Below are 68,032 nucleotides of genomic sequence, written 5' to 3'. Positions count from 1 at the left end.
AGCAGCAGGTTTCGTGCGCTAACCTCTGATATATTAAACTTTCGTATGTTAACCGCGGTTAAAACGAAATTTCGTGTGTTACCTCGGGATTAAGGAACTTTATTATGCCACCTCGGATATAACGACCTTAAGTGAGTTAACATCGGATATACTGAACCTAAGTATACCTCGTAGGATAGAAACAAGTTTCGTCAGCTAACCTCGAATATAACAATGTTTTATATGTTAACGCCAGATATAATGAAATTGCTTGTGTTACCTCGGGAATAGAACCTTAATATGCCACCTCGGATACGACGAACTTTCACCGCTGGACCTTGCTTGCAACGAACTTAGTATGTTGATCTCTGATGCAACGAACTTAAGTGCGCCCCCTGGGATATAAAGAACTTTAGTGTGTCAACCTCAGATATTGCGAATATTTGGCTGATAACAAATTCAAGCGATCCACCGAGGATAGCATAAGAGCTCTCGCTCGCACTTGCTGAAACAAAACCGCAAAAAAATGCAAACTTCGAGTTTGTACTTCGGGCTACGTCAGATGTTTCAATTATTGCTATCGGTTTCTTCTGAGGCATGTTAGACATCAGTTGATTCTCTGAAAACCTCCATGGAAACGAACATGTTAACATGAAGCAAAAACAAAATAATTCACAAATCAATCACATCAAGTACCAGCAGTGCTGTCAGCAGCCTTAGAAGGAGTCGTCCTTGGTAGGAAGTTGTGAGGCGGCGTCGTTTAGTCGGTTCTTTGCCACAGTGCATCAAACAAACATTTAAAACAGAAATCAAACGTGGGGTCCAGAAGGGGCCGCTCCTCCTCCCTCCCCTAAAAAAAAGCGGCACTATAGCTCCAGTGATGGCATGCGATACAAGCAAGCGGAAGAGAGAAAAATGACAGAGCTTAGAAGTCAAACTGCGAAAGAGGGCGAAACTAACTTGAATTTAGAGGGCAGGGATCAAACTTGTGTTAATGACATCGTGGTCGAAATGGGCTTGGGCAGGGAATGTGTTGCGACAGCAAAGGTAAAAGACTGGATATGAATGGAAGGGAAGCGTACCAGGGCGCGTCGCATGTTATGTGGACGGAAAAAATTAAGAAATTGGCGGGCATACGGTGCCCGCAGCTGGCAAAGGACACGTTAGCTGGAGGAACATGGAGAGGTCTTTGTCCTGCGTGCGCGCAATCAGGTTGTTGATGATGATGATGACGAGAATGTCATTACACGGACCCGGAAACGCCCCATAGGCACAAAATTGACAAAAAGTATTGCGAGATAAAAAAAGTTGAGCACGGCGTTCCAAGCGAGTCCGCAATTTTCCGTTCCCCTGCATCAATTACGACAAAATAACGCAACAGAAAGAGGACGAAACAAAGCTCAAGTCGCGAAAGTCTGAAAATAAAAGCTTGCAGGCCTGCTTAAGCATATTCTTAAAATGAGATAGCATTTAGGCTGCTTAGTGTGCTGTCGACGATTAGTGTCGAATATTCTTCTTGCAATTTCCCCACCAAAATGCCGATTGGAACCGGTTACAATGTCCTTAAATGGCATATATTGGTTACCGCCTCCTAGAATTTTCTATTGCCTTCCATTAGATTACGATATAGGAGTATACTAATCGGACCCACTATCCCACATTAATCTATTTTCTGGGGTGTGGGTCTCCTTTCAAAAAGTTTCATCAGAGTCCTCACGTTTTTTCTTGGAGAATTAAAATTGAAAATTGGTTTTTGAGGAAAGGAAATGACGCAGCCGCTCTCTCACACATATCGGCGGACACACGAACCTCGCCGTAAAGCAAGGGGTAAAGGGGGAGTGAAAGAAGAAAAAGGAAAGAGGTGCCGTAGTGGAGGTCTCCAGAACAATTTAGGCCACCAGGGAATCTTTAACGTGCACAGACAACGCAGAGCACATGAGCATCTTTGTTGCGTTCCGCCTCGATATATATCTGCGAGGGCCAATTTTCAAACCTGGGTTTCTTCATATTTACAAATTTGGCGGTGCCATATAAATGACGCACTAGTAGTCATAAGGTACTAATGACGTCACGACCCTATCAGTCGCAGTGAGATTCATAAATTCTTCAGAAGCGCCAATACTACTTTAAAAGCACCACTGATTTTATAAAGACTAGCACCACATCAAAAGCACCACTAATTTTAGAAGGGCCAGAAGAACTTCAAAAGCACCACTGAATTTAGAAGGCCCAGTACTACTTGAAAAGCACCAGTGAGTTTAGAAGGGCCAGTACTATACAAACACCAATGATTATAGAAGAGCCAGTACTACTTCAAAAGCAGAACTCAGTTTAGAAGCGCCCATACTACTTCAAAAGCACCATTAAGTTTAGAAGGGCCAGTGCAACTTCAAAAGCAGCACTGAATTTAGAAAGGCTGGTACCACTTCAAAAGCACCAATAAGTTTAAAGGGCAGGTACTACTTCAGAAGCGCCAGTACTAGTTTAAAAGCACCACTGAGTTTAGAAGGGCCAGTACTACTTCAAAAACACCACTGAGTTTAGGAGGGCCCGTACTACTTCAAAAGCACCAGAGTTTACAAGCGCCAGAACTGTAAAAGCACCACTTAGTATAGAAGAGCCAGTACTACTTCAAAAGCACTACTAAGTTTAGAAGCGCCCATTCTACTTCAAAAGTACCTCTAAGTTCATAAGTTCCAGTATTACTTCAAAAGCAGCACTGAATTTAGAAAGCGCCAGTATACTATAAAAGTACCACTGAATTTAGAAGGGGTTGTATTACTTCAAATGCACCACTAAGTTTAGAAGAGTCATTACTACTTCAAAAGCACCACTAAGCTTGGAAATTTCAGTACTACATCAAAAGCACCACTGAGTTTTTAAGGGACAGTACTACTTCAAAAGCACCACTGTACTTAGAAGGGCCAGTACTGGTTCGAAAAACGATTGTTACTTTTTCATTCAGCGCATTCTATACTCGTAAAAATATCCATTCCTCGCCTTCTATTTCTTCATTCTCTCAATAAAGTCCTGCCCGCATTTCATGTATAAAAGTTTTTCTCAGCAGTGCAAGCGGCTAGAAAACGCTGGATACCCTTCCCATGTTCTGATCTTCTTCAGTGATTGTTGGGAAGGATGAAAAGGAGGGAGACACGGGCTTGTCTACTGGAGGACTAGCCTCCACGCCCACTGCCGGCGTGTCGTAGAAAGAGGAGGGGAGGGGAAAAAAGATTGAAAGGAAAGGGTAGGCGCGCAGCCGCAATGATAATGTCGAATGACATACGCAGTCCCCTGTGGCTTATAGGCGGCCAGAGAGGCCGGAGGCCTCCAGGAAGTTGAGGAGGTGCCGGAGGGCTTTGGAAGGATTATGACTGCCGGGGAAGAGAAGGTGGTCCGCTGATGTGCAGGGGAGGCCCAGGGAGCGGTAGCCAGCCTCCATGATAGTCCTTGCGGAGACAAGGGCAGGGCATACACACAGGAGGTGTTGGGCAGTCTCTTCCGGGTAAGTGCATAAGGAGCAACCCGGGGAGGCAGAGAGGCCGATGCGGAAAAGGCGGGAGCCGGTGTTGGCGCAGCCTACCCTGAGTCTCAGTAGGAGGCTGCGCTCTTTGCAGTCCATGCCTCGAGTTGGGAGTTGATGGGGGGATGGCCGTTTGCCACCCTGGGATCAGGGTGATCTAGGAGGAGGAGGCGGTCCACTGTGTTCCTTGCCAGATCCAAGGGGCACAGGTTCCTGGAGAGCGGAGTACCCGGAGAGTGGGCAGATTTGGCAAGGGAGTCCGCTTCTTCATTGCCCTGGACACCGATATGGGCCGGGACCCAGGTGAGACGGATGCGGGTTCCCCTGGAGCACAGTGCGTCGAGCCGCCAAGCAAGCCTGCGGGCGATGGGAGGACCCTTGAATGGCCTCAGGAGGAGCTGGAGGGCTGCCCTGGAGTCGGTGTAGATGGCTGCCTCCTTGATCCCAGGGCGTTGGTTTAGGATGTCAGCGGCCAAGTGTATGGCGGCAAGTTCTGCGGTTGTGGACGATGCCACAAAAGGAAGCCTGGCCTGTCTGCTCAAGTCGAGCGATCGGGCTGTGCATGCTGCAGCCGCAGATGAGCATGGTCTGGGAGGACGGAGCCATCCGTGAAAATAGTGACGGTGCCAGGGGGTTCAGCATGAAGAACCGCAGCGACCTCCTGACGTAAGCCCACAGCGGGAGTGTCCCGCCTCGTCCGGGAGCCAGGTAGAGAGAGGTTGACCTCGTAGAGGTGTCCAAGGTCCGGGCGAGGAGGGAGGGGGAAGGACTCAGGCTGTCCCCCCACGAGGTCTTCGAAGAACTGGGCCATCTGACCCATTTTGGAGTTGGGCCTCGTAAGAAGGCGGTTCACAAGGGGGCGGCCATCGGGCGCGTTGTGGAGGCGCTCGATGTGGCGGAGAGAGGTGCGCCTGGATAGCAGCTCCAGAGGCCATGTACCTGCTTCTGCCAGGGTGGCGGCCACGGGAGAGGAGCGGGGAAGTCCAAGGCATAGTCGTATTGCCGCCCGCTGTTTCCGCTCGATGCCAGGTATTGGCTCACAGTGAGCCGGATGAGCGGTAGTGCGTAGGTGAACTGCAGGACGGCCATGCCTTGGTATAGCTGGAGTCCCAGAATGGGGGTGATGCCATTGCCCTTGGCTAGGAGGCTACGTATAGCCCCCTGGATCCTGGAGGACTGGGCCAGGAAGTGGCTTACTGCCGGGTTCCAGGTGAGCCAAACGTCGATGAGCAGGCCCAGGTATTTCAATTGGCGGCTCCAGGCTAGGTCACGGCCACCAACGTGGAGGAAGGTCCGGCCAGGGCGGGCGCCAACCCTTGTGTTGAGAAGCATCGCCTGTGTTTTGGAGGGAGAGGTGCTGAGGCCTGCACGTTCCAAGAAGACGGCGACAGCATCGATGGCCCGCTGCACGTTACTGATGGTTTGGACCCTGGATCTGCGGGACCCACGGCACCAGATGGCGATATCATCCGCGTAGATGGCCATGTGGATGGGTAGACGGAGATCCTTGGGCAGGAAGTTGGGCAGGAGGGCCAAGACGGCGTTGAAGAGTAGGGGGCTGAGGACGCTTCCCTGAGGTACGTCACGGCAGATATGCCGGGGGGAGCTGGTGGCATTGCCCAGACGAACGCACCCTCGGCGGTCAGCAAGGAAGCCCCGGACATACTGGAGGAGGTTGTTGGAGATTCTCATGATGTTGAGAGCCTCCAGTATGGCCTCGTGGCGGATGTCGTCGAAGGCGCCTCGTATGTCCAGTAGAGCCAGGCATACTATATGGCGACTGTGCTTCGCGTCCTCCAGGGTTGACACCAGGTCCGCGATGGAGTCAGCGGTACAGCGATGGTGACGGAAACCCGATTGCTGTTCCGGGAAGTGGCAGGTGACGTTGCCCACCCAAGACAAGCGCTCCAGGGCCATGGCCTCCATGACCTTTCCGGGAACAGAGGTGAGGGAGACAGGCCGGTAGGAGCTGATGGCAGATAGGGGCTTGCCTGACTTCAGGACGGGAACGACCACGGCAGTTCTCCGCGCATCGGGGAGGATACCTTTCCGCCACACCTCGTTGAAGGAGGACAGCAGACTGGTCCGGTGGTCCTCGCCGAGGTTACGTAGCATCTGGTAGGTGATGCCGTCTATGCCGGGTGCAGTGCGACGCCTGGAGCGGTTCAGCACTGCCGAGAGTTCCCGGAGGGTGAAGGGCGCAGTGCAGGTGGAGATTATGCCAGCTTCCTGAGGTGTAGCGGAAGCCGTTCTAAATATATTCTAGCAGAAAAACCGCAAGAAAATCAAGAGGCTATGCGTACGAAACAAAAAGTTGCCGCCAGCCCTGACTTTCGTCGGCGTTCCCAAAATCTAAAAAAACTAGGTCTGCGTTCGGGAGCTAGACTGATTTTTCATCCCCTAAAAAGTGTAGTCATTTTCACACAAAAAATTTGACAAAATCCAATAAGGCGGTTGTCTATAGGAAGAACCACAAGAATAAATTTGATTCCATTGAAAATGTCGTATACCAGATACCTCTTTCCTGTGGCAAGCAGTATGTAGGTTAAACAGGCAGAGGCCTGAACGATAGGCTTTGGGAAGATTAGCGTGACGAAAGGGATATGTGTGGGAAAGGTTTGTCAGCCAATTCCCTGGTGTGTCATTGCATACCGCTCCTTAAAATCTGTGTGGTCATAAAAATGCACAAACACCGCTTAACACGAGAAATAATTGAGGCGGAATGGCTTTGGCCAGTTGCTTCACAGCCGCTGGGGACTGAGGGCCGAGGGTTAATTGGTTTGTTCATGGAAGGCTGTGGCCAAGTACTGCACCAGGATGGCCAAATCCTGTTCTGGTGAGGGACTGCGTTGTCGGTTCTGGTCACCGAGATCAGGTCGCACCCCAGGCCTGCTTATGCATTTCCATCGGCACGCGGAGTTTTTTTTCCCAACCCGATTAAGAATTGCGCGGCGCCGGGATTCGAGCCCCGGTCCCCATGCATGCGAGGCGGATGCTGTGCCTCTACGCCATCGCTGCAACTCTACGCCGTTTTACCAAGTGGCACTGCAAATGTGGCACTGGGTATAGAAGAGCCAGTACAACTTCAGAAGCACCAGTGTGCTTAGAAGGGCCAGTGCTCCATTAAATGTATCACTGAGTTTAGAACGGCCAGTACTACTTCAAAAGCACTACTGAGTTTAGGAGGGCCAGTATTACTTCAAAAGCACCACTGAGTTCTGAAGGGCCCCTCAAAAACTGCACTGAGTTTAGAAGGGCCAGTTCTACTTCGAAAGCACCAGAGTTTACAAAGGCCAGTACTACTTCAAAGGCACCACTAAGTTTAGAAGATACAGTATCATTTCAAAAGCACCACTTCATTTAGAAAGGCCAGCAAAATTTCAAAAGCACCACAGAGTTAGAAGGACCCATACTGCTTTAAAAGCGCCACAGTGTTTAGAAGGGCCCGTACTGCTTTAAAAGGACCGCTGAGTTCAAAAGGGCCAGTACTGCTTCAAAACCACCACTGAGTTTAGAACGGCCAGTACTACTACAAAAGCACCACTGAGATTATAAGGGCCAGTACTGCTGCAAAAGCATCATTGAGTATAGATGGGCCAATACTACATTAAAGCACCACTGAGTTTAAAAGGGCCAGTACTACCTCAAAAGACTCTAAGTTTAGAAGGGCCAGTACTACTTCAAAAGACCTCTAAGTTTAGAAGGGCTTGTAGTATTTTAAAACCGGCACTGAGTTTAGAAGGGCTAGTACTACTTCAAAAGCGCCACTATGCTTAGAAACTCCTATACTACTTCAAAAGCGGCACTGAGTTTAGAAGGTCCAGTACTACTTCGAAAGTGCCACTGAGTTTAGAAGAGTCATTACTACTTCAAAAGCACCACTAAGCTTGGAAATTTCAGTACTACATCAAAAGCACCACTGAGTTTTTAAGGGACAGTACTACTTCAAAAGCACCACTGTACTTAGAAGGGCCAGTACTAGTTCGAAAGTAGAAAACGGAGCACAAAAAAGAGAGGGACACAGAAATACAACGCACACAGATTTAAGTTAAAACAAAGATTTATTTCGCAAAGAAAGGGTGGTTTTGAATATTTTTTATACCGACTTATCTTACAAGCACTATCGAACCTTGCGCTTACAAAATGTATCAGACAGATATTATAACTCCTTTGGCAACAGAGCGACTGAAGAGCTACTCACACAGTCATCTTGCAAAAGAGGAATCAATTCCGCTTCAATTATTTATCCTGTGAAGCGGTTGTCGTGCACTCGTGCACTTTTAAGACCACACATTTTTTTGAGGAGCGATATGTGTTGGACATTTTATTTACCGGTACAGGCCTATTGCCTTTCAAAATGCATCTGGCATCTCAGTAAATGGTTTTCAAGAACTGTTATAATTTTATCTTAAGTCCCTGTTCATAGTGCGGGATGAAAAAGCCACACCTTCAGAAAGAAGGCATTTGTATAGGTTGTTGCATAGCACCCATCCTTAGCGATTTGTTTTTAGCCGAGGTGGACAGGTCTTTTGCGGATATACTAAAACATACTAATGTCATCAAGATGTTTAGGTATGTTGACTTTCTTATTGTGCGTAGCAGAAATGACCTTTCCTTCAAGGCTGATGTTCTTAATGTCCTCACTTCGTTCCGTAACCAATTCCGACCTGTAGAACTAACGTTTGAACTACCTGAAAAAGGGGTAATCAAATTCCTAGACATCAACATCATACTGCATCCTGATCGCACATGCTGGATGTTCAACCCTCGATTCGAAAAACGATTGTTACTGTTTCATTCAGCGCACTCTATACTCGTAAAAATATCCATTCGTCGCCTTCTATTTCTTCATTCTCTCATGAAGTCCTGCCCGCATTTCATGTATAAAAGTTTTTCTCAGCAGTGCTAGCGGCTAGAAAACGCTGGATACCCTTCCCATGTTCTGATCGGTGTAGCGGAAGCCGTTCTAAATATATTCTAGCAGAAAAAACCGCAAGAAAATCAAGAGGCTATGCGTACGAAACAAAAAGTTGCCGCCAGCCCTGACTTTCGTCGGCGTTCCCAAAATCTAAAAAACTAGCTCTGCGTTCGGGAGCTAGACTGATTTTTCATCCCCTAAAAAGTGTAGTCATTTTCACACAAAAAATTTGACAAAATCCAAAAAGGCGGTTGTGTATAGGAATAACCGCAAGGATAAATTTGATTCCATTGAAAATGTCGTATACCAGATACCTCTTTCCTGTGGCAAGCAGTATGTAGGTTATACAGGCAGAGGCCTGAACGATAGATAGGCTTTGGGAAGATTAGCGTGACGAAAGTGATATGTGTGGGAAAGGTTTGTCAGCCAATTCCCTTGTGTGTCATTGCACACCGCTCCTTAAAAACTGTGTGGTCATAAAAATGCACAAACACCGCTTAACACGAGAAATAATTGAGGCGGAATGGATTTCCTAGTTGGAAGATTCTTAGCACGCTCCGCTGCGTCACACGTATGACCGCCGCTTTGGCCAGTTGCTTCACAGCCGCTGGGAACTGAGGGCCGAGGGTTAATTGGTTTGTTCATGGAAAGCTGTGGCCAAGTACTGCACCAGGATGGCCAAATCCTGTTCTGGTGAGGGACTGCGTTGTCGGTTCTGGTCACCGAGATCAGGTCGCACCCCAGGCCTGCCTATGCATTTGCATCGGCACGCGGAGTTTTTTTTTCAAACCCGATTAAGAATTGCGCGGCGCCGGGATTCGAGCCCCGATCCTCATGCATGCGAGGCGGATGCTGTGCCTCTACGCCATCGCTGCAACTCTACGCAGTTTTACCAAGTGGCACTGCAAATGTGGCACTGGGTATAGAAGAGCCAGTACAACTTCAGAAGCACCACTGTGCTTAGAAGGGCCAGTGCTCCTTCAAAAGTATCACTGAGTTTAGAACGGCCAGTACTACTTCAAAAGCACCACTGAGTTAAGGAGGGCCAGTATTACTTCAAAAGCACCACTGAGTTCTGAAGGGCCCCTCAAAAACTGCACTGAGTTTAGAAGGGCCAGTTCTACTTCGAAAGCACCAGAGTTTACAAAGGCCAGTACTACTTCAAAGGCACCACTAAGTTTAGAAGATACAGTATCATTTCAAAAGCACCACTTCATTTAGAAAGGCCAGCAAAATTTCAAAAGCACCACTGAGTTAGAAGGGCCCATACTGCTTTAAAAGCGCCACAGTGTTTAGAAGGGCCCGTACTGCTTTAAAAGCACAGCTGAGTTCAAAAGGGCCAGTACTGCTTCAAAACCACCACTCAGTTTAGAACGGCCAGTACTACTACAAAAGCACCACTGAGATTATAAGGGCCAGTACTGCTGCAAAAGCATCATTGAGTATAGATGGGCCAATACTACAATAAAGCACCACTGAGTTTAAAAGGGCCAGTACTACTTCATAAGACCTCTAAGTTTAGAAGAGCCAGTACTACTTCAAAAGACCTCTAAGTTTAGAAGGGCTTGTATTATTTTAAAAGCAGCACTGAGTTTAGAAGGGCTAGTACTACTTCAAAAGCGCCACTATGCTTAGAAACTCCTATACTACTTCAAAAGCGCCACTGAGTTTAGAAGGTCCAGTACTACTTCGAAAGTGCCACTGAGTTTAGAAGGGTCAGTACTACATCGAATGCACCACTGAGTTTAGAACGGGCAGTGCGATTTCAAAAGTACCACTGTGTGCGAAAGTTGACTGATGTTTTCGACAAAGGGTGCGCTTTTCCATTTCTGCCAGCATGTGTTCAAAATACTCTTTTAATAACTCGTGTACCTATGCTGTTCGCATATGAATATAACCGGTACACTTCTAGCTGGCACTTAACAGAAGACAAGAATATCCTTGCATACCTGGAAAATTCACAATGGAAGCTACAAGTGGAAGGCTACGTCGCCCTCCACACTACTGCCTCTAGGGAATTCGACTCTACTGCCAACAAATCACGAGACTAATTTCTATTCACATAAGGCTTACGGTTTATTTAATTCTCAAATCTGCAAATAATATTTACATTCTACACATATAAACTTTCTGTTACAACAAAAGATAAATACGAGACAGTTGCAACGACCTTAATGAGCACATTTCTCAAAGCAGGATGTCTGGTGGAATAAACAAGCAAAAGTTCACCACATACGCACAGATTCAACCACGATATTAGTTCGTAGCAAGAAGCCTGTGGATGAGCACAACGGCACCGTTTTCTTGCTCGCCAGAGCCATTACTCTCCCTCTTGTTCACACCTATTTGTTGACGTCATTGCGTGCTGGACCCTCACCCTTATGCAAGATCATAGGACGACCCCATCGCTGCCATAAATGTCGAATCACAAAGGACGCGCTTGCATCGCACTAGCCCAAAATCCATAGAGTGTGACGGTAAAACTTGGTTTCCTTCTGGCATTTAAAGAGGGTGTTTTCTGCATACCCGGGCACTGTATTCATGAATACGCGCACTCGGAAATATGCGAAACCGGATTGCAAAAGCAACACTTAGTCTCCGCTCAGACTAGAAAACTGCGAACATGACGTCAGAACCCGGGATAATTTTCGATGTCCGGCAACTTGATAATTCCTTGAGAGGTCGTATTCTCCGGGAGATCATACTTCAGTTGTCCTTCAAAGAGCATAAAAAAAATGAACGTGCCGGCAAACTTGGCAAAAAAAAAACTAAAACATATGAAGCGCGTCCAGAATTCTACACTTCACCAGCACCGTTGGAAGGTAGCATCATCGATGGGAGAATAATTGTAGGTAACCTGGTGCAGTCTGTCTTCACAGCTGATATGGACACCATTCTACACATTGATGACAAACCCGGGTCAGCGTTAGAGCACGCCTTAAAAGGCGGTTCACAAAGGTTCGAAGTACTATTTTTCTAGCCATCTCACATCATAGACTCTGTTCTCTTCTTACGCATCTGAAATAGTAGCGAAAGCTGGCGACAGAAAAAAATCTGCCATTGTACTGCAAGCGTTTCCGGCACCAAAACAAATATCTGCACAACTTCAACGTAAACGCCAGAGACGTGACAACAACATCAACATTGATGAAAAGAAAACAGTAGGAAACTCTGCGTAGGCATAAAATCAATTAACAACGACAAAATAACCTGAGCCCAATATACGAAACACGTCCAGAATCTGCACGTGCTTTCGAGTGATTAGTTCAGTACGCAAGGGCTACGGCACTCATTTACACTCAAATCGAGGATAAGAAAGGTGCTCAAACAAAAGCGATCTTCAGGATTGTTTCAAAATGCACTGTTGACAAAACTGCTGAAAAAAAAATTAGGCGCATGAGGTGTGGGTCGCTTCCACGCTACTGCAAAAATGTCTCGTATGCGTCCCACGCTGCATCAACGGCCACACCCTCACAGGAAGACGCACTTCTGCTTTGGGTTCATGGGTGACCCCGCGGGGCAGCTGAAGGCCTTGGCGAATGGCTCGAAGTTTCGCATGGCTTCGGTGCACTCAGGCGACACGCGGAGGTGGTCGTTCCTCTCCCAGCAGGTCAGGTGGCAGGCCGTGAGGAAGAAGACCTGCTCAGCGCTGTACTCCTCCAGGCCTCGAAGCCTCAGGTCCCGATCTTCGCTGCGGGAGTGGAGATATGCCGCGTGTGCTATCTTCAGCGCCGGAAGGAGCGGGAAGAGCGCCGTCCCGTTGCTACCGGAAGTGACGTTGGCCGAGCACCCGCCCAGCTCCCACAATGCTCGCCCGGGTGAGCCGATGTTGTGGGTGCTCCCTTCGCCAGGGTCGAAGGCGGACGACGCCGGATTCCACGGCGTCTGGGTCATGTCGTCGCTGAGCAGAACCGTGAGCGCGTTGATGGTGCGCGCGAGCTGCGAGACCCATTGACGCGGGAGTATGATTAAATACCCTGTTAGCGGAGACTGTTACGAACACCATCGCAGCTTCAAGCTTAGAGAGCCTTGGCATTGAGATATAAATATATATCGCTTGGAAATAACCGGTTGCAGCTTCCTACTATTGGCCGTTCACTCCTCCCAAACAACCATCAGAAAAAAAGGTATTGTCCCTTTCGTTTGCTCGTAATTAACGATCCTTTCAGAAGGGAAACACTGACATTACTAACACAAAACACACTAAAAAACAGAAACTTCGTCGGACGGTCCTCAAAAATCAAGAACAGGGCATGATTATACCCATGCGCGCGCCATGTGAAGAAGATATTTGGAGTCAAATTCGCCGGCCTCGAGACTCTTCAGCAATTTGACCACATACAACGTAGGTGCAACACAGCAAAATAATAGATGCAGTAAATTGCAGAGAGAATATGAGTTTTGCCCTGAAGTGCGCCCTGAGACCCGTGAAAAGTGCTGGGAACGCGATCGAACCGAAGAGCGCACGTGGATGAAAAGAGTGTGCATGCGAGCGCATGAGACGCCCAACCTGGCAGTCTGCAGTGAAACGACACAACGTGCCTGCCACTCCCGACCTCTCGGCCGCCATGCGCCACCATTACCAACCAACTTTCGCTGACTAATGCGCTAAGACAGAAAACTCAGATCTGCTAATATTGTTAGCAATGCACAGTTGAGCGTTTGAAATGAGAATAAGCTGGTCCAATTGCTTCAAGCCGCGATTATCCGCCTGACAGGCGGCACATGGCGTTAGTATATGGGAAAACAATGTGTAGATAATCTATGTTTAATATACGTTAGTCAACGTTTTGGTGTCACTGAACAAGACAATTACTTAAACGTATTAACCTAAGAACAATGAATACAGCTATGTCACACAATTCACTTCCAGTGCATGCTTCACGGCCCTAGCAGAGCTTTTCCTTGCACAGTAGGTCACGTCTGTGCGCCTTCGCATGCCGTTGCCAGAGCGAGCTGAAGAAATGGTATGGAAAGCACTGGCTCGTCCTCTCAACCCTGACTTGACGCTTACCTCAGCAGCGGATAGCAGCGTTCGACTCCCGCTGTAGGCTTCTTAACACTGGTTTAGTCAAATGGCTACAAGCCGTACAAGCCATAGTTCGACCTGGTGCTCGGCTTCCCATGCCTGCATGGTTTGGGAGAGGAGACTGCGTTTTCAAACCCCGTCACTGGGTGTTGAACAGGCACTCCAAAAAAGTGCCAAAATTGGTTTTACCGCATAAGGAGGATCTGTGTTCCTCCCGGTTAGCTTTTCAATCGAATATGGGTGACGTTAGCAGAGGCCCTACTCCAAGCCTTTCACCCCAGAAGAGCCGATCACCAGACCGAAGGAATCTATCTCATTAAAAGATCGAGGTGTACCCGCCGGCACTGGAGATCTTACCTAGCTCCTCCTGAATGAGAGAATGATGATCTAGCATAAGGCCACCGAAGAGGTGGCCTTGTGGTAGAGCACCGCCAGTGCAAGCGGCCTTCCCCGCACCAACCTGTGCGCCTCATTCCATCAGCTTACAGTTTCAACACTTTACTCGCATTAACTAATCAAGACCAGCTGTTTTCTCGGCTCAGATATTGAAACCTCGATAGCATCCACGTTACCTGCATGGCGTACATGAACCCGAGGCCCCCGTAGGCCATGGCGTCCGTTCCTTCAATAGCGTAGTACGGCGGGGCGAGCGCTGCCACGGCGACGGAAATCACATTCGTCGCGGGGTTGTACGCCGCCAGGTGGGCCGACTGCAAGCGAAACAACCGCAGGCTCGCCTGGTACACTTCACTGCCGAGCGCCTTCTGCAGCTGCTCGCGGCTCATGCGCCAATGACCGAAGAAGCTCTGCTCCATTTCGTAGTCGCGCCCGTACAGCATTTCTAGGCTCCTGCTTGTCGTGTACTCTTCCGGAGGCCATATCACCGTGCTGGCGTTCTGGAGCCGGGTGGCGACAGCATGGACCACTTTTCGGTCCAGAATTGACCAGGAGGCGACCTCTGTTAGCGCCGTCTGGTGCAAAGTGCTCAAGAGGGCCGAAATATGGAGCCTCTCATCTTGGGGCATCACGCTGTCGTCGGCGCCTGAAAATAGAACTATGTACACGTTGGCAGCGTTTATACCGCAAGCCATCGGGTAGAAAAACTCGGAGAGTGGGTGTTTCATGAACAGGCCTCGCACCGAGCTACTAGTGATAGGGGCGAGGAGCTGGATGAACCACCACGCCGTATGGAAGGTCACCTCCCGGGCCGAGTAAGAAGAGAAGAGGACACGCATGGCATCCAGCAGGTTGCCGTTGGTGGCGATGAGTGTGTCCTCTTCATTGAGCGGTGGTTTCGCGTGGAAGGCGGATTGCAGGGCGGCGACCCAGTCACGAGCTCGGAGTTTTGGCACCAGAAGTGGTAACTCACGAATCAGCAGAAAACGAGGCCTCTGATGCGTGGCGTTGAAAAAGAGTGACAGGTTTCCAATCATAGAGCGGTGTATGTCCTGGCTAGCCTTTGTGAATTCAACAAATGCCGGTAAGGCGGCTCTTTCTCCAAAGATTCCGGATAAGACCCAGTCGACGACTGTGTTATAGAAGTCATTGTGCTTATTAACCTCGCGATTAATTATTTCCGTAATGTATGGTATACCCGATGGGCTCATGGATGCCGACCGCCGGTGACCGGTGCCGTGCCATGGCTCTATGACGTCCACATAGAACCACAACGGCGTGGCCCACAGGACGGACAGGTTCACCAGAGCCCGCAAGGGCATTGAATAATCGTCGGAGTCTCCAAGCCGAGCATCGGTGCGGTCTAGAAGCCAGGGGAACAGCTCTTTGGTCATGAATTCGATGAGACTTTTCGAGTCATCGGTGTCCGCCGTGGAACCTCCCAGGCGAAGGCAGGCGTCCATCATCAGCCTCACTCTTTTTGTTAGCGGCCGACGGGGGTCCTCGCGAAGCTGTGCTCGTCCCAACAGCCAGTACGCCAAGCGAAAAAGTGGCGCGGACACACTCGGTCGGGTGTCGTCGTGCAGCCATCCGGAGCACACAAACTGGCCGAAATCTTCGCAGGCTTCCAGGCTCTTGTCTCTTTTCAGGCCCAGCGCCTGCGCGTGATCCAAGCAAGCCCGTGAGGTGCAAACCGCGGGTACAACGCGACGACCGGGCAGAGTGTTTGCAAGGTAGAAGACGACCGCGCCAACGATGGTGATGACGAAGAGCAGAAACACGATAGCTGCCGTCTTCCTGAAGGTGTCATGTTTCCGTCCGGTTGATCCGCGCGGCGATGGTGAAAACGGAGACCCGATGCGTACCTGCGGAGGAATAATATTCGGTAAATGATCTCCGTCCAGCCAATGATGAAGACATCTCAAGATCCCAAGACCTAAAAGCAGACGAGATGAATCTACGATGCTGTTAACTTGGAAAGATTTGGTTTGCTTTATGGGGGTTTTACGTCCCAAAGCGACTCAGGTTATGAAGGACGCCGTAGTGAATCGCTCCGGAAATTTCAACCACCTGAGGTTCTTTAACGTGCAATTAACTTAGAAAGAACTAATCTAAGTGCAGTGAGTATTCACTGGAAGTTGCCTTCACACCCGCCAACGTGTGTTCATTTCCTTTTGGTACGAGTGATTATCGTGTAGATTACAGCAGCAGCAATTGACTGGTCAGTGTACCTATCGCACCGAATTCTAGCCACTGCTTTTTCTCTTGTTATTGTTTCGCTTAGCGCTCTTCGATACGGCTTTGGAGTAAGTACTCGAATCCAGGAATATGCATTTTACTTTTTACACAGAATACCTTGCAGATTTACGTTTACGGCACAAATAAAAATGCGCAGCCAGAATGCATCAAACTCAACAAACAGTAACTTGGGGAAATGAGCGCAGCGGTTGTCAATTAGTGACAATCTTTGTTTATAATCTACGGTGTTTACTTGGTTTTTTTACAGCTGTACTCTCATCTTGCCGGTCAGCAGGAAACTGTCGTTCACTGGAAATTGCGGCTTAAGCAGTCACACTGTAAGGAATTCACCAGTGCGCTGCGCGTCATAAATGCCGTAAGCTTTCTACGAAAAACACGGTTAACACTGTAAAACATCGGTAAAAGCAAAATTCGTGGCGCTCTATCACTTTTACACCAAAAATAGTTAATCGTACCACTTCAGAGCACACGATATTCCCAATTCCCTTCCGTACATGTACGACAGCTCGAAATTGACAGGCAACGGCAGGGAAGGAACAGACTAAAAAGTTTTGACGAGAGGAAGAGGAAGTGTTTGCATTATAGGCGGTAACTCTTTCATTAAAGTAGGAAAATTGGAATGATGTTGCCGTGTGTCAGATCGGCACATGGAGTCTAAAGGTTATTCCGGGAACGTTTATAATGACCAAACTAAGCACGGCTGCTAACTTTTCAAAATGCGATTTTAGCATGTCTCCGTATAACCAGTGCCACAGAAACTGGCCATACGGTGGCACACAATCTGAAAACGGAGGATGCGGTCATAATGCGGCAAATGCCCGAGAATAAAGCCTTAAGAAGAAGGCTCGAGTCTTATCGGCAAAAAAAAAAAAAATTCGCAAGAGAAGAAGGCGATCAGAATTACTACTCTACTGGTTCACAACACACACTCGATGGAATGCTCATCTTCATTCATTCTGTTTACGGCTGGCACCGCCAGTCTTTTTTCAGCCCGGCAAGGGTGCAGGAATAATAGCGTTTGCACAAAATGATGTAATCGTCACAAGCAACGTCACGATGACGAAACCTGGCCTCGTATTTCAATCAGCCACATCAGATGTGTGAATCGGTCAAGTATTCACATGCAACATATCAACATTTGAAGAGCCGATCGATGCAATGACCTACTTAGTAAAACAATCCTCCTATTATCCACGCAGGATCCCAGTGACCCCATTATTCAACAAGACCCCGCTTGCGTATGATTACGGGCCATATGAGTATATAACGCGCGACCGTTTGAAAAAATGACGTATAATCGCAAGTCATTACGTGAAAAGCGTTTGTCTGGATCCTCTGAGCATTGGACCGCGCACCCCTTGCTAACCAGACTTTCTGGAAGCTCTGCGTTCTAGCGCACTGCACCCCGACCAGGCTGAGATTCTCACAGCAATATGACACTGCACAGGGAGCATTTCCCTGATGGAAGCCGCCGCGTACCATTTCCTGGAGTCCCTTGAGAGTTTCCACCTCTTCCCCAGACCTCCGCTTGGGCAGCGTCTTGGGCGCTCCTAGTGAAAAGAGAAGATGGAGGAAGTTGAAAACGCCGTCAACAGGTGTCGTCGTCCAATGGACTCGCGTTGTGTAACACTAAAAGCATCTGTTCTTATGAATGGGCAAATTGGCATTTTTTCTTTGGTGCAGAAACGGCAGTATACACTCCGCGGTGCTCTTGAGATCACAGCTTCAAAAGCGCGTATAAAAAATGGCTGGGCTTCAACGTGTCTTGAACCTAGATATACGAGCGAAAGCTCTTAAGCATGGTCTCCACTGTCTCAAATAAAATGTCAACGTCAAAGTGAGGGTCAAGATGAACGGTCAAGGTCAGGTACCCACTCCATGAAATAAAATGTCAAGGTCAATGTCGAAGGTCAAGGTCATGTACCCAGTAGTCATAGTCATACGAACACGCGGTCATACTGCCATCGTTTGGGACCCATCACCACGCACTTAAGTTCGGTTCGACCTTGTGAGACATTGAAGGTCACTGCCTCATCCACATCGAAATCGAAAGTTGTTCCCTGAGGAGAGCTCTCGCTCTAAAGAAAAACCTGGACGACGGTTAACCTACCCTTTCGAGTGCCATACAATTGCATTACAGATACCTCCCGCGCACTACTTCTCTGTCGTCGAGGTGCTGCCTACATGCGGAACTGGTCGTTCTACTTAACGCTACTTTTCGTCCCTCAATTCGGCAGCCCAGTGGGCAGGTAGCCACCGGCCACTGTACTCAGGTTGTGCTGCCGTGACACAGTCACGTGACCTCTCTCGACCAACCATTAGTTTATTGTCACCAGGAACGGTGGGCGGGTTCGTCACAATTACCTGGTGAAGACGCCATCTGCCACGGTGGGCAGGTTCAGGTGGCCTCTCTCGGCCAACAGTAGTGACTAACAAGAGCTCGTTGAGATGACCTCGCTAGGAAGCGTGGCCTCTCAATTTATCGGCCAATTTTGTTTTCGTGTGACGACAACCATGTGACGCTGAAACGAAAGGATGGGAAGGGTGTCCTTCGAGTACACCTTTATGTGGTGTCATATTTTGCGCTGCTATGAGTTGGTACAAAACCATTATACAGCTTTATGGGGTGAAATAGTTTTCGCTGCAAAGCAATTCCGGAAGGTAGGGCCTAACAAGAGAGACAGGAGTTTGTACGGAGGAATTCTACAGCTTTATGGGGTGCCATATCTTTCTCTGCAAAGCGTGCGGAAGGTAGGGCCTAACAAAGAACAGGAGTTGGTACAGAGGCATTATACAGCTTCATGGGGCGTCAAATTTTTCGATGGAAGCACTTCCCAAGGTAGGGCCTAACAAAGAGAAGAGTTGGTACAGAACCATTATACAGCTTTATGGGGTGTCATATTTTTCGCCTCAAAGCAAGTCCAGAAGCTAGTTCCTAACAAAGGACAGGAGTTGGTACAGAGGTGTTATACAGCTTTATGGGGTGTCATGTTTTTCGCTGCAAACCAAGTCCGGAAGGTAGGGCCTAACAAAGGAGAGGAGTTGGTACAGAACCACTATACAGCTTCATGGAGCATCATAATTTTCGCTGCAAAGCAAGTCTGGAAGGTAGGGTCTAACAAAGGACATGAGTTGGTACAGAACCACTATACAGCTTTATGGGGCGTCATACATTTCGCTCCAAAGCAAGTCCGGGAGGTAGCGCCCGACAAAGGACAGGAGTTGGTACAGAACCACTATACAGCTTTATGGGGCGTCATACATTTCGCTCCAAAGCCAGTCCGGAAGGTACGGCCCAACAAAGGACAGGAGTTGATACAGAACCACTATACAGCTTTATGGGGCGTCATACTTTTCGCTGCAAAGCAAGTTCGGAAGGTAGGACCTAACAAAGGAGAGGCGTTGGTACAGAACCACTATACAGCTTTATGGGGCGTCGTACTTTTCGCTGCAAAGCATGTCCGGAAGGTGGGACCTAACAAAGGACAGGAGTTGGTATGGAACCACTATACAGCTTTATGGGGCGTCGTACTTTTTGTTGCATGCAAATCCGGAAGGCAGGGCGTAACAAAGGACAGGAGTTGAAACAGAACAATTATGCAGCTTTATGGGGCGTCGTACTTTTCGCTGCAAGGCAAATCCGGAAGGCAGGGCGTAACAAAGAACAGGAGTTGAAACAGAACAATTGTGCAGCTGCCAGGGTGCATGAAAGAATGCTCGCCGCATCGAGTGAGCGGCCCTGGCGGTAACGAGGAGCGTTGGTTTTAAAGTGTACGGTGCCGGCCGTATTTAGATGCAAGGTGATGGTGACAAAGGCCTTTCGTTCAGATTAGCCTCAATAGACTGAATAAAGTTTGCCAACATTTGAGAAGCCAAAGTATTGGCGTGTGCAGATAGCGGCGAGGGGAAGCATTTTTTATTACTGTGCCTTGCTCAATACGCGAGTGAAGTTGTTTAACAGTACTTTTTCATTTAATTTATTTTAGTCTAATTTTCTTCTTATTGCGACCGTGCTAGACAAAAAATGATCAAGGTTCAGTAATATGCATTCCTTAACACGAATACCATGTAAGAGAAAAAGAAAAGAATTAGCAGAACTTTCAGTTCGGCGAGTTGGCACGTATGCATCTTTTGGAAAACATCGCGAAAAACGTCGGACAAGAACAAGAAGGACACGGGACGAGCGCTGACTCTCCACTAAGGTTTTATTAGCAACACCTGATGATGTAAAGGAAAAGCCATACACAGAGTACATCACATCACACTTAAAGCGACAAAACATGAGGCAGGGAAGCACGCGACGCTCAACGGCCACCAAGAAAAGCTATATCTTTGTCATTGAAAGTGACGGATGGTTTGCTGACACACTTTGGCTCTTGGCTGTTAAAGAATGCTTCCATGACTTCTCGCGTGGTCTGATCGCAGTACGTGTAAAGAACCTTTGTTCTACGCCACAAGGCTGTGCATTTTTTCTTCTTCTTTCTCATTACTTCACATTTTTTACTGTGGCTCACCAAATATGAAAGCTCCTGGTTATTATCTAGATTATTTCCGTACTCTTGCATCCTTTTTTCAAGCACCGTCTTTTCTGTACAATGTACCGGGCTCCGCAGTAGAGTGGAATCTGGTACACAACGCCTTTGCGACAAGCGACGATCTTGTCTCCGTGCGCGGTGCCACAACCTTTACTTTTTTCCTCTCCCATCAGATCCCATATCAGTTCCCATCAAACTAAAGCAGTTATGTCCGGCGGTCCAAGGGGAGGGAATCATCGGAAAAAAGGAAAGGTTGTTGCACCGCGCAGAGAGACAAGATCGTCGCTTGTCGAAAAGGGGTTGTGTACCAGATTCCACTCTCCTGCGGAGCCCGGTACATTGGGCATACAGGACGGTGCTTAAATGAAAGGTTGCAATGGCACAGAAAAAATCTAGACAATAATGAGGAACATTCATACTTGGTGAGCCACTATAAAAAGTGTGAAGTAATGAAAAAGAAGAAAAAAATGCACAGCCATGTGGCGTACCACAAAGGTGGTTTACACACACTGTGATGAGACCACGCGAGAAGTAATGGAAGCATTCCATATCAGTCAAAAGCCAAAGTGTGTCAGCAAACCGTCGGTCACTCTTAATGACAAAGAGGTAGCTTTTCTTGGTGGCCTTTGAGCGTCGCGTGCTTCTCTGCTTCATGTTTTGTCGCTTTTAGTGTTTAGATGTGATGTACTCTCTGTATGTTTTTTTTTCCTTTATAAGCACCAGGTGTTGCTAATAAAACCTTAGTTTAGAGTCAGCGCCCGTCCTGTGTCCTTATTGTTCTGGTTCGACTTTTTGCGCGCTGTTTTACAAAAATGAAAACAATTACCCTAAATAAATTTCAATGCACCAAAGCAAAATAATTGACACAGCGCAACGCATATCCTATTCTCTGGCGTCAGTGCCGCAAACGCAAGTTCATAGCTAAGCCGTGAGCTTCTGAATAGCGAATTCAGTGGTAGCGTGCTGCGGTGCGGGCGATATTTGTCTCAGAAACGACTGATGCCTGACAACGCGCAATGATGCAGCGATGAAAGGCGTAAAGGGGCGCTGAGCTTTCGAAGGACAGAACAGCTTGCATATTGCTTCAAGTCGGCTTAGGAATACCTGCTGTAAGCACGATGGCTGTTTCTATTCGATTAACGATGTTCAGATACGGACCTTGTTGCGTGAGTGCGCCATCAATACTTTTACTAGATAAAGAAGTAAAATTCTTGGATAGAGATCTCATATGACAAGTCGCAATATGTTTTCGGCACGAGAGGCATTCAGTGTATCAATTTGTCATTTCCGATTTATTTTGCTTATTGTGAAAGTATATACATTTCTGGAGGTCACAACAAAATCCAGTTGAAGTATCCGCCTGTTTGTGCGTCCCTTTTCATGTTCAGTTGCTTGTGCGCAATTATTTCTAAAGAAGCCCCTGCAGTCGACAAGCAACATCTCCGAACGGTTATTCGCTTCGACCCACGTGACGATTTCGATACCATTTCGAGCTGGCTCCGATTAGAACAGGTTAAACAGTGCGCTTTCAGAAACTGGGTAAAACCTACCGAGAACAACTCACTTGCGTTACTACCACACCTGGGAAAGTACTATACGGAAATTGTTAAATTGACCTCCGTTTCAATCCGCCGCGGTGGCTCAGTAGTTAGAGCATTCGCCTACTCAGCCAGAGGTCCTGGGTTCGAACCAAGCCGAGAGGCGAAACGCAAAGGCGATCGTGTACTGTGCGATGTCCGGAGTCCTCCACTACGGCACCTCTTTCTCCTTTTTTCACTCCGAACTTCCTCCCTGCTTTAACGGCGAAGTTGGGGTGCCGCCTAGAAGTGAGAAATTTGTTGCGCCATTTCCTATCCTCAGAAACTTTTTGTGATAGTAATAGTTAAATTGTTACCTATTCAATATTAGCTTACCAGCCCTCTAACCAGCACGTCTTAGCTGCATTCTTAAACATTACACTACTGACAATACTATGGTTAAAAAGCGGCCTTGTTAAAAAGCCCACGGTGACCATAGATTTGAACAGGAAAATTGATAACAATGAGGAACGGTGTCATGATCTCTCCAGTACTATTCATCGCGTGTTTATGCGAGGTATGCAGATAACTGGATAGGTAAAAAGTTGGCGGTAAAAGTTAATCGAGAATATCTTAGTAATACCTGGTTTCCTGATGACATTGCTTAATAATAATAATAATTGGTTTTGGGGTGAAAGGAAATGGCGCAGTATCTGTCTCATATATCGTTGGACACCTGAACCGCGCCGTAAGGGAAGGGTAAAGGAGGGAGTGAAAGAAGAAAGGAAGAGAGACGTGCCGTATTGGAGTGCTCCGGAATAATTTCGACCACCACGGTATCTTTAACGTGCACTGACATCGCACAGTACATGGGCGCCTTAGCGTTTTTCCTCCATAAAAGACATTGCTTGCCTGAATAACTAAATCGAGTAACCGCTAAACATGATCTAGGAATTAGGCAAGCAAATGAGAGCTGTGGGTCTGAAAATTAATATGAAGAGAGACAAAGTAATGAAAGAGGCTGGGAAGGGAATAAGAGTTTAGGATAAGAAGCGAAGGATTGGTAACCTGTGACCGTATACATCTACCTAGAGCATGTATACTGACTGATGGTCCGGGCCACGGGACTGGAATGACTACGACAATGAATACAGTGTGGAGTGAATTTGGCAGGTGTTTTCAGGTGATGATTGGCAGTTTGCCGCAAGAACAAAGCGGACAACAGCTCTACCTTATCGGTACTAACGTATGGGGCCGAAACGTGAAGGCTAACGAAATGGATTGAACATATGTTGCGGAGAACTCAGTGAGCTATTAAAAAGAAAATAAGTGTTATGTTAAGAGACAGTAAAAGAGAAGAGCGGATCAGCGAACAAACGGAAGTTAATGGCATCCTACACGAATTCGTGATGAAGAAATGGGCGCAGGCATGGCATGTAATGTGAAGGCCAGATGATCCATGGTCGTTAAGGGCAGCAGCGTGGATACCAAAAGAAGCGAAGGGTATCAGAGGCATCGAGTAACGTGTGCGGGTGAGATTAACATAAGTTGTGCTGCTGAAGTGACCGCAGCAGGCAGAAGACAGGTTTAACTGGAGGAATATGTGAGAGGCATTTTGTCCTGCAGTGGACATAGCAAGGCTGATGATGATGATGATGAACATATCCACCAGCACAGCACTCACTGTGAACGCCTTGACCGGTTGGCGACCGTGCGTTGAGCTTCGAGGGATCCTGGAAAGCAGCGGCGTTCTCGTCCGGCACCTGCGGCACGCCGACCACGGCCTCTGGCTCCGACAGTGCCACAGGGGAGGCGGCCATGTTGGAAACGGTCTGAGGCAGGACGTCGGTGTCGTTCTCCTCGTTCGGCAACGGGGAAGGTACGTCACTGGTGGGTGGCCTGTAGAGGGTGAAAGAAAGAGCAGGGGTCGTCCGACCCAACACTGTACCGGTCTGGTATGCGGAAATTCGGCGCCTTGTGCAATTGTAAGGCTGATAAGCCGCCATCTGCTCTCCTTCCTTCAGCATATTTCTGGAGGGTTAACAGTCGAGGAAGTGACGAGATTAATGCGAATCAAGACCTGTTAGAAAAAAGCCGGCGGTGCATGTGCGTGCGTGTACATGTACAAGTCGTTCGTCTATATTACACGCCCCTAGCCGACGTTATGATGTCATTCAATTCCAGTGGTGACATTCGTACCAAAATTGTGACGCAACCGTTTGTCGTACAGTGTTCCGCTTGGTGTCATACGATATCTCGTCGCATGTAGTTTGCGTGTGCTAGTCAAGCTGGGCTATAAGTTGCGACAGAGATTCGAACCGACGACATATGCACCGTCAATTGCATGCCTTCCCACTTTCGTATCATAATTTTGGTGCAACCGTTCGTCGTACAGCGTTTATGTTGTGTCATATACCCAAACTCGTAGAAAATTAATGCATGTACGAATATATGTACAAACGTTACGCGTAAACAATGCCCCCAAGTCCAGTAATGCTTTCTCATTGCCACACGTAAGCGTGTATTAAATGTCTGTGCCGAATGTTTAACTGTCCCACTACTAATAAGTTCTCCTTGGTACCAGATATAGGCACTTTTTTGTAGAAGTATTTTCCCTCTAGCACGAATGAAAACAACAGGACGGCAGGAACCAAAGCGGAAAGGCCTCGTGGCTCTCTTACGTCACGCTTACGTTATCGGAACTAGTTTTCTCACGAGACCTTGAGTCGCATGCCTGTCACTCGGTGCTCACTATGACGGGCAATATACAACCTGCTCAAATGTCTGTTGCCATTTGGTTGGTTGAAGCAAAAAGGTGGCCAATCTACCTTCCCCTTGATTTTTAAGCACACTGCGTGTGCAGTTTTAAACGTCAGATAGCATCTGCCTTTCGCAGTGAAGGTCGAATATGCCCTCCATAAGCACACCACCAGTCAGTTATTTGTGAATGTCCAACCCTGTAAGCGTCCACCACATTTCTGAGCGCCGCAACCAAGCCAGAGCTCTGCGCCAGGACTCGCTTGGCGTCCTTCCTTTTGTTTTGACCCGCCGCGGTTGGCATCGTGGTTATGGCACTCGGCTGCTCACCCGAAAGACGTGGGTTCGATCCCGGATGCGACGGTCGAATTTCGATGGAGGCGAAATTCTTAAGAACCGTGCACTGTGTGATGTCAGTGCACGTTAAAGAACCCCAGATGGACGAAATTATCCCGAGCCTTTCACTACGGCGTCCCTGACAGCTTTAGTCCTTTTTGAACCTTAACCCCCCGTAAGCCGTAAACCAAATCCTTTTACTTTGTTCTTCACGCTGTTTTTTTATCAACTTGCAACACGACTAATGTGAACTTCTGGTGCTTGGTGGCTTATGTGATGCATAATAGAAAAAAAAATGGTAGTGTATCTCTTAGAAGAGAGTAAGCGTAAGCAAGAACTGCATTGTAGTCAAAGTCAAAGTCAAATTTATTTTTCTCCGGCATATCGAATAATATAGGATGGCTCACAGATGGCAGTAACCGCAACCGCGTATCGGTCAGGTGTTTTAGCTGCCGGACTCGCAGCCTCCTTGGCCCCTTCTCTTCGGCCAAAGTGAGTGCGCATGGCCTACGTGGCTTCTTTCGGGGCTTGAGGAGCAGCCACAGCCGGCCTCTTCACTTCCTCACCTTTATCGGGCTTGGCGGTGTGATATTCCACTGTATTGTAGCCCGCGTTCTCACATTCGCGTATGACTATACCAAGCTTCCGTCGGCAACATGAGCGAGCCTTTCTGTCTCTTCACTCATCCCCCTCCACTGCACGGTACTGTGGCAGCACTGTCACAGAGCATTTGCATGCGCACTACAAACGGATGAGAGACGAAGGCAACAATTTTAAACACGCACCGGGTAGGAACGCGCATGGACAGAAGCTGCTGGTGTGGCCGAGTTATCTCAGTCATGGGAAACGAAGCTGCGTTGTTCGTGCGGGCGCTGGTTGAGATTCCACTAGGGTCTCCGTCTCGGAAGGAATATTTCGGATAGGTTCCGTCTCAGATTCGTCTCCATATTCGGTCATAGGTTCAGCTTTGCTTTCCTACTAGCTATTTCTTTTACGTCGTCCGATCATGCTGTGTTAGAATTTTCACTGCCTTTACTTTTTCTTTCTGCACGTTTAGATTTACAGGCCTCCCCATAATTCTTTTTCGATTTTAAACCCGTTGTTATTCACGTGGATCAAAATTAAAAAACCATATCCTCGTCCATAACCAGTTTCGCTAAACGCATAGGTTCGTTTTGTGTGGATGCCTTATAGGCTCCTGTTTCACTCTTGCCATTTTCATCGGGATCCAGGATTCGAACCAGCGTCCAAGTGGTAACCAGCCGAACGTCATAAGCACCGAGCCACCACGACGGGTAGCTGATCACTTGTAAACGCAGATTTACAGTGAAGTTTATCATAATCGAAACACCTGGCATTTGATTCGATAGGGAATCAGCTGATGCACTACACATACCAACTGCCGCAGATTCCGATCTGGCTACATCGCAATATCTGATCATTTGGCACTGTGGGATGCGCTTGTAATTCCCCATAGAAAAACGGTGTCAATCGCCGTAATGCAAAGTTGCAAAAAGATTTATGGTTTTCTAGCCGCCGCGGTGGCTCATGTTAAGGGCGCTCGGCTACTGATCCAGAGTACCCGGTTTCGAACCCGACCGCGGCGGTGGCGTTTCGATGAAGACGAATAATATTAATAATAACAATTGGTGTTGGGCGGCAAGGAAATGGCGCAATATCTGTCTCATATCTCGTTGGACACTTGAACCGCGCCGTTAAGGAAAGATAGAGGGAGTGAAAGCAGAAAGGAAAAAAAGAGGAGCGTAGTGGAAGGCTCCGGAATAATTTCGACCACCTGGGGATCTTTAACGAGCACTGGCATCGCACAGCACACGGAGGAGAAACGCGGACGCCCGTGTGCTTTGCGATGTCAGATCATGTTAAATATCCCCAGGTGCTCTAATTATTCCGGAGCCCTTCATTATGGCACCTCTTTCTTCCATTATTCTCTCAGTCCCTCCTTTATTCCTTCCCTTACGGCGCGGTTCAGGTGTCCGCCGAGATGTGAGGCAGATACTGCTCCATTTCCTTTCTCCAACAAGCAACTTATCAGGTGGTCGCCATTCTGTCGGGAACCTTTCCTGTGGCGCCTGTCATAGTTCATATGGAGGTTTGCGCAGCTAAGCCTCACACGCCATATTATACAATAGGATATCATGTCACTCCGAAAGTTACGAACAAAAATAAAATGGAGCGAAAAGTAACCCTCCGCCTCAAGGGCATGACGCGGTATCGCAAAAGGTTAATTCCCATATATGCAGAAGTCATTCTCTACATTCACAGATCCCCGTGAGTCCTCATACTCCGTCTGGAGCAGTGGTGCAGCATATAAGTGATGTGACACTGCGCTCCCTGGCAAAATTCTCATACAAAATTGTTAGGGCCGTAATACATTCTTGCATATGCTGTATAAGTAACCTGTTACTCTGATACCTCACTCGGAAGCAACTTGAATATTTTGAAAACACGCTTTTTTTTCTTTACGCGTCAGCAAATTTTGCGGTTTTCAATTATTACACGGTTACAGAAAAAACTGTTTAGTTTTACAGAACACATAATGAATATTTAGTTCTAATGTTTATTTAGATAGCTTCACTGCTAAGCAAGCCACCACCAGTACATATAGCTGTGCTGTTGAGAGGAGCTATAAAAGCTCCAGTGAAGGCCGCTTGTTGTAGATGGCAAGTGCAGAAGATGTACACTGTGCATGTCCTTTTGTTGTCTCCGTGCTCCAAAAGGATGGTAGTGTACATGTTCTTCAACGTAGACGTATGTCATAGTGGTAGGCCTGAAAATGTCGCCTCCCAGCATCAAGGAATCTCACAGCAAAACTAATACCTTATAAGCTTACGGACGGCTAATAGGAAAGTTGCCTAAAAAGAAATGCAGCAAATTTAATATAGTCTATCAGATTTCCTTTTATAATTCTATTCTATCATTTCTTATTAGAAGAATTCCATAATATTTGTTTAAAACAAGATAGCCTATTAGTTCTGCTGTTATATTTTTTTCTTACGGTAGCTGCGATGGCAGGCGCTCAATGCGGAGCGCCTAGTATGGCGCAGGTTGCTCTTCCTGAACGATCAATGATTAACTTAACTGCCACCTGCCAAGGTGGGCAGTTTGTTCGCTTGGACTGGTTGTTAGGACGCCGCAAGGTCACATGACCTAGGTGCCCCACTTGCTCCTTTGGGGACAACCTGCCAGGGCCATGCCTGTGTTTTTTCGCTCAAAACGCTGACACCGGATCTTCTGGAGAACGGGGCCTTCAACGCCACCGAGTTGATAATAGGCAGCCATTAAGAGTGGCACGTATCTTATTGGGGTTTGTGTGAAAGTAGAGGGGTCTGCTGCTAGCCGGAATTCCTGCTTGGTTAGTTCAGCGATGTACTGTTCGTGCCGGGTGATCTGGACACTTGATTAATTCACCGAGCACGCTGCAAGAGCAGGCTCACGGACCGCCGTCAGAACAGATTGTCCAGCCATGGGATCGATGTCATTATAACAATGAGCAAAGCACTCACACCTGTGCTGACCTCAAATATCGCGAAGCCGATCCAACGTGCCTTAACCTCCTAACGGACACACGTTAACGCGATAGCGTTAAAGGCATTGTTCTCCAGAAAACCCGGCAGCGGCGTTGTCGGCGCAGGCGTTGTGAGCGAAAAATCACTGGCACGGCTCTGACAGGTGCTACCTAGGAGTTAGATGGGCTAACTAGGTCACGTGACCTTCACCTTGGACACGTGACCGTGCAAAACTGGGAGGATTGTCGCTTCGAGGTTCGGAACGCGCGTTCCTGAACTGAATTCGCTGCACAATTTCGTAGCTTAGAGCATGGTGTACGATGACCTCGTCCTTGTTAGCTTTGGTTAGGGTTAACTCGAGAGCGGGTACTCTCACGGCAAAGAGGAACAGCATCCACCATCATTTAGCCCCTAGAAGCGCTGAGAACTACGGAAGTTTGTTCTGTCTCCGTATATGCGGTAGCCGGGAGCCTCTTCGGCTGCGAAATGCTGCTGTCCCTTGCACCACATGTGCCATATTTACCCTTGAAGCGTGGTTGATGGTGACGCGACATGCCTGGACCGCGTCGTGGTGTGGTCCTGGTCGGGTGGGCGGTCCGTGGCTTTCGACGACTTGCGGCCACCGCGAGTAGAACGGCTTCGGGCGCCGATCGAAGACATGGCGGCTGGACGAGCTCTTTGAGAGGCGTGCAGCCGGCGCTCAGGTAAATCTTCTTCTGTCTTCTTTGTCGCGCGCAGTCCAAACCACGCGCACGGAAATGACGATCGTCTTTCTTTTTTTGACAGCTCCAGCTACATGATGGACTTCGGAAGTAGGCAACGTCACGCGCTTATATCCTAGTTCGCCGCAGTTGTGAAAATTCCTGCTTCAGAAGCTCCCCAGGAGATGTTCGAGGCTTGTTAGAGTACTTTTGGAGCACCAGTTAGTTCAAGTTCGACGTTAGTAAGAAGCATAATAAAAAGGAAAAATGGTGGTCAATTTGCGTAGTTCAATTGAAAATTTGTTTTTGATGAAAAGAAATGACGCAGAAACTTCCTCACTTCTCTGGGTGGACACTCGAACAGCGCTTAAGGGAAGGGTAAATGTATGCAATGAAAGAAGAAAGGAAGAAAGAGGGGCCCAATTAGAGGTCTCCGGAATGATTTCGACCATCAGGAGATTTTAACGTGCACTGACATCACGTAGCACGTGGGTGCCTTTTGCGTTTCGCCTCCTTTGAAACGCGGCCGCCGCGGTCGGGTTCATTCTCAGGTACTCCGCCTGAGTAGACGAGCGCCTGAACCGCTTAGCCACCGGCGAAATGCGAATTGAGTGCTCCGGCATTTCGGTTTTACTTAGGCTCCGGTTATCGAATGCATTGTTCACGGATAGAAGTTGTCCGGATAGAGATAAAGAAGTTATGGTCATCTGACGACCTAGATAAGCTCGCCTAGAAGAGGCTAAGCGGACAGCTAAGAAACTGGCGTCCTACGTTTTGACGCAGGATTTTCGGAAACATATAGGAAAACCGTTTCTTGAATTATTCAAATGCTTTCATCCGAACGAAAGATCAATAAAGAATATGAGACTAGGTCTGTAACTACTTTTCGAGGACCTGAATGAGTCACTAGATTCTGTAATGTTAACCGAGACATGTTCAACTGACAACGGCGTTTACCGACTTGCTGGGTATGAAACTTACTATTTAAATCGCTTCACTCGACGGGATGGAGGGGTGTGCATTTTGGACAAGAATATGTTTGAATGTGAGCGGCTCGAAGAATTTTTTACACTTACTCAAGTTTATGAAGTTGTATCCGTTCGCGTGCAAAACGACGTATTGGTCGTCTGTTATCGGCCACCAAATGAAAAAATGGCACTTTTTTACTATTTAGACACATTGTTCTCGTCAATTAATATGAACCGTCTCATTGTTGTATTCCGCGGTGACATTAATATCAACATATTGAACGCTTCTTTGCAAACTAATCTTGCTGTCTTGTTGAACACTCATGGTGCTAAGAACACAATCGATATTATAACGAGAGTGACAGCATGTTCATCCTCCTTGATGTGTTTCTTACCAATATTGATGCGAGCAGGATTAATGCAGGTGTGCTAGCCTCAGATCTCAGCGATCATCAACTTATATTCTTATGTGCCAAAAGTCAGTTAAACAACAGAAAAACACGGCATACATATTTTGTTCAACACATATCACGGCGAAAACTAACACTGTTCTATGAAAAAATTGCGCAGACTTAGTGGGATCCAATCTTTTTCAGCAAAAATGTAAACGCCACATAAGATGTTTTTCTGGAAATGTTCAAGCCAATTTATGAGCAGAGTTTTCCTCTAGTCGCAGTAAAAAAGGGTGGAAAGAGTCGAATACCATTGGTTAGTGCAAATCTTTCCGCGAGAATTAGAAAAAAAAAGTTATGCCACCAGTTTATCCAGAGCAAAGATAAAAAAGCACGGCTAGAGTTTAAAGCATATAGTAATCGCTTAGATAAAGATATAAAGAATGCGAGACGTGAATATTTAGACAGCATATTTTGCCGTGCAGTAGGTCGAATGGAGAAACCTTGGCGCAGGCTTAACTCGATCCTAAACAACAAAATAGCACCTGATAAAGTCTGTAAAATAAAAGTAAATGACACAGAGCTCGCCGGAAAACCTCTTGCACATTCTGTCAATAAATATTTTACAAACGTCAACAGAACCGCGACTTTTAATGAGCTTACGAATTTTCCGCGCAATTCAAGTTCGATGTTTCTGACTCTAGTCAATGAAACAGAGATTACAAATATAATTTTAAACCTAAGAAATAGTAGTGCCAGAGACGTTGATGGTTTTCAAATAAAACCAATAAAATTCGTTGCCCACCTTCTTGCTCCATGTCTAGTGCATATATTTAATCTATGTTTTGAGCAGGCCATATTTCCGCATAGAATGCTGGTTGCTCGAGTAAGTGTACTGTATAGAAAAGGTAACAAGAGTGATATGGGAAATTACCGTCCCATATCAATACTTCCCACCTTTTCCAAAGCTTTAGAAAAGGCAATTTTAAAACGAACGACAACTTTTGAAGGAAACCATAAGCTTCTAGCCAACTCCCAGTTCGGTTTTCGCAAACGATTCAGCACAGAACTTGCACTTGTGACCTAGAATGAACACATTTTAAGCAGGCTGTAAGAAAGAAAGCTAGTTTTGGGCTTGCATATCGATTTCTCTAAAGCTTTCGACACTATCAATCAGGCACTTCTGATAAGGAAGCTGGAACATTACGGCTTTCGCGGAAAAGCCAGTGCCCTTATCGATTTCTACCTAAAACACCGTACCCAAATAGTAGCCATAGATGATTCTTTGTTCGACCCACTTCTTGTTTTCTACGGCGTACCACAAGGAAGTATTCTGGGCCCCTTTCTTTTTAACTTGTATGTGAACGACGTGTGCAACATAGCCCCATCCGCTGTATTTATAAACTATGCAGATGACACAAGTATATTTTTTTACAGGAGAATCAAGCGATCAGATAATAGCTGCCGCCAATGTAGCGCTAATGAAGCTTGATGAATGGACACAAAAAATAGCCTGAGGATAAACGCTGATAAAACAAAAGCGGTTCTGTTTCATGGTAAAAACAAGAACATCTATACACAAAATAAAATTTTACTACGCTCAAGTGTCACAGAGATTGTGCCTAGCTTTAAGTCTTTAAGCGTCATTTTTCAAGACAGAATTTCATGGGATGTGCGCGTCGATTCTATTGCAGAAAAGTTGTCACAAATATTCAGTATAGTTCCTCGAAATCGTCATGTATTCCCTCGCCACATTTTGATGTTAATTTGGAATAGCCTTTTCTCCAAAAGACTGAATTATTGTCATTTGGTAAGGATATCAACTACTAATTCCAACATTGAAAGGTTGCTCAATTTGCAAAAAAAAAAAGGTTTTAAGAGCTGTAAAAGTATGTTCCAGTGCACTCTCATACGCGTGCGTTATTCACAAAGTACAACGTTATTCCAGCCACAAACTATTACGAATACCGGCTTCGCAAACTCTTCAAACAAGATGCTAAATATAATAATGATTTTATTCAGGAAATAGCTAAACTACAAAGAAATCTAGAGACTTACAATACACGCAATTTCGAGCCATGGAAGGTTAAAACAAGCAGAACAACATACGGCCTTCAAATGTTGCAGAACAAACTGCCAAGGATACTGAACAGTTTAGAAGCTCGAATTATACAAATTGAAAAAATTACGTTCAAGACATTGCGCCAGCTTTTTCAAATTGTAGCACACATTTTATTTATTTTTTTTAGAAACGTAGTTGCATGTAATGCCACTTTCAGTTATCATGTATGCACCTCGTATTCTTTCATGCACTGTTCCCGCGATTTCTTTTGTTATGACTCAGGTGCTATTTATCTCCACTGAGTACTGCCAATGCAGGGGGCCTGCGCCCTGTCAAGCTGGCTACTGGCAGCTTTTTCTGCAGGCCTCCTACATCATGTATAGTGATGTAAATAAAGGTCTATTTTGTTGTATATGCGGACTTGGTCATTCTCTATTTTAAATTCAGAGATCCCTGCGAGCCCTCATACCACTCCTGGCGCATTGGTGCAGCGGTTAAGAGATGCGCCACTCCTCTGCAACGGCTGCCGAAAATGGGGCTTTTGAGACCCAGGTTGAGCTTCCCGGGTAGCGTTCGCGACAAATTATTAAATGAACTGTCACTTGCAGCAGTTGGCAGTTTGCCCACAACCCGGTGGGCAGTGGCAAGTGGGCAACTTACTAGATTTATATATTGCCGTACTGCTGACACTCTGCCGGGGCCACCTTGAGGCCGAACCTTATATCTTAGCGCATGGCTGAGCGTCTTCTTGGTTTCAAATGAGCGCGGCTGCTCTGCGATCCTCTCCCCAGTAAACGGCTGTGCTTCCCGCTTCCTGCTACGTTTGTCGGTGGCAATATTTTGCGCACACACGTTTCCAGACTGCAAGTGGGTAGCCTGCATCAAAGCAAGCTTCAGACAAACACACAACGGCTAAGTAAGTGGAATGGCCACTCAAAGTTCTAGCGCACTAAAACACGGAAGAAGGCGTAGGCGTGCGCAGGGTTCTCGAACCCTTCTCTAACCTTCTCTCACCGAGGCCCCTACGGTAAAACGCAACGTAAAGATGTGGAGGAGGAGGAAAAACGTCTTATAGGATTCCTCAATTTTTATTGATGAGCTGATTGAGATAAGTCCGGATGACTTTTAAGAGCGTTAGTTCTCAAGTTTCTCGATTTCATGGGGTATGCTACCACCTCCCTTTGGTGCGAAGTTTTCGAAGTCCGAGGAATTCAAGATGGCTGCCCCCATAGTAAAACGATATAGCAACCCAATTGGTGATTCGTTGGTGACGTCAGTGATTTTGTGACGGCACAAATAACTAGTCAAGTGATTATATTTAATAGCTTATAAATCAGTAATCAATGAGGTCATCATAACACAAATTAGATATTTGGAATCCTCCACCTGAGTAAAACACGTTGCACACTGAAATTAACTCATGGAGTTAATATTTAGTTATGGCTAGGCTTATATTGAATAGCTTATGCTTAATTAACCTATAACGTCATGATCTACCTAATGGTATAATGGTAACATTCTTCATTAATATAACATGCTAGACACCAATATCAGCTAATTAGGTTAATATTTGGTTATATTTAGGCATAACATGGCGGTCATCACGTCAGCACTCAGCAGCTCAACCACGTGGTAATACATAACATGGGCGATAGATGGCGCTACCAAACAGATAACGCTCTTCACTTCAATGTCTTCCAGACGGTGGCAGCATATTTTTTTCTCCTGTTTGGTTCTGCTCCGAACCTTGGATAATCACCACCGTCGGTATGTGCCATAGCTTCTGAGACAGCAACAACAAGTGTCAAAGTCTAGTTATGGCCAATCCCCCTTGTCGGTATGTGCCATATTATGAGGTAAACAACAACATATAGATGGCAATTGTCTTTCTGAGTGGAGGCCTCCATCCAGGCTTTCATGCGCCGCTGACCGGCAGGCCCGCTAGAGCAGCTGTCGCTGGTCTTGCAGGTTCGTGCTGGTCAGAGCAGGTCTCAAGAAGGGCTCTCAGTCCATGGCCTCGTTGGTAACCTCTATCTTCTCGACACGCTCGACGAGCCGGCGCTGGTTGGTCGGCTCTTCGCTTGACAGAGCATCTTCCCAAGACGAAGGGGTGATAAGACGAGCAATGGACAATTATAAAACACTTATTTCAATATCCAAACTGTCATTATGAGTATCTTTTTATTTCATGTGCAGCATATCGGAAGAATAAGGCAGTTTCTGCACCGATGAGGCATGAACATACCTAACAGTGTGCTTCCGAAGGAATTTTCATCCTCTCTAAATCACAAAAAATGTGTATCCTTTGTATTTTTTTATATGCAAACTACAGTTGCAGTCAGCACCTCGTCCGTGTACGTTCTTCGTTCCTCCTGTCCACTCTTGCGCCTTGTATCTTCGGGACTGACAAGACTGCCTTACAGTGACCCGGCAAGTGAGTAGTTCTTGGAACGCAACATGACGGGTCCTCGGCAGCCAGTATCATCAAAAAACCTGCGTGGCTAAAACACTGCACAATAAACATTGACGGGACAGGTGCGACTGAATAAAGGCACGGAGACCTTGGCGCCCCGCTTAAGTGACTGAGGGGGAGTGAGGGGCGTGGAAGAGGGTGTGCACGCCCCTTCCTCTCCGTGCACGCCTATGAAAGAAGGGAGGAAAGGGTTTGGTTTTGGTTTAGGGGGGCTTAACGTCCCAAAGTGACTCAGGCTACGAGGGCCGCCGTAGTGAAGGGCTCCGAAAATTTCGACCACCTGGGGTTCTTTAACGTGCACTGACATCGCACAGTACACGGGCCAGTAGAATTTTGTCTCCGTCGAAACTCGACCACCGCGGCCGGGATTGAACCCGCGTCTTTCGGGCCAGCAACCTAGCGCCATAACCGCTCAGCCACCGTGGCGGCCCTCCGATGAAATTAGACACATTCTACGCAAGCATGAGAAACCAAGGTCAACGTTAGAGTACGGTTGAAGAGGCCTTCCACAAAGCTTCGACGCACCCTTTCCTGAACCATGTTACACAACGGTGCATCTTACCTTTTCACGCCTCTGGAATAGGACCAGAAGCAATATCGACAAAAGAAATATGCCGCGGTACAGGCAGTTTCCCTCGCCACTAAATAAAATATCTGTATATATTTAATGTCTGCGCCTGAGAGTGACAACCATGTGAACCCAGAAGGGAACAAAAGCACCAGGAAACTCTTCATGCGCGCAAATTAAAGTATTACGACGAAAGCAAGCTGATGACTGGGTTAAAAACGTGTCTAGATTCTGTAAGCGCCTTCGAGCGAATAGTTTGATCCTCACAGACTTAATTCCACTCAGTTTGTGGCAAACAAATGTGCTCAATCAAATCGCGCTTCGCGAAAGTCTGAACATAGTACGCTGTTGACAAATTCGGGGAAAGGAATGGAAAAACATTATTTTTCTATTTACAGAGTGATCAAGCGGCTAACAGAGACCTTCATTTTAAGGAAAGAGCTTCCGTTCCACGTGGTCGGCGCCCCTATTCCAAGGCACCGCGGAGCTTGGCTACTCTTTGGGCGTGTTGCACCAGTCTTCTCTGGGAGGCTGGCTCGCCGCTGGAGAGCAAACTGTCCCACTGCTCCGCACTCGGATTTTCTAATCTGTGAAGTGGGAAGTTGTTCCTGGGGGGATTGCCCCGCACCACGGACATGTGTCCCTGTACTGATTGAAATATATTTTGTGCAGAGTAAGTAAATTCGGGAAGGTTCCGGTTTGCAATCTTCGCCAGCTGACTGCTTCGTGTTGCGTTAGTGATGTGTATGGCGGCAGATATACTAATCGTTTGCATCTGTGGTAATTTAATAGTTTTACATACGTCGTTTCTACCGTCAAAGAGATCGTTGGGACTTTTTTTAGCTCCGCTCGGTATGTAAGCTCGCGAGCAAGGCTATCAGCCCTAAGATTTCCCTCTATTCCAGTGTTTCCTGGTATCCACAATATGGTGTGCTATGTCGATTTTTTGGTAGGCAGCGCTTTGAGGAGGATTTGCAGAGATTTTTTGTTTATCGTGCCATTTGTTTAATTATGGCATGCTTCCTTGGATCCCGTGACTATTGTTATGTATTTGCCCGTTCGGTAGACCTCCGCAGCCGCTAAAGCCGCAGCCACTTCTTCCCCCTCTGCTACCGTACAGTTCCTTATGGTTGCGCATGTCATTGGGTCGCTATTGTGGTTTACGACCGTCACTGCAACTCTATGTTTTTTTGAGGTAGGTTCCCATGGGTATAGGGCCGCATCCGTGTATACTGTGTTTTGTTTTGTGGCTAGGTGTTTCTCGATGTATTTCGCCTGCGCTTGTCTCCTAGCTGCGTGTAGGTTTGGGTCCATATTATTTGTAGAGGTCCTACTTTAATGTCTGGTGATAGCTGTCCGGGATGGTAGCTGTTCTGCCCTCTATATCCTCTATTTTCTTGTATCCTAGTATTTTATGGAGCTTTCGGCCGGTGGTAGTATGCTGGAGCCTGTGCAGTTGTGCCCCCAACTGTGCTTCCTTCAGTCCTTCAAAGGTGTTGCAGATGCCCAGTTTAATTACCTTCTCCGTCGGAATGTTCCTTGGTAGGTGGAGGGATGTCGTTTACGCTTTTCTTATGATTGGTTCGGCTTGGTGGTAAGAGAGGGAGTACGTGACTCTTGATCACGAGGCTCCAGGCCAGCTTTATCGTGTCTTCCTCTTTCATGCCACCTCTCCTCTGTGACACTCTGGTGATCATTCTGCTGACTTGCTCTGTTGCTTGTTTGGACATGTTGGTTGTGTATCCACATCGTCGGTTGCTTTGGATTCGCATGCCCAGTATTCGTGTTGTTTTCTTTTCCGGAACAATAATTGGCTCACAAAATGCAGATCGCATCAACGCAACTCCACAAATGTCCATTATGCGACCCACGTGACATCAACGGCTGCGCCCTCTCAGGAATACGCATTTGTGCTCCGGATGCATAAGTGATCCCTCGGGGCAGCTGAAGGCCTTGGCGAATGACTCGAAGTTGCGGATGGCTTCGGTGCACTCAGGTGACACGCGCAGAAGGTCGTTCCTCTCCTAGCAGGTCACGTGGCAGGCATTGAGGAAGAAGACCTGCTCGGCGCTGTACTCCTCCAGGCTTCGAAGCCTCAGGTCCCGATCTTCGCTGCGGAAGTGGAGGTAGGCCGCATGCGCTATCTTCAGCGCCGGAAGGAGCGGGAAGAGCGCCGTCACGTTGCCACAGGAATTGACGTTAGCCGAGCAGCTGCCCAACTCCCACAGAGCTTGCCCTGGTGAGCCAATATTGTGGGTGCTCCCTTCGCCAGGGTCGAGAGCGGACGACACCGGATTCCACGGCGTCTGGGTCATGTCGTCGCTGAGCAGAACCGTGAGTGCGTTGCTTGTGCGCACGAGCTGCGAGAAACGATGAGGCGGGAGTATAATGAAATACCCTGTTAGCGGAGGTTGTTACGAAGACCATCGCAGCTTCAAGCTTAGAGAGCTTTGTTACTGAGAGTTACATACATATCGGTAGAAAATTACGGATTGCACTTTCCTACTATTGAGCATTAATTCCTCGGAGACCACCATCAGAAGAAAAGTAATCTCTTTTTCGTTTGCTGATAACTAATGATAATTGAAGAAGGCCAACACCAAAATTGCTATCACATAACTTACTAAGAAAAAAAAGACCTGCGGTGAGTCCTCAAAAATCAAGAACAGGGCATCATTATACCCATGCGCGTGCCATGTGAAGATGACATTTTGAGTGAAATGCGCCGGGTTCAGAACTCTTGAGCAGTTTGATAACAGATATCATCACCCTACGCTTGAATTTTAGCTTTTCGCTGCAACCATAGCGATATAACCAATGCAGTAAAATGCGCAGTGAATATGCGTTTTGAACAGCGCTGCACAAGCATGTACCCGCAACTAGCAATGAAGTGGTGTGCTTTCAATCAGGTGTCCATTGTGTAAGAAGGGGTTGTCGCTCTGCAAAACATAGGTCGCTTTGCAACCCCCAACGGAAGTTCAGGCCAAGCGTTCCGGCGGTAGGCGAGCTTAAAACCTCTGGATCGTCGTTGTCGTCTTTCACACAGTCAGTTCACCACAATTGTAATATAGGCAGCGCGACTGGTGCGTTTATCACGGACGAACATGCCCGAAGGGTTTTTTGTTAAACATACGTGTCACGTAAAAGAATATTACTCCAAAAATCTAGGTTAATGCTAATCAGCATGGCCACAAAAACAAGGGAAACACTTCACGTCTGTCTTAAGGGTATGAGGCGACAGCGTTACTGGGTCTCTTCACCGGTCTGGGGTCCTCTTTGCAAATCACTTCGCAGACGCGGGCACTCCTCTATTTTCTACACTCACAGCCGTTAAGTGCGCACCTCTGGGTTTCGTGTCGTAGTAGTAATAGTATGTCGTAGTATTTTTTTTTTTTTTGCAGCGATGTTTATTGCCTCAGGGCATAAAAACTATGAAGTGAGGGATGAGTAAGATGGTTAAATAAATGAAAAAAGTTGGGCTGATTTGACGAAATCAAGAAGGGAACGATAATATGGACCCTGCGTCCAGGCAATATAGGAATCCGGATTGTCCGGTGAGAGACCCACTGCCGCCAGGTGCCGAATTCTCGTCGGCTTCAGCGCCGGACAGTCCCACAACAGGTGGTGGATATCTGCCTCACAGTCTCTGTTCTTGCAGACTGGACACCCGGCGAGGGGATATGAATCTTTGAAATGCGGCTACTTGCGTGTCACAGACGGAGTTAGGGCAACCCGACCCGTATCCTCCGATGCGCAACCTCCTCTGCACGGTTAAGACCACGGGGGAGGGTTACCGCACACGGAGGGATTAGAGCACGTGTGCGGCGCCGGAGGTGTTCCTTTCTTGTTAAAAGGAGGGTGGTGTCATCCAGAGTGAGGACTCGAGGCAAAGACGAAGTTGGGGTCGAAAGGCGAGTCGCAGAATCTGCGCGGCTTTGTGCGCACAGGAGGTCACGCGGGACCCACTCAATAATGATTTTCTGCGTGATGCGTGCCGCTAGACGATGGATGTCTTGGCAGATTTTTGGGGTGTTACTGACTCGTCGTAGTAGGCGTGTGACGTGAAGGCCGTCGGTGCGAATGACAATGCGGGCCGTGGGTAGCATGGGAATGGCGGCCACAGAGCAAAGTGCCTCTTGAACAGCAAGCATCTCGTCACAGAAGGAGGTTCTGAGAGGCGAAACCTTGACGTTTTGTTCAGAGCAGGCTTGCAAGGACAATAAACAGCCGTTGTTGTTTCGCAGTCCTGGATGTTTGCGTCAACGTACTTAACAATGGAGCCGTGTGGCAGATTGGCGTCTTGCTCTGTAATTCGGTCGCGAAACGACGATGCCGCGCGGGTAGATGATGGCCGACGTAGATCAGTTGGCTTGTTATCGCTTAGCTGCACAAAACGCCATGGAGGAAGAACTGAAGGGGGTGGTTGTAGAATGGAGTGTGATGAAGCATATGCCCTGAGTGCACACGTTGTGTGTGTAAGGCTTGACTTTAGGCGGCGAGCATAGCGTCGTTGCTGCACCAGCTTATTTAGCGTATTCAGCTGCGCATGTTATTGGAGCGCCACGATCGGGGTAACGCGGGGAAGGCAAGTGATGACCCTCATTGCCTCTCGATTAACACCTTCTAGACGATCCCATTGAGCCCTCATCAAATGCTGGAAGTGGGCATGGTAAACGAGGCGCGGTTGCACAACGGCCCGCACCAACTGTCGTGCAACATGAGAGCGGGCTCGGCCTGTTTTAGGAGCAATGCGTCTAATCAGGCCCAACGCCTGAATTGCTTGCTTTTTAGCCCGAGAAAGCCAAGCAGTACCGGTTCCTGACTCGTGTATTGTCAAGCCCAAGATTTTTACGGTCAAACTTTCTTGACTTGGAAAGATGGAAAGATGGCGACGAATTGGTGTTACAGCCAGTTTACGGCGCCCCCAGCGGTTGGCGACTGCCACGAACGTGGTTTTGCTCACTGAAAGTTGCAGAGCAATTGAAGAAGCAAAGCTCGAAGTAATATCTATGGCTGATTGTAGGCCTGTTGCTTGAGTCATCAGGTCATTGTGAGTGCTCCACACCGTTATATCATCAGCATACAATAAGAACTTAATCTCAGAGACATCATATAAGCGCCAAGCAAGGGGCTTAAAGCAATATTAAAAAATGTTGGTGATAACACTGATCCCTGGGGAACGCCACGAAGAGCCACAAGTGATCCGACGGCCTCACCACTGAGGCGTATGGAAAAGTGTCGGCCTTCCAGGAAGGACGTCATGTCGTAATATTCGTCGATATAACCGGGTGAGTGCTTGTAAAACAGCGCAATAGCTCGAAGCCAAACAAGGAAGGGACAAAACACAGTGCTGACTGGCTTCGAGCAGTTGCGCTGTTCTACAAGAACCATGTCTGACCAACTCGGCCACCATTTCATGCTGTACAGCCTCGTAAATGCGTTGCCATGTGAACCACACGGAGGGTTACCGGGGAAGGAGGAGGGCACGACGAGAGAGTAGGAATCCGCTACCGGTGGATGGTTACCACGGAAACCGTCCAGGGGGTGGTTTTTGTGGCAAAAGGAGGGTATCGGGTGAGCGGAGCAGTCCTCAACCGGAGGATGGTTAGCGTGTAAGGTATGACGGGCGCCTACGGCGGAAGCGGAGGGTGTTTACCACGGAAACAAGCTGGGAGATGTTTACCACGGGAACAAGATTGAGGGTGTGTACCACGGGAACACCTTTGAGGGTGGTTACCACGGAAACAATCTGGAGGGCGGTTACCACGGGAGCACTTTTGAAAGTGTCACCACGGGAACAGCCCTGAGGGTAGTTACTCTAGAAGGAGGAGGAGAGGTACCATGGAACTAGGAGGGTATGACGATATCATAAGAATGCGTAGCCGGATGGCGGGTTGACGGGAGCCATGCGGCGGGTGGTCACAGTACAAGGGGAGGTAGTAATATGACGAGGACGGAGGAACCTAGCACGGTCCATCTGCGACAGCTACTGCGAACCGCACCGCCTGAGCTGAGGATCACATGTGACGCCGTGCGCGAAGAGAAGCGAAATGGAGAGATCTAGTCGAAAAGCGAGCATGGGGCAGAACTAATAAGAGCGTTCTAATGCTATACAGATGTGCAGTTGCTTTCATGTTCTCGACGGCAACATGTAAAAGAAAATACTTTAACAGCTATAGCTGAACCTCGCGTTACACAATGGTAATTGCCTGCGAATTTTTGAAATGCTTTCGATTATCTTCTCTTTGTATTTTTACCACAAGACAGACAAGGCCTCCCTTTAATCAAGTCAGGCGAACGTTCGGCAGTGGCTGAGGCCCAGCACACCGGGTTCACAACCCAAGAGGTTTTACCCCGATCAAGCATTTTTTTTTTCAGAGCAGTTGCTCTTCTTATTTTGGAAGCATAATGTATTGCTGGTGGAATGACGTGGCGACTCTTTAGATCAATGGTTTTGAGTCTGGTTGGTTCTGAGTCTAACCCAATCCCTATCACTGACGGCGCTAACATTCTGAACCAGGCCATTGCTGAAGCGTTTTCACGCGGCCATGGTTTCTCTCTTCCTATTTACAACAGTGCGTCTCAAGTTCCTATTTATCCCATTAGATTTGAGTATGATATATTATTGACTATAATTGACCCATTACCTGGAGTCCTCTTCTTGTGGCTCCGATAATATCAATACCAAAGTGCTAAAAACGCTAAAACTTATTCTGAAATCATGTTATCCAAGATATTCGAACAGTAACTACAGCTTGGGATATTTTCTGACGACTGGAAGATAGAAAGTGTAGTTCCATTTCATAAATCAGGTGACAAGAATGCCGCAAACAACTATCGACAAATATCTTTAACGTGTACATGATGCAAAGTCATGGAAAACGTCCTTTTTTCAAACCTAGCAAGCTTTTTAAAATCTTCGTCATTTTTTTTTCACCTTTTCAACCTGGTTTCAGAAAACATTTTCACCTGAAACACAGTTACATTCGATCGCAAATTAAATTCATTTTTCACTTGACGGTGGGTTTGAAATTGATTGCATATATTTAAATTTTCATCGTGCTTTCGATAAAGTGTCTCATAGACTCATTCACAAATTGAGTAAGCTTACTATAGACCGAAACGTACTAAAATTAATTGAATGCTTTTTAACTAATCGCACCAAATTCGCTAACGCTAATGGCAATCTGTCCTCATCACATGTAACTTCAGGTGTGCCACAAGGATCTGTGCTTGGTCATTTCTCATCTTCATCAACCGCCTGTCTAATAACATGAAATCATCAGTCACGGTTTTTGCCGATGATTGTGTAATATATCGATCAATAAAAGCAACTAAAGATATCGGAGTGCTTCAAGCTGATCTTGACGCTGTTTTTCACTGGTTCTCTGCATGGAATACGACATTCAGCGCTACTAAATGTAAAGTAATGCGCTTTTCTCTTCACGGATTTTTTCCCTATTTCATATAACCTTAATTGAGCCTTGGCGTTACTGTCGCATCAAACTTAACTTGGAAAGAATACGTTATTTTCATTATCGCAAACGGTAGCCGCATGTTAGGCTATAATAAACGTAATTTTGATATGGCGCCGTCATCTGGGAAACTACTACTTCATAAATAACTCGTTCATTCTAAACTGCGATATTGTTACGTGACGGCCAGCCGATGTATGAGACGAGATGGCCGATGGCAATGAGATGATTTAATGGCCGCTGGCCTAGCGTTCCGAGCCACTACCAACTTCGTCGTCTTCGTCACACTACCCGGGGCCACCGAGCGATCGTCCCGATCGATGACAAAGGGACGCGCGAAGTGGTGATGGGCTTCAGAGCAAGGCGGGACAGGAAGCACAAAGTGGTGACGTGCTGGCCGCCACGATGAAGAAGATGGCTGAATGATTCCTGGCCCGCGAAGCTTCCTGGCCGTAGGTCACCAGGACGCGCCAAAAGACATGGGAAGGGGAGCGGTGTCGTCACGTGTGGGCAGCGTATCGGGTAGGTGGGGTCGAGTTCTTGAGTCAGGTTCAGTTCATCGTGTTGAGTGGTCTGGGTGGTGGGCGGGCCGTGGGAAGAATGGCGAGATCGGTTCGGGTCTGAAAGGCTGGGGCACGGCCGGGCGACGCAGCCCAAGAACTCACGGCCGACGACCACGGCTCCCCCATGCGCCGAAGCTCCCGAACCAGGATAGGGATGAACTCCGCACCGCACGCCCAACGTTTTTGACTGCCAGTAAAAGTATGAGACGAGATGACTGATGGCAATGAGATGGTTTTAATGGCCGCTGGCCTAGCGCGAGCGCTCAGTCTCGGGCCACTGCCAACTTCGTCTTCTTTGTCACAATGTGCTGCGTCAGTTTGGGACCCCCATACAAATTTATTAACCAATGCTCTAGAATCAGTTCAGCATCGCGCCGCACGTCGTATTCTCAGTGACTTAGGTCGTTTATCAAGCGTAACAGTCATGAAAAACAAATCACTACAACCTATCTCGCTACGCAGAAAAATCTCCCGCTTATGTCTTTTCTTTAAAATTTGACACTAATTCATCCCTAAAAATGCACTCATTGCGCCACAGGCACATGTCTCATCGCGTTACGATAGCCTCTGTAAAGTAGGAATGCCTCGTTTTCGAACTTCCATTTTATCAGTATACCTTTATACCTAAAACTTCATGGAGTGGAACTGCTGCCTGGAACACTGATGCTTGCAGACAGTGTCGAGGAATTCGAGAGAAACCTACGTGTACATTGCAATACCACTTTATTTCTTTTAGCCAAATGTTCCTGCAGATAAATTTGTGTACTTTGCCTATCAGCAATCACGTTCTGCGTTTTAGGCGACTTCATATCTGCTTCTTTGTTTGCTTTATCGAGGGCTACTTCATGTATGTATATATTGAGCGTCATTGTTTTTTAGGTTGCTGATTCCGCCCTGCCCGGTGTCTTTGGAATCAAATAATTTACTACTTACGAGTGGATTTTTTGTTTGATATTGTTATATTGTTATTGTGTAATCTGTATTCCAAACCTCATTTGACTTCATGACTCAATATTACGTACCCCTGTTTCCCCTCCCTTTCACTTTTTGCTTGTCAAGTCCCACTCCCCTCTACAATGCCCATCGGGCCAAGAGGGTAACTGAAATAAATAAAATATATAGGAACGACAACCCTGCTGTACTATGCGATCGTTTTAGGTAAGTTCCGCACACGAGGTCATGAAGTGTGACATCACGACCCTCTGGACCAATACAAATTTTCCTCGACACTACAACACCAGCTACGCCGGCTTCTTCCTTTCACTGGACCCGGAAGTCTATCCCTTTAATAACAATTGCCGTAACGAAGCACAACTGAGTGATGGCTGTGACCTCAAAGGTCGGCATAGGCAGCGTGAGCCATGCAGAAAACTGCAGTATAATCGCTGCTCCTTCACTCCTTGTGTGTTCGGCTCTTGAGGCAGGCTGACTTGAGTATTGTATTGAAGTAAAAACGCTAAGCACCGGTTACATAGCAGTTTATTGTAACTCACTTGTCTTATGCTGGCACTCTAAGTCTTTTACAGAACAATACATCTGCATTATTCCCTGTTCATGAAACTTGTACGACATTGTTACGTCGTTTATGCTGCAACTTTTTATAGTGTGTGCATGCTGCTCAGATTTACTCCGATTTATCCTCCTAACACTTTGTACACCTTTTAGATTTTCTGACATATAGTCGATTTGACAAATATATTTCTAAGGTCCATACTAAAAGTTTAATATTCTGCTTTTACTTCCAAGAGGTCTCGCTCCCTATTTCAAGTAAGGTGTGTCTTCCCCAATACGACATTGTGGGCACTGTATACGCTCTCTAATAAATAAACTAAACCAAGCAAGAATAAACTGCAAATGGTTGCGCACTTGATATACAGAGCAGTGCTCTTGCTTGCATAGCAGCTCACGTCTGAGCCCGTTCGGATGCCATTCCAAAAGTGAGCTGAAGGAAGGCTGTGGGCAGCGCTCGGGAGCACACTGGGTCGGACTCGACATCCACCTCGGTTTCGGAAAGTGGTTGGGTGCGACTATCGCTGCCAGCCTGCTACCCACCGGCTCTGTCAAATGTGTACAAGCCGAACAAGCCACAGTGAGGCCTGGTGGTCGGCTTTACACGGGCGCATAGCTTGGCAAAGGAGCCTGCGCTTTCAAATCCTATCACTCTGGGCATTAACAGGCACATCAAAAAGTTCAACAAAGGGCTTTGCAGCACATAGCCCATTTTGGTCCCTCGCGCGCGGTAAGCTTATCAACCGATTGGGGGTGATATGAACAAATGCATTTATCCAAGCATTTCACCCAGAAAAGTCAGAAAAGGCCGCGGTAAATCTTGTGCCAGTTACAAAAACGGTGGCCTTGTGGTAGAGTACCGCTAGGGCAACAGTGGGCTTTACCGCACCTCCCTGTGCGATTGATTCCTTCAGCTTACAGTTGCAACACTTTTCTCTCATTTATTAATCAAGGCCCCCTGTTTCCTAGGCGCAAATATTGAAACCCCGATAGCATCCACATTAACTGCATGGCGTACATGAATCCGAGGCCCCCGTAGGCCATGGCGTCCGTGCCTTCATCAGCGTAGTACGGCGTGGCAAGCGCTGCCACGGCGACGGAAATCACATTCGTCGTGGGGTAGTACGCTGCCAGGTGGTTCGACTGTAAGCGAAACAACCGCAGGCTCACCTGGTACTCTTCACTGCCGAGCGACTTCTGCAGCTGCTCACGACTTATGCGCCAGTGGTCGAAGAAGCCCTGCTCCGTTTCGTTGTCGCGCCCGTAGAGGATTTCTAGGCTCCTGCTTGCCATGTACTCTTCCGGAGGCCATATCACCGTGCTGGCGTTCTGGAGTCGGGTGGTGACAACACGGACCGCTCTGGGGTTCAGAATGAACCAGGATGGATGGATGGATAGAAAGTAGGAGCGTCCCCTTTGAAACAGGGCAGTTGTAGTTGCCACTATGCAGTTTTTTCCTTTATTTTTGTTGAGCTGTGCTGTAACTTGTTAATAAAATTCTCCATTTTCCTAAATATACGTCTTCCTACAATTTAAAACTTATGTCACCTCTCTGCTTTTGAGCCACCAATCCTCCAATCGCGTTTTGCTAATTTCCACCACAGATTTATTTACCTGACTATTGTTGTCTCTAAAGCCTAAGGCCCCAGGAAGAGTGACTGTGCCCTATCAATATCGGGGTGGATACCATCACATTTTAGAATGAGGTGTTCTATTGTTTCTACAGATTTACCACACGCAGCACATGTGTCATCTTATTCGTTAAACTTCTTTTTGTACCTGCGCGTTCTAAGACACCTTGACCTAGCTTCAAAGCGGAGGGCACTGCCTCTTGAGTTATCATAAAACATTTCCTTCCTGATCTGCCTTTTCCAGCATCGATATAGTTCTACACTATGCTTCTTTTTCATTGAATCTATCCAATTTTTACCTTCGACGTTTTTTTTACCTGTCGTTTAATGCTCTTTCTTTCTCCTTCCTCGTCTCTGGCAAACTTACTGGCCAGATTTCTAGTTCGTTTCCGCCACTGTGTCAACGCTCTTTCTGTACAGGTATTTAAATACCTTAGGTGCCACCTGTTATCGTCCAATTTCCTCAGGCATTCTTCGAATAGTACTTTACTCTGAGCTTCCCGTGCTTCCAAAGTTACCCAGCCCATATCCCCCTTTACTGCCTCGTTCGTGTTTTTCCCGTGGGCACGTAGTGCTAATCTTCCAACAGTTCTCTGATTTACTTCTAATCGCGACTGAACTTCATCCCTTAAGCATAGAACCGCACTCCCGAAAGTAAGCCCCGGCACCATTATTCCTTTCCGAATACCTCGGAGGACTTCATACATGTTGTAGCCCCACAATGCGCTATGTTTCATTATCCCGTCATCTCTTCGCCCTTTTGCTATGAGAGACTGTTCGTGCTTTTTCGTGTACATATGCCCTTTGTTTACTCATACCCCGAGATAGTCCTATTCGGCCCCTCGGGGTATTTCATGGCATTGTATTGTAAGCTCCTGATCAGTTGTACCGTTGAAAACCATCACACCTGACTTAGCTGTGCTAAATCTGAAACCGAGACTCTCTCCGTCTCCACAGCAATTCACCAAAATTTTGCAAATCTTCCTGGCTATCTGCTAACAGTACAATATCGGCCGCATACATTAAACCCGGTAGTCATTGCTCAACAACCTTTCCGCCTAATGTGTACGACAGGTCATAACCTAGATTGCTTCCTTGTAGCCTTCTTTTCATACTTATTTAAAACATGAACAGCAGCGGTGATAGAGGACAACCTTGCTTTAATCTTTTGTGTACCTCGACAGTTGTACTCTTAATTCCTTTCCATGTTATTTCAACTTAATTTTCTCGATAAATTTCCTGTAGAAAATTAATTACCGCATGACCGACACCTTCACCTTTTAATATGTTCCACAGGAGTTCCCTGTTCACGTTGTCGTATGCACCGCTTATGTCCAGGAAGGCTAAATACAGAGGTCTGTTTTCCGCCTTAGCTGTTTCTAAGCACTGGGTAAGCACGAACAGACTACCATCTAAGCGCCTACCACTTCTGAACCCGTTCTGAAGTTCTCCGAGTATTCTATTACTTTCTACCCATGACTGAATTTTTATTTTCAGCTCCTCGAAAACCAGCCTGTAGGTAACTGATGTTATCGTAATCGATCGGAAGTATTTTATGTTCGTCTTATTGCCCTTTTCTTTATATTTCAAATTCATTTCATAACACAGGCCACCTCTGTTAGCGCCATCTGGTGCAAAGTGCTCAAGAGCGCCGAAACGGCGAGCCTCTGCACTTTGGGCATTACACTGTCGTCGACGCCAAAAAAAGAACCATGTACACGTGGGCAGCGTTTATACCGCAAGCCATCGGGTAGAACTCGGACAGCGGGTGTTTAATGAATGGGTCTCGCACCGAGCTACTTACCCGGGCCGAGTAAGAGGAGAATAGGTCACGCCAACAGATTAATCCAACAATTAACGCAGCTAAACACAGAAGATGAACTGCGCTAGATAACTAAAAGGCAAATGTAAAGAAATGTGCCCCAGCTAAAATGGCTGCACATCGCTCTTCAGAAAAACCTCGCCATCCATGTAAATATGTGCGCTATTTGAAGAGAACTGCATCCTCGCCTTCTGAAGAAGCTCCGGACGTCCTCCCACCGTCGACGGCCTCCTGGAAACCATGCATGAGTGCAGCCGAGCTGGGCACTAACGCTAGGCTTAGTGCCTCCGCTGCCTCGCTGGCGGAGTGGCTCTGCCGGCGTCTCTCGTGGCAGCACCTGCCACGCAGTCGACACCTGATCCGCGGCGCCAGGTCCAGCTTTGTGCTCTCAGCTCATCGGCAAATGCACCCCTCCTGCTTTCCCGAAATGCCGGACTGCTCGTGAGTGATCTGCCCCCAAAGCCAATGGCCATCAACTATACACCACCGAATGGGCCTCGAACCGCACGGCATGATGAACAGGGCATTCCAATAGACCTATCGGCACCTATACCCGTGCAAAAGTGTCCTCGTGCAACTCACAAGCGTCCCTCAAACGACAACCAACCAATTCCGTCTTCGGCAAGTGATGGCTCCCAAGGTAAGCGCACTTCTCTGACGATCGAGAACTTGGTGGAACCTACACCCGGATCGTCTTCTTACAATGTGACCATTAAATCACTGCCCAAAAAAGCCTCACGGATATACCGAACAAGATTTTACAAGCTAACTTGGACGCGTGCGTCGGAACCAAATGTTTTCGGGGATTCACAGCGAGGACAAAGTCCAACACCATTGCAATGTGGCCTCCGACTCTGACTGCCATAGAACGGCTGCAAACGTTCGCCAGTATTTCACTAACAAGCGAAATCTCAGTGCCACTACGAGAGTATTTAGTAAGGCTCCGACTTGCAGCTGGTGAGCCGGCTCTCCCACTGCTCCGCACTCGGGGTTTTGTGCAGTCGACGAACAAATCGCACGTCTTTTAGCGGAGGTCACCAAGCTCCGGCAACACTGTGAACTGCTCGCTCGACGTAGACGGGCAGGGAAATCATCCGCCACATCTACCAATGGCGCAGCAACATCGCCTTCATGCCGCTCACCAGTGTCATTTCCAGCCGCCTCTTCCCAGATTACCGCAATGCCACTGGACTACTCTGCGACTTCTTTGCTCCGGTTTATGATCAACCAGTTGTCCAACCTGACGTCCATGATTCTATAGCGCTTGGGCTAGTAACTAGAAATGGCAAGTACCAGTCGTGCTGGTGTGCTGCAGTGGAACTGCAGAGGCATTTCGACGAAGGTGGGAGAGCTCAAGGCCCGAATACAAATTCACAAGCTCTAGGTATGGGCTCGATAAACAGAAAAACGTTGATAAACAAAAAAAAAATAGATTGTTTTGTAGATATTTCCAGTCTCCTGACCTATTGTTGTGCTCACAAATGAAAGAGCTGAGCAGGGTCATTGCAAAAGAGATGCGCAGAGCACATAATACGTACCTTTCCAATCTAAGCGATAAACTTAAATCCAATTCAAAGCAATTGTCCAAATACGTCAAAAAGAAGAAAAATATCAGGCAGGCTACCCCAGATGTTATTCACGGCACAAACTACAATCCCGATAAAAAAGCAAGAGCTGAAATTTTTAACGCATTTTTAAATCTACTCTCTCACAACCTGCCACCGCAGTGGCCGCTTCGCAATGCTTTTCCAGCTTAACAAAAATGAATGAGGTATCATTTTCCGAATGTGGTATCGTGTCTTTACTGCAGAAGGTTAATGTACATTCTGCTCCTGGTCCAGATGGCATATCAATTTTGTCCTCAATAACTGCGTGTTAGCTATTGCTCCATTTTTAGTACTACTCTTTGAAACCTCTCTTGAGCAAGACGTTTTACCCTCTGACTGGAAAAATGCAAGCATAATTCCGATCCATAAAAGCGTTGACAAGAACGTAACATGTAACTACAGACCTATTTCATCTAGAAGCATAGTGTGTAAAGCACTAGAGCATGTCATTTACACTAACCTAATTAATAACCTGCAGATTAATAACTTCTTTTCACCAACGCAGCACGGTTTTAGGGCTGCGTTTTCTTGTGATACGAAATAATTGGATTTACTCATGATATTGTAGACTCAATTACTCAGGTACGCAGGTGGACTGTATATTTTTAGATTTTCGGAAGGCATTTGATTCCGTCTGTCATGCACTCCTGTTACACAAAATATCCCTTCTTAATATACCAGCCAATCTCTTAGCATTGTTTCAAGCATACCTGTCTGAAAGAAAACAGTGCGTGGTTCTGGACGGTGAGTGCTCATCAAGTGTGCCTGTATTATCTGGTGTCCCGCAGGGGTCTGTTTTGGGTCCTCTACTTTTCTTGATTTATATCAATGACCTTACTGACCGTACCAACAGTCGTGTTCGATTGTACGCGGATTATTGCTGTATCTACCGCGAAATCACCAGTGCGGTGCACTCTCAACATTTACAGAACTACTTGGACTCCGTGTTCTTGTGGTGCCAGTCCTGGAAGATGTCCCTTAATTTATCCAAAGGCAATCTCGTAAGGTTTACAACTAAAAAACAACCAATGCTTACCAATTATGCCATGGATGGAACTTGCCTGTCGGTTGCAAGCGAATACAAATATTTGCGGGTTGCAATCTCTGCCAATTTGTCATGGAATGCTCATATACATAACATAACTCTGAAGGCTACTCGAATGTTAAGTTTCCTCTGGCGAAACTTTAATCAGGCACCAACTAAGCTAAAGGCAACTTTCTTTCTGTCAAATGTACGTCCCATTCTTGAGTGCGTTTGCAGTACATGGGATCCGTCAACCCAGTGCAACATTGCAAAACTTGAACGCGTGCAGGCACATGCTGCTCGCTTTGTGTCGGGTAATTATGGCTTTCCGAAAAGATCTCGCGATCTTACCAAAAACATGGGGTGGCCGCTGCTTGAAACCAGAAGAAAATGCCTGCGCTTGCCGCTATTTTATATATTTTACTCTAGAACAGGCATCGACAAAGATAGATATCTAAAGAAACCAGCATATGTATCTGCACAAACGGACCATTCCAGAAAAGTGCGTGAATATGCTTGCCGGATAAACTTATTTAAGAACAGCTTCTTCCCTAAGCCAATGCATGAGTGGAATGGTTTGCCTGGAGAAATTGTTTCCGGGACTCGTTCGTCTTTTATCCAGGATCTGAAAAATATTCTTTTTAATGGGATTTAGCATTGCTTTTAACTTCTCATGCCTGTTTTTCCACTAACCATGATACAGTGTGATTAAATCACGCAAATATCAAGACAACTACGTGTATACGTATCGTTTTATTTTTCACTGCTTGTTTCCTGCCCTTCAATTCGCAGCTGAAGTTGTTTTATATATCATCTGTGCATTCATCACGTTTTTTCTTTTCCCCCATACACTAATACCCGCAAGGGCGCTGTAGGTATGTAAATAAATAAATAAAAAAATGTTGCTACAGGAAACAAACGCCTTGCCATCGATTGCAGGCTTCAGTGCCTATATGTCTCCTTCAATGATAAACCGTTGTGTACAAACTGCTGCTCCCCCGGGAAATGCGGCGGTGTATGTGGACTCACGTTTTCCGCATGTACGCCTTGCTCTCGTAAACTGGCACACGTCGTATCAAGAGGAAGTGGCAGTGGCTGTGAAATTTAAGAAGGGAACTGTTGTGGTCGTTTCATTCTACGTTAGACCAGCCGGTGGTGCTTCCTCCAGTTGGATGGTTAACAAGTGTCCGTCGGCAGTATCCCGGGGGTCCGATTTTAGTCGGAGGCGACTTTAACGCTGTTGAAGGTGGGGACCGGGGTCGCTTCTCGACACAACTTCGGTCAAGATAACGCCCGCTCCGGTCTGGACAGGAGTGCCGCTGAGTTAAGGGTTCGTTAGAGGCGAAAGAAGACTTGGTTTATTTTACATATTTACAAGCTTTTTTGTTCAGAAGTGAGCTGCTTCAACTGCATCGGCAATCCAGTTTTATACACTGCGTCTTCCTTAAATTTCCCACGAAGGGGACGCCCTCGCCGTGGTGGATGTGGACAAAACTTTCACTATCACACACAAACAGACACCTCCGCACACATGGACACGCCCCTGGCATAAGTTGAGCCCGAGGAAGCAGGGTATGCGGCCAGGACTCTGCCGAGCTGGCAGGAGACGTCAGGTGGTCGGCCCGCTCTCCGCCGGTCGGTGAACTTCGAAGAAGCCGAGGCGCAAAGCGGGGGCGTCCCGTTGGGAGAAATTCCCCCGTGGCTCTGCCATTAGTCATGGCCGGCGAAGCCTGCCGACGAGCCACTGTGGCGATCCGTTTTCACGCTGGTGCTGTGCCCGTGAAGCCAGGAGTAGTCGGGTCGGTGGAGACGTCAGGGAAAATCGGAAGACAGCCGGTACCACTTCGCTGCCGGCGACAGCGACTCCTTAAAGGGATTTTCGCAGAACTCTGCTCCGCGCTTGTCCCACCAGCAACGACCGGGCGAGCGCAGTAAATGCACCCCGCAGACACCTGGCGAGAGATTGTGTCTTGGTGGCAATCCTTGGGACCTGCTGGCGCCAACCCTAATGCCAGATGGCGTCAATTCCTAATAACTCCTCCGCGGCCAGGAAAATCTCGATCGGCAAGCGGTAGCAAACCCTTGCCGAGGAGAGATGGGCTGGTCTTGGGAATGGGAGGACCGGTTAACTTCTGCGAGCACCAAAAGAAGCCCGAAACCTCCCACAATGGCAAACAGCGGCCGGTTCGGCCCCAGCAACAAGGCTCCACACGACGCGCAAGCACTCGGTCTCTGCTCCTGATCCACCAGGCTTATTCCACCAGATAAGGTAATAAAATAATCAATTTTGCCTCCGAGTGGTTCCGCCATCTAAGTCAACGTATCATGGACCTTTGGGCAACAACCAAGTGAGAGCAGTGCATGAAATGGATTGCAGTAGACAACTACTTTAAAAAAGGAAACAATAATACGCACACACACATAGTCATGAAAGCTGGAGGACCTTTTTCACCTTAAGCACTTCAGAATAGCCTGCTTACACCATTGGAATTGCCATTCATTTTTCCTTTCTTATACCTCACAGAGAAGTTGTATTCCTGAAGGATGAGGCTCCACTGCAGCAAGTGTCCGTTCTTTGAGACATCTGCCGCAGCCACGTGAGTGTGCAGTGATTCGTCTCAAAAACGAATTTTGATTCGTATAGGTAGCATGAAACTTTTTGTGCTGCCCAGACTAAGCATGCGCATTCTTTTTATGTGGCGCTGTAAGCTTCCTCCCTTAGCGTCAGTTTCCGGCTTGCGTACAGGATGGGGTGTTCTTCGTTGTCTTTTCCGACCTGACACAATACAGCACCTATCCCCCTATCACTAGCATCGCACTGAACTATAAACTCTTTTGTGTTGTCAGGCGTCCGCAGTACGGGCCGTGAAATGAGTACTTTATTTTGCTCTTTAAAGGCGCTCTCCTTCGCCTCATTCCAAAAAAAACTTTCCTGGCTCTCCCTTTCGGAGCGCATCTGACAATGGACTCGCTCGTTGAGAATAGCGAGGAATGTACCTCTGTTAATACCCAACAAGCCCCAGAAAAGAGCGGATGTCTTTCTTTGTTCGAGGCGTTGAGAAATCAGCTATGGGCTTAATTTTTAGTTCCGAAGGCCGCCTAGTTCCACGACCTACAATGTGTCTCAGGTAGGTCACCTGTGAACAACGAAAGTTACACTTCAGACTTCAGTGTGAGCCCAGCGTCCCACAACCTTGCCAACACGCTCCTCACGTGCGCGATACGCTCCTCCCAGCTGTTCCAAAAATGGCTATATCGTCCAAGTAGGGGACTGCATAGCTTTGCATGTCATTCAGTACAATATCCATTAATTTTGAGAAGCTATATGGTGTGTTCTTGGGGCCGAAACTTAAAAGTAGAGGTCTGAACGTCCCAAAGGGTGAAATGAAGGCGGCATACCGGCTCGAGGCGTCGGAGAGAGGGACCTGCCAATATCTCCTCACTAGATCTAACGTAGAGATGAACTGTGCTCCACTTACCCTCTCCACTCTCTCCAATATTTGGAATCGGATAGAGCTGGTCTCTGGTGATTGCATTGAGTTTTCGATAGTCCACGCATGGACGAGTCTCTTTATTTGGCACTTCAACCAGGATCATAGGGAAGCGTAATCACTTTCAGTTGTTTCGATTACCCCGATTTCGAGCATTCGCTTAATCTCTGCCTCCAAGATCTGCCGTTGACGTGGTGACACGCGATAAGCTTTTGACCACATTGGTTTGGAGGAGGTCAGCTCAATCTCGTGAGTGATCACGTCAGTTTTCCCTGGCCGAGTGCTAAACATCGCTTTGAATTCTCCAAAGGTCCCTTAAGTTCATCTACCTGTTCCTCTTTCAGAACATCAGTGCTCGCAGAGCACGCAAGAATGTCCTTGATGCTACAATCAGCACCGCTGTCTATCTCTAACTCAGGTAGATCAGCCTGTACTTCCTCGGGTACGTTTAACATCATGTTTACAACCTCCTCCCTGCCTACATAAGGAATCATCAAATTGCAGTGGTAGATGGTAACCTCATTTCTCTGGCCGGGTTTTTTCAGGACCTAGTTTGTTTCTGACAGCCTGTGCTGAACTTCCACCGGCCCCTCCCACTGCACTTCCATTTTGTTTTTCCTGGATGGTCGCAAAATCATAACCTTATCGACCGTCTGAAAGGTCCGTTGCCTTGCGTTTCGGTCATAATAGACTTTTGCCAGTTTCTGTGCCGCTTTCAAGTTTTCCTCCACTAGAACACGCGTAGAACTTAGTCGATCAAGCAATTCCAACACATAACTCACGACAGTTTGGCTTTCTCTTGTTCTCTCTCAGAATTCTCGCAAAATCCGGAGAAGAGCACGTAGGGCTCTCCTATACACAAGTTCAGCCGGGGTGAATCCGGTTGCTTCATGGGGAACTGCTCTGAGCGCGAAAAGCGTTGCCGGCAAACAGCTCTCCCAGTGTTTTTTCCGTTTATAGCACAACGCGCACAGAACCCATGTGAGCACGAGTGCATTTTCTCGACACTGTTCTACTGGGGATGATATACCGAACTGTGTATTAGATTGATTCCGCACCTCTTCAAAAAGGTAGTTGTTAAGGCGCTGGTGAACACGGTTCTCTGATCCACCTGAATCTCCGTGGGAAAACCGATTCGTGCAAATGTGCTGAGCAAAGCGTCCACTATCTCTGAAGAGCTTAGTTCTTTGAGGGGGACTGCTTCGGGAAATTTTGTTGCTGGACACAGCATGGTAAGGAGATACTTGTATCCTGATTTAGACGGTGGTAGGGGCGCTACCATGTTGATCGCTAACCGCCAAAAAATCTCGGGGATCAGTGGAACCAATTTCAGGGGAGCTTTCCATTTGTCTCGTAGTTTCCCGACACGTTGACATGCGTCACACAACTCCGGTACCGTTCAACGCCTTTGAAGCAGCCTGGCCAGTAGCACTCCATTAAAAGTCGCTCTTTCGTTTTGTTGATCCCCAAGTGTCCCGACCAGCTTTTCCCATGGCACAAGCTCAGAAGGTCAGCCCGGTATTTTTCAGGAATTACTAGCTGATCAGACGTCTTGCCTTTGCAATCTCTGTAGTCCTTGTACAGCAGTCCACCTTTTTAGAGTATCGTGATGTTATGCCTCGCTATGCCCTCTTCCGCGGTAGCATGCAAGCGCCTCAAACTAGGGTCGTTCTGTTGCTCTGCCTTCAGCATCTCCCTGTCTACCTCACAAAGCCGCTCAAAACTGCGCGAAGTGGGGCTCAATACTGACTCTCCGGCGTGCTCTATTTCCTGCGGTTCGCTTGGCGCCGCAGCTGCGTCGATGTCGCCTGATCTAGCGACAACCTCGACCCCTTGTTCAGCCACTAGGTTTGGCTCCATGATTTCAGGTTCTGCTCCGATTTCTGCTTCTCCCTGTCCCAGGTCCTGTGTTAACTGAGCGGCGAGCTGGCGGGTTTTAGAGCGCGTTAGTGCCTGCACTTTTCCTTCTCCAAAGATCTGCCCTCGCTCACGTAACAGCCGGTCAGACCGGTCTGAGAACAGATAAGAATATTCCAGCGGAACTGTTTTCGAGACGGCTGCCTCCGTCACCAGTTTTCCAAACGCACCTGAAATCTCAACCGTTGCCATAGCTAAGCAAAAGCTGTGCTCCTCCAACACCTGTTTAATCCACGTTACTTCTCGCGTGAAATCCTCAGACGTAACATAGGATGGGTGCACTACATCCATCGTAGCCGCACTGTCCCTGAGCATCTTAGAAGGCTTGCCATTTACCTCTAACTCATGAAGGTGGGGGCGAAGCAGTTCTATGTTTTCATCAGTACCGTATACGTACGAGAACATCATTCCCTGGTTTCTACATCTTGCAGCGATGTGCCCTGTTTCTTGGCAGTTATAGCACCGCAACGGTTGCCTGGCCTCGAACTCCTTTTTCCGCGCCTTTTCTACCCCTTCGTCCTTCGTTTGACTGCCGATCTTCACTGGAGCCTTTTCAGTGACCTTTTTTTGTGTTGCACCCTGCCCCACGTTTCCATTTAGAGCCGGCCGTCTAGAAGAAAAACTTTCTTAATGCATTTCCTTTTTCTGACTGGTCTTCCTCCGCACTCGCCTTTCTGCGCGTCGAGAATTCGTCTGCGAGTTGAGCTGCTCGCTCGACTCTCTCTACCTTTTCTTTGTCCTGCACCCAGAGTTTTACGGACGGTGGAATTCTGCGGAAAAACTGCCCCAGACAGACACACTTAACTACCTTATCCTTGCTTTCGTACACGCCTGCCCCTTAAGCCACTCTAGAAGGTTGCTTATCAACGTGTACGCATATTCCGCATAATCCTCATTGCTTTTTTTTTTGTTGCCTCCCTGAAACACTGCCTAAATGCCTCATCTGAAAGCCAGTATTTCTTCAGTAGAGCCAATTTCACCTTTTCATAATTTTCCGCATTCTGTTCGCTGAGCCTGGCGATCACATTAGCCGCCTCGCAGGGTAAAAAGCCTAGCAGGCGTTGTGACCACAAAGTTTCTGCGATTTTGCTCTTTTGGCACGCCCTTACATAGTTAATTAGGTACAGACCGATGTCTTCACCCATCTTGTAGGGATACATCTAATTTTCTGTACGGTGAGACTCTACCCTGTTTAATCTACCACTAATGCTTGCTCCCCCGCTTTGGGTGGTCAGTGGCTGGCTTTCGAGTTGGAGCTCCATCATTTTCAGTTGTATCCGTTCTGCGGCTTGCTTTTCTTTTTTTCGTCCTCTGCTTTCTTTTATCGCCGTTCTAGCTCTTTTTTGCCATTTCCCACGCAATTTGCATCCCTTCTTCGTCCGCATCGCTATTATTGATTGCTTTTATGATTGTCCCTTTACTCAATCCTTTCCCCACTTCCACATCCAACTCTTCACGCAACAGCAACAGCTCTTCCTTATCAAACTTCCTGAATTCTATGATCGCCGCCCCAAATGGTAGCTTTGCCCACTCACTAATGTTCAATGGTTCTGTGCAAACTACACTATGCTACAGACACCCGATTACCAGCAGTTCAAACTTTTTGCCCAGGGTTTAAAGCCTGGTGAATCAATGAACAAAAACAAAGTGCTCACCTGTACATGCAGAACGATGTCACCTGGTCCATCCCAAGCGCTACCAACCAGTTGTTGATGGTGGGGATCGGGGTCGCTTCTCGACACAGCCTCGGTCAAGATGACGCCCGCTCCGATACGGACAGGAGTGCCGCTGAGTGAAGGGTTCTTTAGTGGAGAAAGAAGTTTTACATATTTACAAACTTTACAGTTCAGAAGTGAGCTGCTTCAACTGCATCGGCAGTCCAGTTTTATACACTGCGTCTTCCCTAAATTTCCCATGTAGGGGACGCCCTCGCCGTGGTGTATGTGGACAAAACTTTCAGTATCACACACAAACAGACATCTCCGCACACATGGACACGCCCCTGGCATAAGTTGAGTCCAAGGGAGAAGGGTATGCGGCCAGGACTTTGCCGAGCTGGCAGGAGACGTCAGGTGGTCGGCCCGCTCTCCGCCGGTCGGTGAACTTCGAAGAAGCCGAGGCGCAAAGCCGGGGCGTCCCGTTGGGAGAAATTCCCCCGTGGTTCTGCCATTAGTCATGGCCGGCGAAGCCTGCCGACGAGCCACTGTGGCGATCCGTTCCCACGCTGGCGCTGTGCCCGTGCAGCCAGGAGTAGTCGGGTCGGTCGGGTCGGTGGAGACGTTGGGAAAAATCGGAAGACAGCCGGAACCCCTTCGCTGCCGGCGACAGCGACTTCTTGAAGGGATTTTCGCAGAACCCGGCTCCGCGCTTTTCCCACGCAGCAACGACCGGGCGAGCGTGGTAAATGCACCCCGCATACACCTGGCGAGAGATTATGTCTTGGTGGCAATCCTCGAGACCTGCTGGCGCCAATCCTAATACCAGCTGGCGTAAATTCCTAATAACGCCCCTCACAAGCATGGAGGGTACCCAACTTCGAGTCCTCGTGGCAGGCGTGTGCGGGACGCCTTCAAGGATGCCCAATTTGTGCTGCTCAACCATCCTGGGACAGCAACACGGCCAGTGCGTCAAACTCGCAGTGCTTGCTATGCTTGACGTGGTGGTCCAGACTTGACGTGGTGGTCCAGTCCGGGTGCTCCCTCCTGGGACATGGAGCCTGACTGCTGGGGAAGTGAGCATCACCCTATCATCATCGGCCTTCACACCTCACAGTTACGACCTTTACGCTACAAATGATCTGTAATCAACTGGGACAGTTTTCGCTCCTGTATGGACAATCTCTCCTCAGACTCTTCGCCAATCCTTGTTGAGCGCATACAAACAGCGCTCAACAGTGCTACAACTACCACCTGCATTGATGTTGGTCGACCGGCACCAGACCTCGGCCTTCTTAACTTGTGGGCGGCACGCCGTCAAGCCGAGCTGGCTGCTACGCGAGACCCTTCTTTGTCGCAGGCACGTACGCGATTGCACTATCTTACAGCTAAGGCACGTAAATATGAACGCGACCTCTCCCTACGGCAGTGGCATGCGGGGTGCGAACAATTATCTGCAAAATCCTCGAATGCCCCTCTCTGGCGAACATTCCGTACAATGGAACCCGGTCGCCGTTCGATTGACGCAGCAGCAACCGCACGCTTCACGGCTAACTTGTCGCCAGATGATTTCGCCAAAGAAGCAGAGCGAAAGTTTTTCCCAAAATACGATGCTGTGCCTTCTTCACCCAAAAGTTTAAATATGGCAGGCATCCCAGCGCATGTATCTCAAATGCCGTCTGATGTCGACGTAGATGGAATTGCATGTCCATTCTCTATGCCTGGGTTGCTGGCTGCACTAGATGATGCGAAACGGAAAACAGCGCCCGGCCCGGAAAATATTCAGTACGAGGTGTACAAGAACCCGAGTAGCGCTACACTCTCTAAACTACTAGACACCATAAACAAAGTATAGTTAGATGGCGTAGTGCACGAGGGCTGGAAGTCCGCTGTCATGATTCCTATCCCGAAACCAGGAAAGCCTCCGACGGACCTTGCCAACTTGCGACCTATCTCCTTGACTCCTACGCTGTCCAAGCTGGCGGAGAAAATGCTAGCCACACGATTGTCATGATGGCTAGAGCAGCACGGTTTTTATCACCCCGCACAAATCGGCTTTCGTCAATATATTGGTACAGAGGACGGCTTGGCTGTCTTAGCATCTGCAGTTTTGTCATCTACCCCGCCCAATGTGCGTTCTCTTTTAGCAATGGACGTTGAAAAAGCATATGACATCTGTCATGCAGCCATTTTGAACTGCATTGACATGCTTCATTTCCCTCTGAGAGTGCTTAGCTTTGTCGCATCATTTTTGGAAGGCAGAAAATTTGCAATACGCCTCAGCGGCGAAGCGGTCGGATCATTTGTTCCTCTCTGCGGCGTGCCCCAGGGATCAGTATTGTCGCCGACGTTATTTAATATTGCTTTCATCCCGCTGGCTTAACGCTGACATGACATCCATGACATAAAATTTCTTCAGTACGCTGACGACATCACGGTGTGGTGTACTCACCAATATGTCAGTACTCAGGAGGCTGCCCTTCAATCTGCCTTGGATGTTACCTGTAATTACGTATCATCCATCGGAACAACATACACATCAGTCGCCAACCACTGGGGACGCCGTAAACTTGCTGCAAGTCCAATCCGTCTTTGTCTATCAGACAGCCCACTACAGGAAAGTCCTAGTGTAAAAATCCTTGGCTTAATGTTCACCAATCAGGATCAGCGACAGCATGGCTTTCTCAGGCAAAAAGGCAGCTATTCAGACTTTGTTTATTTGATAAGAAGAATTGCTCCTAAAACTGGTGGCGCAGACTCGTTCGTTGGACGGCAATTGGTGAGGGCAATTCTGAAGGAAAGAAGTTTCCTTTCAAAAGTGAAATTTCGCATTTGAGAGGAAACCATTTGTCTCTGCTAACTGCTCGCGAGGAGGGAGGGTTTGTGGTTTTACCGGAGCAATTGGACGTGTCCAATGCCGCCGAAGCAATTCAGTCAGCCTTTAAAAAATGCCCGGATATTTTAGCAACCAAGCAAAGAAATTTAGCTAAAAACTCTGCCAAAGACTGAATCTCGAAAAGCTGTGTCGTGCAATAGAAGGCAACAGGAACACTTGCTTGCAAATGTTATTCACTGCAAAAACACACAAGATAGGGTGCACTCTAGGTGCACTCTAGTGCGAGCAGAGGCCGTGCGAATTCGATGTAGAAGGGTCGCCTGAGATCTTCTCAGTCCCTTGGTCACACATGGCTTGTGGAACGCACTCCACAGGGTACTGAAATGATCGAGCACCGTTTTCCTGCAGAGACTTTTCCCATCTTGGGGCACTTTTTTTAATGGAATCCTTGAGAGAGCTTTATGGGCGAGACTGTCTGCCACCTCATTACCGTTGACTCCTATGTGAGAGGGCACCCACTGGAAATGTAGAGTAAAGCCTCTGCTGTGCAGATTCTGCACCAAGTGCAGAGAGCTTAGAGACAAGGCGTCAGTAGGGAATCCGCGCTCTAATCTCTGAAGGGCAGATTTTGAATCGGGATGACATCAGATTGAGCCGGACAAGACCCTAACTTCCTTAAAGCCTCCTCAATAGCAACACTTTCAGCCGCTGTGGAGGATACGACAGCAGTACAGCATACGGACGACTTACAGTCCAAAGAAGGAATGTAAAAAGGCGCTGCGCTAGCTTGTTTGACCTTGTCCACAGAACCATCCGTGAGTGAGTGAAAAACTTTTATCGAACATTTGCGTAGTTCGGCGGCAGCAGGATCCGCGTCGTCTTCATATCAGGCGATCCCGGATCCCGCCCTCGCAATGTCGGGCCCTCATTCCAGGGCTCCGCTGAGCCGCGCTGCCTCGTAAGCGTGCTGCACCAGGGTCCTTTGGACCGTGAGCTCGCTGCTGACGAGCCGGCTCTCCCAGTGCTCCGCACTTGTGTGTTTGTGTTGGTGGAATTTTGTTTCGCTCACACGAATGTGATGTGGTACAGCGTTGGTACCGCCCCGCACCACGGGCATGTGGCTCTGTATTGTGTCGGAAACATCTTGTTTATTATGTGTAAATTTGGAAAAATACCCGTCTGTAGTCTGCGCCACCAGGTAGCCTCTTCCTTTGTTAGTGCCTTGTGTGGCGGAGGATATTTATACCTTAAGCCCCTGTATAGAACCATCCGTGAAAATTTGAAGATGGCAGGCATACTCTGTTTCCAAGTATTCCAGTACAAGCGAACGCGTTGCTGCCAAAGGAGAGCTGCGCTTTGCGCTCACATGGTGAATTGTGACCTTACAGTCGAGGGTCAGAAAAGACCAGGGGGGTTTCAACCGTTTCCTCTGCCTTCGGACATTAATGCCTTAAGAACTAAGAGTACTGAGTGCCAAGTAAGCCTTCGACTCATATCTCTTGCAGAGCCGCTGGAGAAGGGATCGCCCAGCTACCGTCTCTCCTAAGCGGTCAAGATGCATTAATAGTCTCTGAGAATCGATAAGGCTAAGAGGTTTCGATAGGGACTCATGAAGTACTGCCTTATTCGCAGCCGCCCTGGGAACTCCAATGGCTCTTCTTAGGCCCTTTCTGTGGACAGCTTCGAGACGCTCAAGTTGTGATGCCGAGGGGGAAATTAAAGGTAATTGATACATTATCCGGCTGACCCCCAGCGCTTCATGAAGTTTGACCATTGAAGAATGATGGTTTCCCCATTGCTCACGTGCAATTCTACGGATCACATTGAGACGAGAAGATATAGATGAAACAATCGTGTCTACAGTTTTTCGCCACTGTAGACGGGAGTCAATAATGACGCCCAGGAAACGCGCGTGGTTGAATTGACGAATACAAGAGTGACCGAGGTCTATCTTCAACCGCGCTTGACGTCTTCCTACACCTGGAAACAGAATAAAGCCGGATTTGTCCACTGACAGAGACAACCCCACACCTTGAAGGTAAGCTTGTGCCGAAAGTAAAGCCTGTCGAGCTATCAGGGCTAATCGCTTGTGTTGGTAGCCAGTAATCCAAATACAGATGTCGTCAGCATAAGGTGACATACGCACTTGCCTGCAACTTTTTTTCAACAAATCGGGTAGGCCAGCCATTACGGCGTTAAAGAGCGTGGGGGAAGAACACATCCTTGAGGCACACCTCGTGATAGAACCCTTTCAGTGCTTAACGTACTCCCTAACCGTACACGAACCGCGCGATCACTTATAAACTTGTAAATGAATCTTAACTTATGGCCCTGTATGCCCATGCCTTGCAAATTGTTTAGAATTGAGCTCTGAAGCACGCTGTCGTAAGCTTTCGCAACATCAAGAAGAATGGCTAAGGTGGAAAGGCCGAAAGCTGTCTGGTGTTCAATGTGACTGATCAAGTCTAGGACGCTATCTTGGGCACTAAGACCTCGGCGGAATCCTGTCATACATGATGGCAGTGCCTTGCTGTCCTCAAGCCACCATGATAAGCGTTCATTTACCAGCTTCTCCATCACCTTAGCTACACAGGAGGTCAATGACACAGGGCGATACGAGGCAAGGTCTGTAATGTCTTTGCCAGGCTTCAGTACTGGAACTACATGTGCCACCTTCCATGACGGAGGAACATCGCCAGTCTCCCAAACTCGATTGATGAAGTTGAGGAGCTCCTTTCTGAGTTTCAAGGTCAGATTATTCAGCATTTGATTGGTGATGCCTTTGGGACCTGGTGAACACCGGCGCTGCAGGCCACTGAGCGCAGTCTGAAGCTCACGGTGCGTGAACGGGACGTCCAGATAGACCTGGAGGAAGCAGGTGGGGTATATATATTGTAAGCACTGTGAGTGACCTTCATCTTCATCTCAGCGTAATCATCATCGGTCATCGGGTCGTGCGAAGAAGACGAAGTGTTGCTAAGCTGTGACTAGTCGGTAGCTGCTGCTTCGGCCTACCTGAAGTAAAAAGGTGAATTTGCTGGTGCGTTCTTCTGCCTCACAAGTGGTGGAGGTGACTCCTGATCCCAGCGTCCTCAACGCGGCACCCCCTGGAGCTCCGTTCCGGTCGTGTTCTTGGCGGCACATCAACCGCCATGGCGCAGTCACATCCCCCTGCTCTCACCGTTCCGGCGCCTGTAGCTACCGATGGGCATCCCACGGCTGCCCATGCCACCTCTGCACCACTGACGTCCCAAGGTGCACTTGCTCAGCACCATTTGACCCACCCAACTTGGTCAGTTACCTCACGTCAGCGCGACCCTCCGGTTTTCGCCGGTCTCCGCGGTGACGACGTCGAAGACTGGCTACAGCAGTACGATCGGGTGAGCGCTTTTAACGGTTGGGACGCTTCTATGAAGCTACTCAACGTCTCATTCTACCTGAGTGACGTGGCTAAGACGTGGTTCCTCAACCATGAGGACGCCATTCCTGACTGGCCTCAATTCACGACACAGATCCGCCAGATATTTGGAACTGTTGGTGCTGGTCCGACCTCTTTTCAAAAGAAGCTAGAGACCCGTGTGCAGCTTCCAGGAGAGACATACACATCATACATTGAGGACGTACTCGCCCTTTGCCGGCGAGTTAACAATGGCATGGTCGAGGCTGAACGTGTCGGACATATTTTAAAAGGAATTGGCTCTTTTGCCTACGCAGCTCTAGCTGCCCAAAATCCCGTCACGGTGGCAGACATTCGTGCCACTTGCCAGCGACTTGACTATCTACAGTCGCGCCGCCTCAACAACACCTGGGATCCGAGCCAAATTCCCGAAACTGATCTGCGCACCATCATACGATCTATAATACGGGAAGAGCTCCACAATGATATTTCGTCGGTTCCTGCCTTCTCACGCCCACCTGCTCAATCTACTGGGTTGCGTGGCATTATCAAGGAGGAGCTTACTTCACTCAATCGTCCCATGGCTACAGAACCACCAGCCCCTCCCTACGTTCCGACGTATGCTGAAGTCACTGCGGCTCCTCCTCCTTGTCCTCCTGTCCATCACGCGCCCGTCCCACCCAGCCTCGCCGCCCTGTCCCCGCGACCACCGGTGTATGGTAATTGGCGGCCTCTCCCACCTCGTCCAGTATGTTTCTACTGCGGAATCCGCGGCCATGTAACACGCGTTTGTCGCCGACGACTGCGAGATGAGCGTGCGAGCTATGGGTACGTTCGACGTGACGACGCCTACCAGCTTCCTCCTCGCCAGTACTACACCGATAATGACCTCCGTCCCTCTTCCTCCCCGTCGACTTCTCCTGACCGGTCTAGGACAGCACGGCCATCGCGTCGTCGCTCCCCGTCACCCTTTCGCCGGACTTCGTCGCCCCTTCGCCCTCCATCTTCAGCTTCTGCCCGCCAAACGGAAAACTAACCTGTGCAGTTTCCGGAGGTAAAACTGCACCGCCTGTCGTCGCTCCAATTCCTCCTCTGCTCCCATCAAACATGTTGACTGTATTCCTTGAGGGACATGAACTGGAAGCTTTAATTGATACCGGCGCCGCTATTTCTATTATGAAACTTGACTTGTGTTTAAAACTGCGAAAAGTGCGCACACCTTATACCGGTCCTCCTTTACGTGCTGCAAATGGACAGAATATTAACCCTTGTGGAGCGTGTACAGCCCGAGTCACCATTGATGGCATCTTGCACTTCATTGAGTTTGCTGTCCTATCCTCCTGTGTCCATCAACTCATCTTCGGCTGGGATTTCCTCCAAAACGCCTCAGCAGTCATTACGTGTTCCCCTCCCACTATTGAAGTCACTGAATGCAACATTCTTGCTGATAGAGAACCACTTTCTTCCCGTGTAGTTATGCTTGCCGATCACGTCCTCTATCCGGGCAACGAAGATATTCTATCTGTGACTTCTGACGCCGTCACCGATGGCGACGTCCTGATTACACCCAGCCCTCGTCTCCTGTCAAGAGGTATTATCATCATCGTGTCCCTTCTTCGCTTCTCCAGCGGTTCTTCTCTTCTCGCCGCATTCAACACCACATCAGAGCCCCTTCTTCTGCGACGCGACTCTACTGTTGCATCAATTGCTTCCGCCCAGCCTGTCACACTTCTTCCCATTTCCACCTCCGATCGCTCTGATTCATCCCCTGCCTCGCTCAGTGCAGCACTTCGCCACACGATCAGCACCGACCTGACAACAGACCAGACAGACGCATTGCTCGCTGTATTGAACAAGCACGCAGACTCGTTCGACGTCAATTCCGGCACACTGGGTCAAACCGCTGCAGCAACGCATCGCATACTCACCGACGGATCAAGCATAGTTAGACGCCGGCCTTATCGTGTTTCTCCAACCGAGCGCAAAGTTATTCAGGAAAATGTTGCTGACATGCTTGCACGCAACATCATACGCCCATCGTCTAGTTCCTGGTCATCGCCTGTTGTGCTAGTGCAAAAAAAAGACGGTTCGGTTCGTTTTTGTGTAGATTACCGTGCTCTAAACAGAATAACTCGTAAGGATGTGTATCCCCTCCCTCGAATTGACGACGCCCTCGATTGTTTGCAAGGTGCCCAATTTTTCTCCAGCCTTGACTTAAGATCAGGCTACTGGCATATCCCCATGAATGAAGATGATAAAGAGAAGACCGCCTTTGCAACACCGGACGGTTTATACGAATTCAATGTAATGCCTTTTGGACTCTGCAACGCTCCTGCTACATTCGAGCGTATGATTGACACAGTTCTCCGCGGCCTCAAATGGAAAACATGTCTCTGTTACTTAGATGACATCGTCATTTTTTCTTCGTCATTTCCTGATCACCTTACTCGTCTCGATGAAGTTTTGACAGCACTTTCCAGCGCTGGCCTACAGCTAAACACGAAGAAATGCCGTTTTGCATCAAAATCCATTAAAGTTCTTGGCCATCTCGTAAGCAGCGAAGGAATTAAGCCTGACCCTGAAAAAATCGCTGCTGCGCTGCACTTTCCCCGTCCAACTCGGGTCAAAGATCTCCGCAGTTTCCTCGGCTTGGCATCATACTTCCGCAGATTCATCCGCAATTTCGCCTCTATTGCCTCACCTTTACATGCGCTTCTTCACAACGACACGCCTTTCATCTGGTCTCCTGCTTGCGAAGAAGCATTTGAAACTCTGAAGCGTGCTCTGACTTCGGGTCCCGTCCTCTGCCATTTTGATGATAAAGCACCGACAATTTTGCACACCGACGCCAGTAGCCATGGCATTGGCGCTGTCCTTCTGCAACGCCAAAACACCTCTACAGAAAATGTTGTTGCCTATGCGAGCCGAACTCTGACTTCTGCGGAACAAAACTACACTATTACCGAACAAGAATGTCTCGCCGTCGTCTGGGCTGTTCAGAAGTTTCGTCCTTACCTGTACGGCCGTCACTTCACAGTCGTCACTGACCACCACGCCCTATGCTGGTTATCCACTTTGAAAAATCTGTCCGGTCGTCTCGGGCGGTGGATCCTCCGCCTTCAAGAGTACGACTTTACTGTCACTTACAAATCGGGCAAGAAGCACAAG

General features: G+C 48.0%; 1 protein-coding gene across 1 annotated transcript; it reads right to left on the bottom strand.

Moving 5' to 3' along the window:
- Positions 1-11,888: 11,888 nt before the first annotated feature.
- LOC144109819 (membrane metallo-endopeptidase-like 1) lies at positions 11,889-29,433 on the bottom strand. The gene is made up of 5 exons (XM_077642605.1): positions 29,297-29,433; positions 23,838-24,052; positions 17,506-17,651; positions 14,019-15,500; positions 11,889-12,356 (listed from the first exon to the last, which is right to left on the bottom strand). The coding sequence occupies exons 1-5, from the start codon at positions 29,431-29,433 to the stop codon at positions 11,889-11,891; spliced, it is 2,448 nt and encodes an 815-aa protein (XP_077498731.1).
- Between the last annotated feature and the right edge of the window lie 38,599 nt (positions 29,434-68,032).

The sequence above is a fragment of the Amblyomma americanum genome, chromosome 11 (genome assembly GCF_052857255.1).
Source record: "Amblyomma americanum isolate KBUSLIRL-KWMA chromosome 11, ASM5285725v1, whole genome shotgun sequence".
NCBI classification, from domain to species: Eukaryota; Metazoa; Arthropoda; class Arachnida; order Ixodida; family Ixodidae; genus Amblyomma; species Amblyomma americanum.
The sequence above is the reverse complement of the archived record's forward strand: the minus strand, read 5'-3'. Positions and strand labels throughout refer to the sequence as shown.

What these genes read in the sequence shown, in the direction of transcription:
- LOC144109819 (XM_077642605.1), bottom strand. Translation starts at nt 29,433, where the DNA reads ATGTCTTCGATCGGCGCCCGAAGCCGTTCTACTCGCGGTGGCCGCAAG. An exon ending in CCATCAACCACGCTTCAAGG is followed by an intron (nt 24,053 to 29,296) that starts GTAAATATGGCA and finishes CACCCTCTACAG; the next exon opens with GCCACCCACCAGTGACGTAC. An exon ending in AACCGGTCAAGGCGTTCACA is followed by an intron (nt 17,652 to 23,837) that starts GTGAGTGCTGTG and finishes TCTTTTCACTAG; the next exon opens with GAGCGCCCAAGACGCTGCCC.